Genomic DNA, 72089 nt, shown 5'->3' with positions numbered 1-72089 from the left:
GCGCCTCTGCCTCTTTTCCGTCTATGGTGACCCATTGTCTGTGGTGCACCTGGTTGTCTGCTTCTGCTTGGGCTAAATCCACCTCATGTAGCACGGCCCATTGTTCTGAATCTGGAGTGTGCTCTTCCAAAGGTGCATGCTGATAGTGGTGAGCGGCAGCCCTCGGTGGTTGTGGTGGCCGCTCCCAGCTGTTTCTGCTCCGCTGAGGGCAATGTATTTTATAGTGCCCTGGCTGATTGCACTGGTGACATACCAATGGCGGTCTCCAAGTAAAACTAGGCTGTGTCATGGGTGGTACCGTGTTTGGTCTGGGGTTGGCCACAGGACCTGGCGTTGGAGCACTGGACCTTACCAGAGGACGGTTTCCACTAGCCTCTCCTTTTCTTACATCATGATGCTCATCTGCCAGCTTGGCCGCTTCCTCGACTGTGGCCGGCTTCCTGTCCCTGACCCAGTCCCTGGTGTCTGCAGGGGTGTGATAAAAAAATTGTTCGAGCAAGAGGAGATGCAGCACCTCCTCCAGCGTTGTGGCCTGGCAGCCCTGTATCCTGTTTTGGGCTGCCCGATACATCCTAAAATGCCCGAAAGATCTCCTGTAAGTCTCTGAGGTCACGGCATACCTGGCCAGCAGAATGTCCTTTACCCTGGCATAGTCATGTATGGCTGTATCAGGAACTGATCGGTATGCCTCTGCTGCTCGGCCTGTGAGCTTGCTGCTTAAAATTGCTGCCCATTGCTCCGATTCCAGACCCTCCAAAGCGCATTGACGCTCAAAATCTTGCAAATATGCGTCAATTTCCATCTCTCCGTCCGAAAAACATTTAAATGCAGCATAATTAATTTTTCTCCGCTGTCCTCCATTTATAGATCCCGTTAAGGAAGCGGTGTCTCCTTGGTTCAAGCTCGCCTGTTGTGCTCTGCGTTCTGCGTTCACTTGTGCCAGGACTTGCGTCACCATCTCAGGTGTGGGATTTGGCCCATATAGATTTAGCCTCCACATCACCTTCTAATGGAATTCTGCTTCCTCATGGCTGACATTCGCCATGCTGCTGCTTTGGTCGCCCTCCATCAGTTCTGCTATGAGGGTAGCTCTCTTTTTGTTGCTTGCCACCTGACCTCGGGCTTCCAGTAGATCCTTTAGCGTAGTCCTTTTTAGTTTCTCGTACTGCTGGGCCATTCACCAGTTGTCTTTCGGTGCTCCATTCAATCCCGTCGCTTGCCACCAGTTGTTAAGACCTGCAGTGGTTATGGTACTGCGGTCTTCTATTCCTTTCCCAACAGCTGAGCCTAAGTGATTATAGTTACAGCAGGGAGTATAGGAATAGTAGAGATGAATACAGCTTCCAAGACGATTCTCCCCAGCAAATAGAATATTCCCCAAACATGAGCCTAGACTTCATAAAGGGTGTAACAGGAATAATCGTTATTGAAAACAGGCTGGCTTTTATGAGAAATCCTCCTGCAAGAGGACCTCCCACAGCAAACAAATACATTAACCAATCATTATACAGTATTTCACTAATACACGCCTTCCCTCTGCCTGGGAGATATTGAGATAAGTTAAGGAATAAATCAATTATCTCCAGTGTGCGGTCGGTCAATTAGGAAAAATTTGAAAAGCGAGCAAAATACCAAATAGATCATCCTGGCTCATAGCAGCGATTGTTCCCCTTGTCTGCACGAACATAACTACCGAATGCCGCTCTTCTGGCTGTTCGGTAAGTGGAAGAAGCTGGTGTTCAGTAGTTTCAGCGGTGGTTCGTGAGGTCGAGTGTCCGATTTTAGTTCCAGACACTCAACGACCAAGTCCCGCTGACTCCCCTCGTGCGAACAAGATGGGCGCCGTTTTCTTTTACACGTGGCGTTCGGCTATACAAACAGCAGCCACCCAGGGAACACTTAATCGACGGTGCTTTTGAACTTAACAAGCCAGGAGGGTGGTCGGAGTTCGGTAGTTTCAAACTGCCGAACTAATATCCAATATTTATACAGCAAATGGAGGAAACACATGAATACAGAAGAAAATTTCGAAATAAAGTCCATTTTCTTCACAGTGTGTGTGTCTGCAATGGTCAATGTGTGTCTGTTTGGGTCCATGTGTGTCTGTATGTGTCTGAACAATATCTAGGCAGGTGGTACATGTCAAAGTCACATCCACATGAATGCCAGAGCATTCTGGCAGAGAATTACTCAGAGCATAACATTGCATCCTGCTGCCATCTCTTCCCCAGTTAAATGCACACACTCAGCCATTCCTCTATTCCATACGAAAATATGATTCATCAGATTAGTCAACTTTCTTCTATTGCTCCATTGTACAATTTTAATGCTCACATCCCCATTGAAGGCACTTTCAGCGGTGGACTGGAGTCATCATGGGCACTCTGATGATCTGCGGCCAACAGCTCTATATGCACTGTGTATTCTGACACATTTCTATCATGGCCAGCATTACTTTTCAGCAACACAGTAGCTCTTCTGTGTGATCAGACCAGACGGTCTAGCCTTCTTTCTCTACGTGCAGCAGTCAGCCTTGGGTGCCCATGACACTGACACCATTTCATCAGTTGTTCTTCCTTGCATCAATTGGGATAGGTACTAATCACTGCAACCAGTGGCGTATACATGATCCATGGGGCCCCGGTGTGAAAATTGATCTATGCTATGTTTCACTGAGGATTAATCCAGCCTCTAGTAGCTGTCTCACTGATAGCCGCTAGAGGCGCTTCCGCGATTCTCACTGTGAAAATCACAGTGAGAAGATGCTGGGCGTCCATAGGAAAGCATTGAGTAATGCTTTCCTATGGGCAGTTTGAATGCGCGCACGGCTCTTGCCGCGCATGCGCATTTGGAGCTGAGAGGCGGATTGGGACGGAGAGATCCCCAGCGCAAAGGGAGCCCAACGCTGGAGAAAGGTAAGTGCTGAAGGGGTTTTAACCACACACGAACAGACGCATACACACACTAGCTAACAGACACACACTACGTGACCGACATACATACACACTCAATGACAGACAGACAGACAGACTCACTTACAAAACATACACACTCACTGTAAGACAGACACACATACACACTCACTTACAAAACATACACACTCACTGACAGAAAGACACACATACACACTCACAAAACATACACTCTCACTGACACACACACACACACTAACAGACACACACTCAGTAACACACAAACTAACACACACACACTGACACTCACTAGCAGACACACACACTGACACTCACTAGCAAACACACACAGTAACACACACAGTAACACACACAGTAACACACACACCCACACACACACAAACTAACACACTCACTAGCAGACACACACAAACTATGTCATAGTAGTTTTAGTAGTAGTGACGTCATCCCTCGCACGCCGGCAATGTAACGCCACTGCCAGCCTAGGGGGGCCCTGAGGTTTCCAGCTCCTGGGCCCCCCAGGAGAAGAGGCTGGCAAACTGGCGTACATACCCGGGTCGCAGGGTGGCCGGGCCCCCTAGTGGACCGGGCCTGGACCTCTGCGACCGCGGTATATACGCCAGTGACTGCAATTTTGGAAATGCTCTGAATCTGTCTAGCAATCACTATTTGCACCTTGTTATTCACTTCACCTGTCAGTGGTTTTAATGTTGTGGCTGATCAGTGAATATATACTCTGTATATACTCTTTCATGATAAAAGTTTTATTTGAAAACTGAAACATACATTTTTGTTATTTTGAGCTAAAAAAAAAAGTTATATTTGAACAAATTTGGAAACGTCCTAGGAGTGTTATCTATATACTATCTATATACCCTTTCCTTCTCCGTTAGACTTTCACCCAGTCTCCATTCCTTCAAAAAATCATGGAAAACTCCTTCGGGAAAGTGTATCAACTAAACTGTTAACAGCTTTTCATCCCCGCACCCTGACTCCTCTCCTGCAACTGTCAAAAATAACGTATTAAGTCCTCAGTGAATACTTTTATAGCAACCTACTTTGATATGCCTACTTTTACCCTTTGTGTCACTATACACCACTCCCTCTAGCATGTAGGCACATTGAGCAGGGCCATTAACTCCTCTGTTCCTGTGCTTCCAGCTTGTCTGGTTACAATTTACGTGCCTGTTAGTCCACCCATTGTACAGTGCTACGGAACTTGCTGCCGCTATATGAATAAAATAATAATAATAATAATAATAATAATAAATTATATATATATATATATATATATATATATACACTGCTCAAAAAAATAAAGGGAACACAAAAATAACACATCCTAGATCTGAATGATTTCAATATTCTTCTGAAATACTTTGTTCTTTACATAGTTGAATGTGCTGACAACAAAATCACACAAAAATTAAAAAATGGAAATCAAATTTTTCAACCCATGGAGGTCTGGATTTGGAGTTACACTCATAATTAAAGTGGAAAAACACACTACATGCTGATCTAACTTTGATGTAATGTCCTTAAAACAAGTCAAAATGAGGCTCAGCAGTGTGTGTGGCCTCCACGTGCATGTATGACCTCCCTACAATGCCTGGGCATGCTCCTGATGATGTGGCGGATGGTCTCCTGAGGGATCTCCTCCCAGACATGGACTAAAGCATCTGCCAACTCCTGGACAGTCTGTGGTGCAACATGACATTGGTGGATGGAGCGAGATGTGATGTCCCAGATGTGCTCAATTGGATTCAGGTCTGGAGAACGGGCGGGCCAGTCCATAGCATCAATGCCTTCGTCTTGCAGGAACTGCTGACACACTCCAGCCACATGAGGTCTAGCATTGTCTTGCATTAGGAGGAACCCAGGGACAACCGCACCAGCATATGGTCTCACAAGGGGTCTGAGGATCTCATCTCGGTACCTAATGGTAGTCAGGCTACCTCTGGCGAGCACATGGAGGGCTGTGCGGCCCCCCAAAGAAATGCCACCCCACACCATTACTGACCCACTGCCAAACAGGTGATGCTGGAGGATGTTGCAGGCAGCAGAACGTTCTCCACGGTGTCTCCAGACTCTGTCACGTCTGTCACATGTTCTCAGTGTGAACCAGCTTTCATCTGTGAAGAGCACAGGGCGCCAGTGGCAAGTTTGCCAATCTTGGTGTTCTCTGGCAAATGCCAAACGTCCTACACGGTGTTGGGCTATAAGCACAACCCCCACCTGTGTATGTCAGGCCCTCATACCACCCTCATGGAGTCTGTTTCTGACCGTTTGAGCAGAAACATGCACATTTGTTGCTGGAGGTAATTTTGCAGGGCTCTGGCAGTGCTCCTCCTGTTCCTCCTTGGACAAAGGCGGAGGTAGCGGTCCTGCTGCTGGGTTGTTGCCCTCCTAAGGCCTCCTCCACGTCTCCTGATGGGCGTCAGGCCCTCATACCACCCTCATGGAGTCTGTTTCTGACCGTTTGAGCAGACACATGCACATTTGTTGCTGGAGGTAATTTTGCAGGGCTCTGGCAGTGCTCCTCCTGTTCCTCCTTGGATAAAGGCGGAGGTAGCGGTCCTGCAGCTGGGTTGCCTTCCTAAGGCCTCCTCCATGTCTCCTGATGTACTGGCCTGTCTCCTGGTAGCACCTCCATGCTCTGGACACTATGCTGACAGACACAGAAAACCTTTGTGCCACAGCTTGCATTGATGTGCTATCCTGGATGAGCTGCACTACCTGAGCCACTTGTGTGGGTTGTAGACTCCGTCTCATGCTACCACTAGAGTGAAAGCACCACCAGCATTCAAAAGTGACCAAAACATCAGCCAGGAAGCATAGGAACTGAGAAGTGGTCTGTGGTCACCACCTGCAGAACCACTCCTTTATTGGGGTGTCTTGCTAATTGCCTATAATTTCCACCTGTTGTCTATCCCATTTGCACAACAGCATGTGAAATTGATCGTCACTCAGTGTTGCTTCCTAAGTGGACAGTTTGATTTCACAGAAGTGTGATTGACTTGGAGTTATATTGTGTTGTTTAAGTGTTCCCTTTATTTTTTTGAGCAGTGTATATATATATATATATATATATATATATATTTACAGGAGTCATGGGATTTCTATGTTTACATTAGTCACTTGAGTCGGTATAGATTTAGAAAACTGATGCACTATCTGAAAATCATGTAAAGTCATGGCAAATGTATGGAGAGAATTTGTGTTATGGGAGACATTGCTCATTTGCAGATTCTACCCCTAGGTGTGTCATGTGATTGATGTTTCTGAGTTGACTATGTTACAGAGGCTAATAGAAACATAGAATGTGACGGCAGATAAGAACCATTCGGCCCATCTAGTCTGCCCAATTTTCTAAATACTTTCATTAGTCCCTGGCCTTATCTTATAGTTAGGATAACCTTATGCCTATCCCACGCATGTTTAAACTCCTTTACTGTGTTAACCTCTACCACTTCAGCTGGAAGGCTATTCCATGACCTCTAACTGAAAAAAATGTTTGGGGATCGATCGGCAAGTCATCCAATATCTGCAACGCCAGATCACCATATAACTGAATATGTATGTTATACTGAATATATATTTCTGTTAAGGCTAGTGAATGTTTATGTGAGCTCCCATATCCCCTATCTATGTTTTGTAGGGGAGCATGGGACATCCCCTCCTACTTTTAAGATTGAGTCTCATGCCAGCACAAAGGTCACTCCACAGAAATAGCAATAGTGAGCCCCTGTCATGTTTATTGAAATTGAGACAATTTTTAGTTCACACATAAGCACACATAGTACATCTGTAAATGGATCTCCATTACAATCACCTGATTATTCTACTAGCCACCAGTACATTCCTCTTGGAATGACAAGGGTTCTTGTCTAATCCTTTGAATGAAGTCGACCATGAACATTAAAAAAATAAATAAATAAAAAAATCTTTCAAAACCATGGGATTTAGGAGATTATCATCATGTTTACTAACCAAGTGAAAATTTCAGTATTTGAAAAAGGACACATTAAGGACCCCATCTCCCACCAAAAAGACATCTTACCTGTGAGGTGAAGTTCCTTTTGTAAATAAGGATCTGATTACCTTATAATTATCAGGTACCTGCGACAACCTCTCAGTTGTCTCTAATCTAAAAACAAAACATTTGCCCATTAATTTTCATATCATAATAAAAACAAAACAAAAAAACTTGGTGTGTAATGACAACATTAGAGTTTTAGGAAGGGCAACATATTTTAAATATTGGCCCAAGGGTAATGCTTAGAAAATACATTTGTGACTGATATAATGCCCTAGATAATTGAATTTAGAATACTTTATTTTATGGATTCTGACAGCAATTTCTGTGTAGGAATGTCATGGGTGAAAAAGTTCATACAAAATGTTGTTGAGGTAATTTTGTGCTTTTGATAAAATACGTGGTTGGACTAGTTTTGAGATTCTTCTTTTTGTCAGCCACACAAAGGTGGCATTAATTTTGTCAGGAAGACAGCTAGTATTTTGTATAAAATGTCATGCTTCTGAAAGATGCCCTATATACAATCATAGGCGTGCGCACTGGGTGTGCCGGGTGTGCCGGGTGTGCCTGGGCACACCCTAATCCCTGCGGCACGCCTGTGGTGTGAGACCGGCAGGGGAGATCTCAGGATCCCCCCTGTCGGCTCATGCAGACCTGATGCTATCCGAGCGCCAGCTCTGCTCTCAGCCTCCCTCCCCACTGACCCACAGGCAGCGAGGGAGGCAGGAGAGGACCCGGGGAGCTCTTGCCAGTAGCTCCGCCGGGTTCCTCTCACGGGACTCTGAGCGTTGCCGTGGCAATGCTCAGATCTCCTGAGAGTGAACTCTAGCCCCGCAGGCTAGAGTTCACTCTCCACTGGACCACCAGGGATGGAAGCAGCAGCAGGATCCCCCCTCCCAGGCATAAGGTAGGAAGGGAGGGGGGATATTTAATAAACAGCCCCCACACAATACTTACAATCACCCAAACATACAGCACACACACACAGCACCCACATACAGCACACAAACTGCACCCCCCCCACCCACATCATCTACACACATACAGCCAGGAATGTATTTACCACAAGGCAAACAAGGCATTTGCCTAAGGCGGCACTTTCAGGGGGGTGCCAAGAAATGCCACCCCAAGCTCCCAGACAAATGCCTTGCTTGCCTTGTGTTCTGGGGCTATCCACCTTACTGTGAGTGAGTGAGTGTAGCTGTCAGTGTGTGTCTGTGAGTGAGTGAAAGAGTGTGTGTCTTTCAGTGAGAATGTGTGTGTCAGTGTGTGTATGTCATTTTATGTGTATCTGAGAGTGTGTGCCTGTCAGTGAGTGGGTGTGTCAGTCAGTGAAAGTGTGTGTTGGTTAAACAGTGTGTGCTTATGACTGTATGTGTGTGCCAATGACTGTGTATCTGTCAGTGAGTGTATATCAGTGCATGTATCAATGAGGGCATGTGTCTGTCCGTTAAAAAAGTGGCCTTGACACGAATTGGTGGGTCAAATTTAGACACACACCCTTACACACACACTAACAGCACCCTCACACACACAGCACCCAAACAGCACCCTCACACACACAGCACCCACATACAGCACACAAACAGCACCATCACACACACACAGCACCCACACACACAGCATCTACACACATACAGCACACACACCCTCACAGCACCCTCACACAAACAGCACCCTTACACACACACACACACTAACAGCACCCTCACACAGCACACACACACACACACACAAACAGCCCCCTTACACACCCAGCGCCCTCACACACACAGCACTATATGTATACGTGTGTGTGTATATATATATATATATATATATATATACACACACACACACACACACACACACATGCAGCATGTGTGTTTGTGCTTTACGGTGCACACCCTTATACAATAGGCTGCGCACGCCTATGTATACAATAATCTGAATGTTTCCTGTCTCCCTCCTACCACAAAAAGCCAAAAAAAAAAAAAACTGCCAGCTTTTCTTAATAATAATAATTTAATAGCAATGCAGAACTAATTGGCGGAATTGTAGTCTCCTCTTTTGCTAGTGTCAGAAGAAACATTGACTATTTCAACATTTTCCATGGCAAAATGTAGATTGTTTCATACTTTTTTTAATTATTTTTTATTTTAACTCAATTTAGGAGTCGAAGCGAGTTGAGTCTGGTTAACCCCTTAAGGACCAAACTTCTGGAATAAAAGGGAATCATGACATGTCACACATGTCATGTGTCCTTAAGGGGTTCTTTAAAGGAAGTATAAAAAGTTTCTAAAATGGACAATAATTGTTTTACTTTCTAAAGTATTAATTGCATTTCAATTGCTTTAAATCATGGAACACTTTGTAAACTAGATAGGTGCTGGGATTGTTACACATGATTGGCTATTTAATAAATAATAATAAATTGCCCTTGCATCTAAAATATTTCAGACATCGTCTTCATAGATCTGAGATTTTCATTTTGTATTGTTTATTTCTCTTGGTAAATGTCGTTAATTTATGAAGTTCTTTTTTCTTAAATTGTTTTGTGGGCAAGAAATAGTACATCTCATATGAAATCAAAATACACAACATATGTAGTTACCAGTATAAAAAGACAAAATACACAACATATGTAGTTACCAGTATAAAAAGACGCCCCTTTTTTAAATTAAAGTCTACTAGAAAAAAAAAAAATGTGCAGCTAGTGAAATAGTACAACAGAGGTTTATTTAAACCTTAAGCTAGCAGCTAGAAGGTGCAAATGAATGGAGCGAAGTAGCAAAGGCCTAAAACCAGAAAGGTGATTTATGAAGATTAATACATTGTGATTTACAAGTAGCTAAGGATGCATATTCTATACTATATAAAATAGTGTCTATTTCATATCTGACTGAAACAGTTTAGAAATTCACCAATAGGTGGTGCTGGTTTCCAAGTTTGGAGTCAGATTCTCTTAGCAATTACGAGATTTTACTATTGACATGACATAAAGTCATGATTTTATTAAAGACACGGAGGCGAATACTATGCTTCTCTTTCTTTTATTCCTCAGCAGCAAGAAAGGATATTAAGATATTCATAAAAAAAATAAATAAAAAAAAAATACTCTCGTAGCTCCCAGATTTGGGTGTATGGGTGTAAACAGTGATCATAGCTTCGTTAGGAGCAGGCAGGGCGATCGAAGGCAGCGCGCAGACTGGTTCGGGAGATGAATGCTCCCCCAGGTGGGCGTTCGTTGATATGAACCGGCAGCCACCCAGGGGAAGCACGCGCCACTTGTTCCCTTGCGGTCTGCAGTTTTCACACCTCATTAGTGAGGTGTGAACATTCTAAATGGGGTATCAGGGTGGTCCGGCGAATGGGGCTTTGTACACTGGAGTGTCCCTTGTGTGGTTAAAAGGTATTTTGCAGGATTTAAGGTAAAAATTACAGAGGGTGAACACATATTCCTGGAGGGCACATGCACACATAGAAAAAGGGCAATTCAGTTAGGCAGTGGTCAGAGTTCGATGTGCGTACGCTCGGTTGGGGTCCTATCTCCACAGGAGGACAATAGTCCCAATCAAAAAAAGAGCTTCACATCAAAGGCCTGGAACTCATGGCAGGGTCATTTGCCCTAAAGAGCCTCCTCGGGTCACAGCCAACTGCTTCATTATTCTGCGAATGGACAATATATCGGCAGTTAGCTACATCAACCACCTGGGAGGCACAAGATCCAACATACTGAGGGATCAAGCCAAGCAGTTTTGGCAATATGGTCTGGATTGCAATATATCAGTACATGCAGAATACATTCCAGGCCTGTCCAATACAGTGGCTGATTGGAATTCCTGACTTCTGAGAGACACCAGCGATTGGACCGTGAAACTTTCCTACAACTACAAATGCTCTGGGTTCCGATGTATATCAACCTTTTCGTGTCTCAATTGAACTCCCAGCTCCTGGTGTTCTTCATTTGGAGGCCAGATTTGGCGGATGCCTTCCTCCAACCATGGACAAACAGATGGCTTTATGCATTTCCTCCTTTCTCCCTGATGGCTCGGACACTATTACACCTCGACATCTTTAGTTCTCATAGCTCCATTTTGGACTGCACAACCTTGGTTCCCTTCACTCATGGAGATGTCCCTGGGTCGTGCCAGATGTTCCACAATCAACTCTTGACTTACTGGTGGGAGCCTGGAATAAGACGATTCTACTGTCATGTCTGGAACACATGGAGTTGTTGGTGTGTGGTACAGCAGGTGGATCCCATATGTGCTCCTGTGAATTAATACTTTAGAAAGTAAAACAATTATTGTTCATTTTAGAAACTTTTTATACTTCTTTTAAAGACCTGTATTACATTTTAAAAACATTAATTTAACCAGACTCAACTTGATTCGACTCCTAAATTGAGTTAAAATAAAAAATAATTAAAAAAAAAAAAAAATTATGAAACAAACTACATTTTGCCATGGAAAATGTAAAAATAGTCAATGCTTCTTCTGATACTAGAAGGTCAGCCTGGTGTGAATACAAGAAAAGGGCATACTATGCAGACAGCACTAGGGTTGTCACCTTTCTAGGAAAAAAATACCAGCCATACAAATTTGCATAATTAATTATGTATATGTGACATCACAGGATGTAAATCACAAGGAGAGAACATTTTGTAAAATCAACCAAAAAACTACTTACAGTCGATTCTGTTGTATAGACTGATTGCTCCACTGTCTTGGTGTCCCCATGTCTATCTGCAGCCTGTCCTACAACTTGTTTCACCTACCCCATCCCTCTCTTACCTGATCTGTAGGGTGTGAGCTGCTGGCTGGACTCTGTGCTGTGTAGCTCCTCCCTCGCCGATCAGTAAGTAGAGAGGCACTGATATGCTGTAAATTCCTATCCCTGCCTCTCTCCACATATGCCAGTATTGCAATCCAATCTCAGTTTATACTGAGAAAAATGTATTTCCAGTATTCCTGCAATACTGTCACCGGCCAGGCGGCCTCAAATACTGTATGTGCCAGTAAAATAACAGTCAACAACCTGAGCGTGGCATAAATTCTTCTAATGATGTGTTCGCACCATGTTTTCTAAGTACTGTCCCCCAGCACTGACTTGTCCACTCCTCTACTTACCAGCAGGCAGCAACTTCTGTTATACCATCTGGGAAATAGAAAGGTTGTATGTAGTGAGTGTAGAAGAAAGGGAACATGATACAGTGTTAGAGAGACTGGAGCAGCAAGAGATTTGCATAGTACACAAAGTCAGCTTTACCTTAACTAATTTCATTGTCAGCTAGTTCACATAATTTTTTTTCCTACATCCCTCGTAAGATTCCATACTTAAGCAAGAGCATGTTAAGATGTTAAGAGAAGTAAAAAAAAAAAAAAAAAATATATATATATTTTTCATTCTATGGTCATGGGCCTGGAGCTCCAGCTCCATCAGCCCCTATATTAATCCAGCCCTAAGAGTGGTTACTGTGTAAATGTACACAACATAACTGTGGCGAAACCAACTTCGCCACTGTGGGCTGGAGAAGCCTGGCTGCTAGCCTCCTGCCTGCTGACTATGGCCCCTGGACATATTGCGCTTTAAAGACTATATTTGGGCATGTACTAATTTATATTGCTGCTACTGGCCCTTTAAAATCAGTGATGGACATTTTGGGACTACTGTCCCTTTAAGACTGTGAAGCATATCCTATTGTACTGCCTGTATATTGTATATGTATTTATGTATGCAGTTAACCTGGGTTATATATATATGCAGCCTTCATCTGATTGTTCGGTAGAATCACTCCATTCCTTGTATTGAGGAAACTACCGAACAACCAGACCACCCAGGACTAAGTGTGCCTCCAATTACCGTTTGCAACAATGTTGCAAACGGGTAATTGGCAATCAGTGCAGTGTGGTCTTTGTCCTCTGGGTGGCCGCCATTCAGGAAACCAACACGTGGCGGCGGCCATCTTTAACTACCGAACAGCGGTGTTTTGCCGTCGAGTGTCTGGAACTGAAATCGGACACTCGACTAGGCAAACACCGCTGAGACCTCCAGACTTCCAGGATTTCGTGGGGAAACTACCGAACGGCCCGCCGTTCGGTAGAAAGAAACGTACGAACTAGGGGATTCATACGAACTCCCCTTAGTCCCTATAACACCAGTAATTCGTATGTTTCATTCACCTGTTTGTGACCGACCGCAGGGCCAAAATGCATGGAACTGTTTTCGGATACTTTACCCATGCGGTCGGTCAATACTTTAAAGTCCCATAACTCCTGAACCATTTATCCGAATGGGCTGATTCTTGCATATGTTGTCCCCCTGAATAAGGGCTATCAGGGGATACCTGTTTTGGAGGTGTAGCATATGTATTTGGGGTACATCCAGGAATTGGGGAAAAAGGTGTACAGTATAATTGTGTTAAGTGTTAATCTAAGGGGAGGAAATGTGTGGGAGGTACATCCATGTGATTGGTTAATTTCATCCTCCCCCTGGGAGTGTCCTGTATGTACTTGTTGGTAATAAAAGCCAGACTGGGTGTCCCAGTCTTGAGTTCCTGCTTAACCCTCCAAATGAAGTGTCGTCTCGTTCTTGGGGGGGATTGGATTGTAAGCTGACTGCCAAGAGTGTAAGCCGATTGTATGCTTTTCTTGTTCAGCTGTTCCAGTTCGGAGTGTTATTTCGTATCCAGATCGGGAGTGTGGTGTTCTGCAGTAGCTGTGCCTGTCTCCAGAAAAGGGGATTATCGCCTAAACTGGGTTTTATCCTCTTGTAAGTGAAACGGTCCGTTACAATAACATATAACTCTAAAGAACACATACACAGTTGGTTTGTTATGTGGTTATTTACTGAAGTGAAAATTCAGGTCAATTACAAGTGAATTTCATATTAAAGCCAAACTGAAAGCATAACATATAGAACTTTTCAAGTTTGACTATTTTGACCTTAAATGTTAACTTTAATGAATAACCCTGCTGGTAGAGTACCAAACTACCAATGTGCTCCTTAATATAAAGACCTTACCTGATGTGGAGTCCAACGTGCAGAGTTATATGCTCACCCTTGCAAATAAACACAGACCAAGGTGACCAGGTAAGAAGCCACCTGGGCTGTGAGTCTGTGCACGGGGGCTGTGCAGGTAAAGTGCTCTGAATCGCAGGACAGGCAAGGACACAAGCAGAAGAGAAGTCAAGGTATAGCCGAAATCAGAGGATGCAAGAGGTCAGAGTAAACAATGAGAAAAGCCAAGGTCAGGAACTGTGATCAATCTGGAGAACATACGATCAGGCCACACAGTAACAGGAACCAATAACGTGAACCAGAGGCAATGAACTGACAAAGTTCCCAGGGCAAGGCAGTGCTTATATACCCAGCTAATTGATGATCTGCTGCAGGTGGGCTTAGATACACATGAGCAACTACAGGTAAAGTCCAGCCCCCAGTGCTGGAGACAAGGTAACCATTCCTGAAATAGTTTTACTGTGTGGCAGGGTGCATTATGCTGCTGAAGGAGACCACTGCTATCAGGGAGCACCATTGCCATGAAGAGGTGTATGTGGTCTGCAAAAATCTCTATGTATGTGTCAAAGTAACATCCATATGAATACCAGAATGCGCTGTGTATTCTATCACCTTTATGTCATGGCCAGCATTAAATTTTGAACAATTTTGTGTGATAAGACCAGACAGGCTAGCCTTTGCTCCCCACATGCATCAATGAGCACATGATCCTGACGCTGGTTCCCTGGTTGCCCTTCCTTGCACCAATTTTGATAGGTACTAAACACTGCATACTGGAAACACCCCATAAGACTTTTAGATGTTCTGCATACTGGAAACACCCCATAAGACTTTTAGATGTTCTGACCCAGTCATCTAGCCATCACTATTTGGTCCTTGTCAAAGTCATGCAGATCTTTTTGCTTGCCCATTTTTCCTGCTTCCAACACATTAAAATTCAGGAAATGACTGTTCACTTGCTGCCCAATATATCCCACCCCTTGACAGGTGTAATTGTAACAATATAATCAATGTTATTATCTTTAATGGTCAGTGGTTTTAATGTTGTGACTAATCAGTGTATGTTCATTGCTCTATGTAGCACTCCAAGCCTGGCTTCTCTTTGGATCTGTATACTTTCAATATTTTAAATAACATAGCACTAATTTTCTAACATTCATCCATAAATCAATCAATCATACCAGATAGGGCATCCTTGACTTAATCCAGCCCATTTTTGAAATGACTATGTTTCATATGTTTTCATATCCGACCTCTCCTTCAAGCCTCATGTTCAATCTATCGCCAAATTTCATTTCCATCTCAAAAACATTGCGCGCATCCGCCCCTACTTAACGCCAGATGCAACTAAGGTGTTGGTCCATTCCACTGTCCTTTCTCACATTGACTACTGTAATCCGCTTCTCAGTGGTCTTACGTGCTCCCAACTTGCGCCGTTACAGTCCATAATGAATGCGCCGGCGAGGCTCATCTTCCTGTCCGCCCGCACCTCCCATGCATCACCCTTCTGTCAGTCACTACATTGGCTTCCTGTAAAATATAGAGCTCAATTTAAAATTCTGTTTTTTGTTTTCAAATCTCTACATAATGCTGCTCCCACCTATTTATCCTCCCTTATACACAAGTATGTCCCGTCTAGGCCCTTACGATCTGCTGAAGACTTACGTCTATCTTCTGTCCGTACTCCCACCTCTGATGTTCGCCTTCAAGATTTCTCCAGGGCTGCACCGTTCCTGTGGAGCTCTCTTCCCTCCTCCATTAGATGCTCACCCAGTCTCCACTCCTTCAAAAAATCGTTAAAAACCCACTTCTTCATAAAATAGCTCCTGACTGATTCCTCTTCTGCAACTGTCACTAGTCTAATACTATCCTTACCTTTTTGTGTCACTTTACCCCACTCCCTCTAGCATGTAAGCTCATTGAGCTGGGCCCTCAACCCCTCTGTTCCTATGTGTCCAACTTGTCTGGTTACAACTACATGCCTGTTCGTCCACCCATTGTGAAGCGCTGCAGAATTTGATGGCGCTCTATAAATAATAATAATAATAATAATAACAATATTATCATGTTAGACGTGTTTTGTGTTTGAATTGCTGAGAATTCAGAGTGAATTTTAATTAAATTAAAACATTTTGACCAAAATAGCAGAATGGAAAATGCAGATGACCTGGGGAATTCTTACAAATGTACTATTTTGTCCTAAAGTTGAAAATGCTCTTTGGGCTTCTTTTGATTTCAGGACATTTCACACTTTTAGTAAATAACCCAGAGTATGTTTAATATTTTCTCTTTCCCATCTGCACAGCAATCTATTGGTTTACTATTGAAATATGCTTTATCACACAATGCATACGACCTAACATTTCAAATTTGCAAAGAAGGACACTTTAACTTAAAGGACCACTATAGGCACCCAGAACACTTCAGCTCAATGAAGTGGTCTGGGTGCCAGGTCTCTCTAATTTTAACCCTGCAGCTGAAAACATAGCAGTTTTAGAGAGAGTTAATCCAGCCTCTAGTGACTGTCTCACTGACAGCCGCTAGAGGCGCTTCTGCGATTCTCACTGCTGTGAAAATCACAAGGAGAAGACGCTGAACATCCATAGGAAATCACTGAGTAACGCTTTCATATTGGCTGTGTGAATACGCGCGCAGAGTTTATTTTCCTGGCACTGTAATGCTCCTTTAAGGGGTGTTAGTGGGTGTGTGGCCATGGGCTGTGCTGTTCTGTAGAGATTTAGTTGACTTCCAAATGACAGTTATTTTTAAAATTATAATATAATTTAGAACAAAAAACATGAATCCTATTTACAAAGGCTGTTTTTGAAAACATTTATTGCCGTTTAAATGCACATATTGTTATTATTAGTTATATAACGCAAACATGTTCTACAGCTTATACAATTATTGAAAGTGGTTATGTGAGTTTTGGTATACACTCTGTTACACACTCATACAAACCTAAAATATGGAACTCCTAGAAATTATTTTGTGTATTGTAGTGAGTTGGCCTGGCAGCTACCGCTTTTGTTAGCTGCAGTTACTATGTGATTTTCATTCCAGTGGCTTTTCTTTTTGTCCACACACATAAGTATACCTTAGAGATCTGAAAACTGATAGGATCACATATCTGGTTATTTGAGTCACTCTGTCTTTTTAGAAAAAGAAAGTTATTTGAATATATACGTGCACATCATATAGCATCATATAGCGTGGTATAGTGTGCTAATATGCTAATATTTGAAAATACATTATTCTGATTTTTTTAATACAGGGTTTGTTGAATTTCAACATGAAACAAATTTGTCTACAGAAACCTGAAAGATAGGAGTAGGGGATAGGAAATATATCTCCAGAATACCAAATGAAATGAAGTCATGAAGGAATCAGCCCTCTATGTAATAACGTACTTACAAAAGAAGACTGTCCAGATGTGTTTAGAGGTCCAGAAAGTGGTCTAACACATGCCTTCCATGGTCCCACATCTAAAAAATCTTGGGTATGAAGAGGGAGTTTCCAGTGCTTCATTATTATATTTTTATAAGCAACACTTACACCATCAAGCAAGTCAAACTATGATGGAATCCTGGGAGTTACAGGATATCGATTTGAATGATCACAAGCAACACTTACACCATCAAGCAAGTCAAACTATGATGGAATCCTGTGAGTTACAGGATATCGATTTGAATGTTGGGCTCTGATTGGATACTTACTTTCTATATTTTCTGCAGCTATATTTTCTAATCAAATAACTTTTGCTGATTATAACTGAAACTTAATCAGATGGAAATTACATTAATCTTAAATTAAAGTGTTCCTTTCTTTCACTCCACTTATTCCAGTGGCGATATCCCACTGACTCTGATATCCCACTGACTCCTCCAAAGTCAGCACTGAGGGGAACTTAATGCACATGCACGACGAGTGCCACTCTCACATTAGGCTTCCCCATAGCAAAGCATTAAATCAGTACTTCCCTATGGAGTTTCAGAGGCTGTTGGACTTCCTCACACAAATTGTGAGGAAGTCCAACATTATTTCACTGAGTTAAACTCTGTTAAACAGGAGGAAACACCTGTAGTGTGTGTTTGGTAAACAACCGCTAGAGGCAGTTTGAACTATGCAATATAATCTCTGAAACTGCAATGTTCTAAAATGCCAGGCAAATGGGACAGGGACAGTGCACCCAGACCACTTCAATGAGATAAAGTGATCTGGGTACCTTTAGTGTGCCTTTAATGCTGATATACATGCAATTAAAATCAAGAAGATGGAAAGATTGTTTTTTTGTTTCTTTGTGTGTGTAGTTTTCCTTTAGATTTATATCAAGTAGGATATTATATTTACATATATATTGCTGACTGTGCAGATTCATATAAGGAAATACTTAATCAAATTCCCTAACTGTAATATTACTTAATTCCTTGCTATTGCTGTAAATCCATATACAATTACAACCGTTTAAATATAATGAATTGCTACATGCTAAAAATAATAAAATAACACCACTCCCTTGTTTTGACACAATTATTTATGATACACCTTTCTTTGTTGAGAGAATTGGACAGTTATGAGTAGGTTGTTAAACCAGTCCAACCTACTCTGTTACAGTTGTTGGATACCTAGTATATATGCTGTGATAGATCACTCAGTGCGCTGACATTGCAGGAGCAGTAAAGCAGTGGGGAGAAAGGATCACTACTCAGTAAGTAACAAGGGATGCGAAAAAAAGATATATTGAGATAACACTTAAAGTTGTTGGGCATATAGACCTCAGGGCTCAGCACAATGTTTGGTAAATCAATGTCTAGTTCACCGTGGATTATAGAATCATTGTGGGTGCTCTAGCTGAGCAGTCTCCAAGAAATATTTTTACAGAAGGAATGTGGTCTCATCAGGCACTCACACAACAATCAAAGAAGTCACAATTTACCTCCTTTAAACAGTGTACAATGGAAATACTGTTATTATTATTATTATGATATTTATATAGCGCCATCAAATTCAGCAGCGCTTTATTTATCTATGTTATAGGTCCCTTTAATTAGCTTTTTCACCTCTTGCTTAATAACATTTGTTTTGTCTGTGATTTATATTATTCTGTATAATTGTACAGCGCTGCAACATATGTTGGTCCTATAACATCCTTCTGCTTCCAATAGCACACTTATGACCAGACTGCACTTTTTGAGGCGATATTATATTTTGATTGTATGCCTGATATTGGTTCTATGCCTGATAAAAAAAAAAGTAATGCTAAAAAACTATTGAGGATTTTGCGTCCTGTTCCATTAAAAACCAACATATATCTTTAGAGACACCCACATATTTATCTACCTATTCTAATGGCATACACTATTAGTGGCAGCTTGAGACCCAGGCAATCAGATGCAGGCACAGGTGATGAGAACAGCGCTATGGAATTTGCTGGCGCTATATAAATAATAAAATAATAATAATAATGAGAATTAAAGACTAGTACAGTTCATAGGGGCCGGTGGGACAACACCCCCTCTGTTTTTGTTGCAATAAAAAAAATCAAATCTATTTGCTGGTTACGGGTTAATGATTAGTGTGTGTTATGGCTAACTATGTTTCTGACAGGTACAGGAACCTATCATGTCAAGATTCCTTTTAAAAATGGCTATAGTAATCTGAATGATTTCTAATGTCACCCGTTGACTTCGCATCAGTTCCTATACACTGTAAAAGACAGACCCACGTATTATCATGTCTTCCATGTCTGTCAATTGCTAACTGCATCCGGAAGTGGAGTCATACCTTTTTAAAGTGGTTGCTGTTTCAAAAATGTTGAACTGGACATGGTGTTTCACTGGATCAATTGGATTTAGTTAGAGTTCTCCCTGTTGATTTCACAGAAGATATGTCCTCTCACTGAAGGCAGCAGAAGGACTATTGGTGATGACTGAGGAATTTTGCTTAATTCAGACTTAAAAATGGAACCCCAAAGATTAATGGCATGTATCTCTAAATGTACATGCCATTCTAAAATCAAACTATGTTCCATTTCATGCTAGATTCCATGATTGCCATTGTAGTCCTTCATCATTTGATGAATTAAAAAAAAGAAAGAAAGGTTCAGGTCATTGTGGTAGATTGGATTTTTTTAGTAAGACGTGCAACGTTCGTGCTCAAATGAGGTAGCTTCAGGCAGCATAATTATCCGCAAATGAAGTACAAAAAAAGAGGGATTCTTCCCAGATTTCACCAGTTTCAGTTTAGGAAATCATATCCTGAGGTATTTCAAAAAGTACAATTGTTTATTACGGTGTAAATCTTCCTATTCTGAATTAGTGTTATTGGTACTCAATAATTTATAAATATTTTTACACATTATTTGAAAGATATCTCCAGACAAAATCATTTCCTAGTCAATATACCCAAACAGTACCTCGAGTATTATTATGCTTCCCTCAGACAAGTTTTTCCAGGTGATATATTAAGGTCTTACAGATCAGAATATGCATGTGATAGATGAGTTATATAGATAGAAAGTTGGCAACATACTTGGTAGTTTTGCGTCAGTAAAACCATAACGCTGTGTTAAAGTTGTATGTAGAACTGGGACACCTCCACTGCCATTTTGAATTATGGAAAGGTGTAATTGTTAAAATGTAGATATCTCCACACACTCCATTGTACTAATAGTGCACTGAAAAGTAAAAGGAAGAAGAATTTTTAAAGAGCTACATATTTTAAGGAAGTAATAATATTTTGTTTAAAATATAGAGATTTGCAGCGTTACATTAAGAACCCATTGCCTTTATTAATGCTTGAAAAGGTATTTTATATTTAACTATTCCAATCCTATTTTTAAAAAAATCAGAGCAGCCCCTCTAAATATGAAATGATCCCACTGGTCCAATCAAACAATGGACACAATTAGACTAAGCTTATCAGTGTTTTAGCAGTTTTTCAGCTCACAATAAGCTATTTAACTGTTCAGAGCAATTAAATTACAGCTGTCAATGAATATTGGTTTGAATATCGAATTGGAAGCCTATATCTTATATCTTCTGTCATTTAATTCCATCAGGCACATAAAATCATTTTCTGGCTATTTGTCCCCTGTCAGCCCTAGCAGACAGCGGATAAATAGATTAAAAAAAAAAAAATCCTTTTGGAGTCAATAAGACCATATTAGTATGATGGAGGTTTTAAAACTTCTTTATGCCCACCTACCATGCCACAGGTGAGGGCATGACTAATAAGCAGCCTGTGCCGACTGGCGGGGAACTGCAATGTTTAACATTGCAGCACTAAGGCAAAAGGGACAGTGCACCTAAGCCACTTCAATGAGCTGAAGTGGTCTGGGTACCTATAGGGTTCCTTTAACAATTTTTCCTTCAATCGTTTTTTTACTGCAGAGTGGCATAGAGCTGCCGTAGCTAAATTCAAATTAAATTGCATGCTGGTTACAAAGTCTTTAAGGACCAGATTGCAATGAATGAAAATGTCACATTTGATCCTTTAAAAATATAAATTCATCCACTGTGTAATTTAATCATTAATTGAAATATCCTTAAATTATTCAACTGGGCTATGTAGGAATAAGTGGATGACATCAATTTTCTAGAAAGGGATTTTGGTATTAGTCCCTTGACCTTTCAAATGCTTACTATACCCCTGATAACCTACAATTAGCAATTATATATTGTCATCTTCCCAAACTGTTACTTTGTTTATCCACAGTAATTCTACAGGTGTGGTCTTTCCATAATGACACTTTAATATGTTTCAGTTTGGCTTTCATTGAATGATGGCTAGTAGTAATATAATGCAATAAATGTACTAGCTAGTTCTCTTCTACTATGTTTCCAGTGAGTCTAAAACGGTAATATTATTATTATCATTATTATTTTTGACATTTTATATTGCACCATATTACGCAGCACTTTACAGTATTATAAAAAGGGAAATCACATCAATTACTTTCATTGAAGTTCTGCCACGACTACAGTTTTACAGAAGAGAACAGTAATTATCCAGAACAGTAAAAATAGATTTCATATACAATAGTTTTTAAAACTTTAACACAAGCATTACTATTGCTCTATGTGCCTAATTATGTTATCTGCCCTGACTTTCATATAGCATATATTATAGCATTGCTAAAACCTGTGAAAAAAATATTTCTTACTTAAATAGAAGCAGTGCTTCTATATTCTATATTCAATCTTACAATGCACAGAGGCAAAATTTATATGGGGAATGGAAGACTGTAGTTTTGAAAAAACAAGAACAAAGTTGCATTTGCTACTTTAGAAATGAACAGTGATTTAGAAGGGATATAATGACATTATGGAACTATTACATAACCAATGCAAATAACTGTTTGGCAACAGGTTGAAACAAAGGGCAAGAGATGATCCATTGATATTTGAAAAAAAAAATGGTATTTCACCTATAGAAGTAGAAAACATTTTATACAGTAGGAACAATAAAATTATACAAATATCTGCTAAGGTTGATTTCTTAGGAGAATTCAGTAGACATAGTTAATATGTTCAACTTGTTTAACATAGCAAGATATTTAAGGCTCTAATATTTAACATGCAATATGTTAACTATGGGTTTGCATTTTGACCAATCATAGATTACAGGTTAGTTTAATGCATTTGGATCATGTAATTTTGTATACTAGTGTAAGAATTCAAAGTGAATTTCAAATGTAAGGTCGCTGTAGACCAAACTGAAAGCAAAGCTGGCATTCTAGAATTATTTAAATTCTTACTTTAGTAAATAAACCTGTAGCCCAAACTGAAAGCAAAGTTGACATTACAGAATTGAGTTGAAGAACCAACTCATAAGGAGGCCATACTAGATTTAGTGTTTACAAATGGAGATTTGGTATTAGATGATCATCAGTCAGTGTGGTTTAATATAAGAACAGTGACTGAGTCACACCACACAAAAACAAAAGTTTTAGACTTTAGGAAAACAGACTTTCTAAATTTAGAATATGCGTAAAGGAGTCCTTGTCAGACTGGAGCAGTTTAAATGGAGTCCAGGAGAAATTAGATTATTTAAAAGTTGCACTGCTGAAGGCAACAACAAATTGCATTAGGCTTGTCAGTAAAAGCAAAAAAAATTAGTAATTATTAAAAAAAAACAGAGTGAGGAAGACAGACAGATCTATAAGATTAGGCAGAAAGAGGCTAAGCAAGGTATAAGAGCCTCCAAAGCACACACAGAAGAGAAAATAGTTCAGTCAGTAAAAAAGGGGGATACATCATTTTTTTAGATACATAAGCGAGAAAAGGAAAATAAAACAAGTATTAGTTAGATTAAAAACAAAAGAAGGAATGTATGTAGAAGAGGATAAAAGTCTAGCTGATTGCCTCAATTAATATTTTTGGTCAGTATTTACAGATGAAAATGAAGGAAGGGGGCTTCAGTTAAGAAAGGACAAGTGAGTCATTTGTTACATGTGAGTTTACAGAGGAAGAGTTTCTATTTCAAATGTCAAAAGTAAAGACAAATAAGTCGATGGGGCCTGATGCAATACACCCAAAGTTATAAAAAGAACTTAGTGGTGTACTAGCAAAACCATTAACAGATTTATTTAACCAATCATTGTTAACAGGAGTAGTCCCAGAAGATTGGAAATCAACTATAGGCCAGTAAGCCCTACTTAAGTAGTTGGGAAAGTGATCGAAACCATGTTAAAGGATAAAATTGTTGAACATCTAAAATCACATGGATTTCAAGATCAAAGGCAACATGGGTTTACATCAGGGAGAGATCATGCCAAACTGATCTAATTGAATTTTTTTTTATTGGGTAACTAAAATAATAGATAAGGGTGGTGCAATAGACATTGCTTACCAAGATTTCAGTAAGGCTTTTGACACTATTCCACATAGAAGGCTCATCAATAAACTGCAATCCTTACGTTTGGATTCCAATATTGTTGAATGGGTTAGGCAGTGGCTAAATGACAGGCAACAGAGGGTTGTAGTCAACAGAGTATATTCGAAGCAAGGTCTAGTTACCAGTGGGGTACTTCAGGGATCTGTACATGGACCCATTCTCTTTAATATTTTTATCAGTTATATTGCAGAAGGTCTTGATGGTAAGGTATGTCTTTTTGCTGATGATACTAAAATTTGCAACAGGGTTGATGTTCCAGGAGGGATAAGCCAAATGGCAAATGATTTAGGTAAACTAGAAAAATGGTCAGAGTTGTGTCAGCTGACATTTAATGTGGATAAGTGCAAGATAATGCACCTTGGACGTAAAAACCCAAGGACAGAGTATAGGATATTTGATACCCTACCAACCTCAACAACTGAAAAAAGGGATTTAGGAGTAATTATTTCAGATGACTTAAAGGTAATAGAGCAGCTGGAAATGCTAGCAGAATGCTTGGTTGTATAGGCAGAGCTATTAGCAGTAGAAAGAGAGAAGTGCTCTTGCCATTGTACAGAACACTGGTGAGACCTCACTTGGAGTATTGTACGCAGTACTGGAGACTGTATCTTCAGAAGGATATTGATACTTTAGAGAGAGTTCAGAGAAGGGCTACTAAACTGGTTCATGGATTGCAGGATAAAACTTACCAGGAAAGGTTAAAGGATCTTAACATGTATAGCTTGGAGGAAAGACGAGACGGGGGAATATGATAGAAACATTTAAATACATAAAGGGAATCCACACAGTAAAGGAGGAGACTATATTTAAAAGAAGGGTAACTACCACAACCAGAGGACATAGTCTGAAATTAGAGGGGCAAAGGTTTGAAAAATAATTTCAGGAAGTATTACTTTACTGAGAGGGTAGTGGATGCATGGAATAGCTTTCCAGCTGAAGTGGTAGAGGTTAACACAGTGAGGGAGTTTAAGCATACGTGGGATAGGCATAAGGCTATCCTAGACTTAAGATAAGTCCAGGGACTAATTAAAAGTATTTTGAAATATTGGGCAGACTAGATGGGCCGAATGGTTCTTATCTGCCATCACGTTCTATTTTTCTATGTTTCTAATTCTTTAAAATCTTACATTAGTAATTAAACCTGTTTTTTTCCCTTTATTTTTTTTAAGAAAGTGACAGTAGCTGGAAATTCAAAGAGAATTCAAAATGAATTCAAATTTAAGTACAAAATTACCAAACTGGAAGAATAGCTGACTTGGAGAATTTGTCCAGTTTGGCTATATGGGACTTTAAATTGAAACTGACTTTAAGATCATTTTGAATTCCCAGCAATTCTCATTTTAGTGAATAACCATGTTAATGTTTTTTGTATTTTAACATTAGTCTTTTGATATAGGGTTATGATGATAATTTGGGAAACATGGCTACTGGACCATGTGTCATTATATTTTGCCAGAATAGCCAGCCTCACTGACATAACAGGAGAAAGATGTAGGAGTGGTCATATCATTGTGTTTCCCGCTGGTTTGCCAATGCATGGACAAACTAAGGAAAATTGTTCACAAAGTACTAGATTAAAAAAATAATTAAAATAAGCATACTTTTGTGCTTTTCCATGTCTGTCTTACCTTATGCTATGTTTTATACGTTAGATTTATAATTGATTAATACATTTCAGACATGGGTGCATCACATTCTCATCACCACAAGCAATGCCACAGTCATCAGTCTCCAATTAACATCTGCACTAAGAAGGTTCAACATGATCCCTTTCTGAAACCTATAAAGATCCAGTATGACCCCAAGACAACCAGAAAAATTGTAAATAAGGGGCATTGCTTCAATGTGGAGTTTGACGATGCAACTGATATGTCAGGTAGGTTTGAAAGACTGTACAGATAAACAAGCGTTCATTCAATAAAAAGTGCACGGCAATGAATTTAAAACCAGATTTGCAAATTGTAGAGCAAAATAACAAATGGAAAATATAGATGAGCATGCATTTATTTTGTGATATTTGCTGTAATTAGTAAATAAAGTTCACTGAGCCCAGCTCTTCTGAGTGATGTGCAGCTATGTCTGTCTTATCTGTGTATCAGAATATGTATTATTACAAAAACATTTCAACAAAAATATTTGAAAATAATATGTATTTATATAATACACACAAATGTGGACCTGTCAGAATTCTCTCTATTACTACTTTGCTGTGACTTCAAATGTGAACTGATCCTTAATTAAGTCTTTAGTAAATCTGGTTAAACATACAACGCAAAAAAACCCCAAAACTTTCATTTGTGTTGTGGGAAGGATGTGGACTCAGCCACCCCAAGATGCTACCAATTGTGGCCTCAATTGAAAATTCTTGGATAAGCCTTACAAATGATGGATAAACTTTTAAAATCATTTTTCCAAAATATGAAAATATAAAAAAACAACATGTAACACAACTGTTTACCTACACTAATTCCTTCACTCAGCCAGACTGGAACCATTAAAACATGCAGACATCCATTCCCCCAGTAACCAGACGAAACATAGTTCTGGGAGTCAACTGATTTATTCCAGCCCACAAATGGCTTTTATGCACAGACCCCCTACATGGGATCTCCAATACAATAATACAGGGGTTTCATTCCCATGATCCATTGTGCCTGAGAGATAATTGCGTGAGAAAAAAACTATAATTCAATTATCTCTCAGGTACAAAAAATCTATACAAAATGAACAGTACCCCAAAAGTACCCGCACCATAACTAGGAACCCCACAAAAGTCATATCCCTGGATATAACATATTCAAATATCACTCAGATTGAATATAAGCACAGTACTCTCAGCCAGAAAACAATCCGGCAGAAAGTACAGAGAGGGTTACAGGGGTACTAAAAGGGCTTAACCCTAAACCATACAAAAGATACAAAAAATAAGGAAATGAGGGAGAAGCATTCCTGAACAGAAAGCAAATCCCATCAAAACCAGTACCCCCAGTAGAGCACTATATAAAACCTTGCAAGAAAGACTGTATCTCAGACAAGGTACAAAAAAAATAATAAAGTTTTAATAATAATAGAATATCTTAGAAAACTAAACACCAAGTGTCTAAAATACACCAGACTGCTTAACCTATGGATATGGAAAAGTACTGAGAAATACAATTCCAGCTCAATTCCACACAAACTAGAAACAAAGTTGTGTTTAAAATTGATACTTTGCAAGTAAATCACTCAAAGTGGCAGAGTGGCTAGTACAAAATATAGCAACATAGGTAGCAAAAGTATCAACTCATAATAATACAAAATAGCTGAAATATACTCAGATGGGTCAGATAGATAGAGTCATGGACATCAAAGAACCCTTGAATCTTCTATATATCCAATTTCTATGCAAAAAAAACTTCAAAATCCCATTGACTGATAAACTCACTCAGACCGAAATAGCCCTATAAATATCACACAAAGTGAGTAAATCGAAAGGACAGGAAGAGGTAGATAAATGAAAATTAAAGTAAGAAGTGGTATAGAGTGTTCTCACAACTCCATATAAAGTATATCTATCACAAAGGACAGAGACTCAGCCGGCAAAATAGAATTCCTGCATAGGTGTAGCGTGTTAGGTTCTAACAGGCTACCTAGAGACAGTCTGTAAAGCGTGAAAAAACACCCACAGCCCGACGCGCGTTTCAGCGATAATAATCGCCTTTCTCAAGGGAACGAGTAAGCAAGGAAGATCCCCTTACCTCCTTCTCCTTATGTAGACCTGCCGCCAAAACCCACTTTCAATTAGTGGGCTGTGTCACTCTTTGAACCGCCAATACGGTTCGGCGGTGGGAGGTCCCAAAAATCGGCCCTTAGCCAAATTACAAGAGAGGTGCATGCATGTAGGAATATCGCCGCGCATGCGCGCAGCGCCCTTCAGCACGACAGTATAACTGCGTCCTCAATTGATTCCACCAGGCGCCCCCTAGGGGTAAATTGTTGAACTGTATAACACTCTCTATTTCTCAAACACAAAACACACAATGTTTTAGATTCATTAAAGTATACATGCTCAATTGACACTATAGGAATAGTGTAAATAATCAGTAATAGAGAGTAACCTGGGGAAGGAGTGGAGAAGGAAAGTAAGGGTACATACAATAACAAAGTAATAAACAGGCAGGTGAAATTAAAAGTATATCAAACAAAAAACAAAAAACAAACAACAAAGGATCACAGTGAACCCAATGGTCTTTCAAAGTCCAAAGACCCATTGGTGGAGTATTGTTTATATGAAAAGATCCCATAGATCCCATATATCCTGGGGACACATTAAGCATCATTACAAAGTAAATTGGAATCGATTAGATTAAATTAAAATAAAATAAATTAGATGAAAGGGGCAAAAGAAAACCCCTCATTAAGACCAAGAGGGTGTAGTGTCTTAAGCCTAAAGATCCATCTTGACTCCCTCTGTCTTAGTAATCGATCACAGTCCCCACACCTCGGATGTCTCTTGACCCACTCCAAGCCACAAAACTTCAAATTACTAGGATCACCCTGATGGTGTTTTATGAGGTGTCTTGAGATGGGTGTCTCAAGGCAATTCTTGGGGGATCTTACATGCTCCATAATCCTTTCTTCAAATGTGAATGTCTTGTCCACAGGAACAGGAACAAGACAGCAAGTATACCAGGCCCTTTGTATTACAATTAAAAAAGTTTTTAATTTTAATTGAGCCCTGGCCTGTGCTGTCACTCACTATTTTAGATTCTTTTGAGATATATTTGCAGGCCACGCACCTGCCACAGCCATAAGAGCCACATGGTGGATTGCCCAACCATGTATCTTTCAAATGTGATTTTGTGGACAGATGGCTGGGCACTAGCAAGTCGCGAATATTGTGCCCTCTTCTAGCAGTGATGTTAATACGTAGACCTAAGACCTCTTTTAGGTGTACATCGTTCAAAAGGATCGGCCAAAATCTATCGAGGCACTTCCTCACTTCGGACCATCCCGTATCGTATGTAGCAATCATGCGAATATTGCCCCTGTTCTTCGGCTCTCTTTTAACGGGGTGGTCACAGAGAAGTTCCTTCCTTTCAGTTTCAAGAGCTCTCTTGTATGCCTTTTTGAGGCAGCGGTTTGGGTAGCCTTTCTCCTTAAAGTAAGTTCTATGTTTGCTCGCCTTCACTTTAAAGTCAGCAACATCGCTACAATTTCTACGGAGGCGAAGGTATTGGCCAACCAGGACCCCTTCTTGAGGGGCCTTGGATGGCAACTTTTCCAATGTAGGAGGGAATTCGTAGCTGTCGGTTTTCTAAAAAGAGTAGAATGGAATGTCCCATCCTCATTAATAGAGATAGTGATGTCCAAGAAATTAATTGAACGCCTCCATATTCAGATGTAAATCTGAGATTCTCGGTGTTCTGGTTTAGACATCCCACTAGATCTGTGAATTCCTGTGGGGTCCCCCGCCATACCATCAAAATATCATCGATGTAGCGACCCCACCAAATCTTAGGGAGATAATCCTTCAGAGCATCTGATGAAAAAATCTGCGTTCCCACCATCCCAGGTGAAGGTTTGCATATGAGGGGGCACAAGCCGTCCCCATAGCAGTACCCCTCACCTGGTGGTAGAATCTAGTATTAAATAAGAAGTAGTTATGTGACAAGATGAATTCCAAAAGGCGCACCACAAAAGCTGCATGTAGGTCATCCCTACAAGTCCTTTGGTTTAGGAAGAATCTTACATGTTCCAAACCCCTATCATGAGTGATGGACGAATAAAGTGATTCGACATCTAAACTACAAAGGTTAGCGTTGGGAGACAAATTAAGATTAGAGAGTAGATTCAAGGCTTGCTTAGTATCCCTTATGTATGACGGTAAGGTCTCAACCAGAGGTCTCAGAATTTTGTCAATATATAAGCTACCATTTTGTGTAAGATTATCTACCCCAGAGACAATAGGTCGTCCCGGGGGTTCTTGTAAATTTTTATGGATCTTAGGCAAGCAGTAGAAGGTTGCTATCCTTGGGTGACGATTAAGAATAAATTCATACTCGTCACCCGACAGCAACCCTCCACTGCGGCCATCATCCAAGATCTCCTTATATTGAGTCAGATATTCATTAGTGGGATCGAATCTCAGAACCCTGTATGTTTCAGCATCACCTAAAACTCGCTCAACCATTTCAATGTATTGTTTTACTTCTAATATTACCACATTTCCTCCCTTATCTGCTGGCTTGATAATAATACCAGCATCCTTCTGAAGTAATTCCAAAGCATGTTTCTCTTTCTTATTCAGATTGTTATTTGAATGGAAATGGAGGGATTTTACATTGATTTTTTCAATTTCATTCTTTGCTGCTTCCAAAAATAATTCAAAATTGCGGAAGCCAGCAAAGTTAGGTGTATAGCGACTTTTAGGTTTCAAGTTGGTGCAGTTTAGTGTGAAGTCTGTATCATTCTCTTATAAGAGTGATAGCAATGTAGTCAGACATTGATAGTCCTTAGGTGTGAGACCCAGATCTCTTGCTTTTTTCTCATTTCGCATAGAGTGAAATTTGTGTAAAGCGAGTTTACGAACAAAAAGATTGAGATCTTTGATCCATTCAAACCTATCAAAAAAAGGAGTTGGCACAAAGGAAAGGCCACATTCTAAAACATTAATTTGATCTTGGGTTAATATACAAGGAGACAGATTAATAACCTGAGATTTGGGATGAGTTGGTCCTGATACTTCAATATTATCTAATATCTCTTTCTTCTTCCCCCTCCTCTTCCCCCCCCCCTTGGGGTTCGGGTTTGATACCTCGTACGCTGGCTTGGGAACTCCTCCTGATGGTCCAGGGCTAAAAATTAACCCCTTTCTTGAGGATTCCCTTAGGGTTGGAATTACTAGTGGAAGTGGAGGGTTGTGATTGAGAATCGGTTACATTTATTTGACTATTAGAGTCTGTGTCAGACGAATCATAGTCTGAGGTTAATAGGTTTTCTGAAGTACGTCTTATTCTACGATTGAATAGCTTGTATACGTTCCCAGTCTCATAATCCTGTAAATCCCTTAGGAATTTTTGATGTTTCCTGAACTTAACCGATTCCTGATATTTGTCCAGGTTCTGTTTCAGTCTGGACTCCAGGATGGCAAAGTTAGACATTCAGAGCCTTCAAAGAAAGGATTATGGAGCATGTAAGATCCCCCAAGAATCGCCTTGAGACACCCATCTCAAGACACCTCAAGGAACACCATCAGGGTGATCCTAGTAATTTGAAGTTTTGTGGCTTGGAGTGGGTCAAGAGACATCCGAGGCGTGGGGACTATGATCAATTACTAAGACAGAGGGAGTCAAGATGGATCTTTAGGCTTAAGACACTACAACCTCTTGGTCTTAATGAGGGGTTTTCTTTTGCCCCTTTCATCTAATTTATTTTATTTTAATTTAATCTAATCAATTCTAATTTACTTTGTAATGATGCTTCTTTTGTCCCCAGGATATATGGGATCTATTGGATCTTTTCATATAAACAATACTCCACCAATGGGTCTTTGGACTTTGAAAGACCATTGGGTTCACTGTGATCCTTTGTTGTTTGTTTTTTGTTTTTTGTTTGATATACTTTTAATTTCACCTGCTTGTTTATTACTTTGTTATTGTATGTCCTCTTCCTTTCCTTCTCCACTTCTTCCCCAGGTTACTCTCTATTACTGATTATTTACACTATTCCTATAGTGTCAATTGAGCATGTATACTTAAATGAATCTAAAACATTGTGTGTTTTGTGTTTGAGAAATAGAGAGTGTTATACAGTTCAACAATTTACCCCTAGGGGCGCCTGGTGGAATCAATATAGGACGCAGTTATGCTGTCGTGCTGAAGGGCGCTGCGCACATGCGCGGCGATATTCCTACATGTATGCGCCTCTCTTGTAATTTGGCTATGTGCCGATTTTTGGGACCTCCCACCGCCGAACCGTATTGGCGGTTCAAAGAGTTGAAAGTGGGTTTTGGCGGCAGGTCTACATAAGGAGAAGGAGGTAAGGGGATCTTCCTTGCTTACTCGTTCCCTTGAGAAAGGCGATTATTATCGCCAAAATGCGCGTCGGGCTGTGGGTGTTTTTTCACGCTTTACAGACTGTCTCTAGGTAGTCTGTTAGAACCTAACACGCTACACCTATGCAGGGATTCAATTTTGCCGGCTGAGTCTCTGTCCTTTGTGATATATATATACTTTATATGGAGTTGTGAGAACCCTCTATACCACTTCTTACTTTAATTTTAATCTACCTCTTCCTGTCCTTTCGATTTACTCACTTTGTGTGATATTTATAGGGCTATTTCAGTCTGAGTGAGTTTATCAGTCAATAGGATTTTGAAGTATTTTTTGCATAGAAATTGGATATATAGAAGATTCAAGGGTTCTTTCATGTCCATGACTCGATCTATCTGGACCAATCTGAGTATATTTCAGCTATTTTTTATTATTATGAGTTGATACTTTTGCTACCTATGTTGCTATATTTTGGACTAGCCACTCTGCCACTTTGAGTGATTTACTTGCAAAGTATCAATTTACAACACAACTTCGTTTCTAGTTTGTGTGGAATTGAGCTGGAATTGTATTTCTCAGTACTTTTCCATATCCATAGGTTAAAGGGAATCTCCGGTGCCAGGAAAACAATCAGTTTTCCTGGCACTGCAGAATTCCTCTCCCTCCCACCCCCCAATCCCCAGTTGCTGAAGGGGTGAAAACCCCTTCAGTGACTTACCTGAGGCAGCGACATGTCCCACGTCGCTGCCTGCTCCTCCCCGCCGCTCCACCTTCTGCCTACGTCGGCCGGTGGGCGAGACTGATCCCGCCCACCGGCCGAGGAGACCTAATGAGCATGCGCGCGCATTAGCGCACCCCATAGGAAAGCATTGAAAGCGATTTTCAATGCTTTCCTATGGGGAATGGAGCGATGCTGGAGGTCCTCACACAGCGTGAGGACGTCCAGCGACGCTCTAGCACAGAAAACCTGTGCTATAGAGCAGGAAGTTCCCTCTAGTGGCTGTCTAATAGACAGCCACTAGGGGAGGACTTAACCCTGCAAGGTAATTATTGCAGTTTAAAAAAAAAAAAAAAAAAAACTGCAATAATTACACTTGCAGGGTTAAGGGTAGTGGGAGTTGGTACCCAGACCACTCCAATGGGCAGAAGTGGTCTGGGTGCCTACAGTGTCCCTTTAAACAGTCTGGTGTATTTTAGACACTTGGTGTTTAGTTTTCTAATATATTCTATTATTATTAAAACTTTATTATTTTTTTTGTACCTTGTCTGAGATACAGTCTTTCTTGCAAGGTTTTATATAGTGCTCTACTGGGGGTACTGGTTTTGATGGAATTTGCTTTCTGTTCAGGGATGCTTCTCCCTCATTTCCTTAATTTTTGTATCACTCAGATTGGTTTGGTTAAACTGGAAGCCACCGGGGTAAACTTTTGACCGTCCGGACATGAGGCGCTAGCCCCAAATAGTTCCACGGAAATAGTTGTCCCGGACGGTGTCTGTTCCATGCAAGGGATTGTCTTAATTCGAAGGTATGAATGCTTCCCCTGTTCGGTAGTTCCCATCTCCCGAACGTCGTTCACATAGTTGGTCAGGAATTAGAACGGTCAGTGGTCTAATCTTTACCGGGGTTCGTGCGAGTGCCTAGCCGGAAAGAGTTCCAGGCACTCAACGACCAAGTGCCGCTGCCAACGTTTGGGAGACAATATGGCTGCCACTCCTTTGTCGACCATGTGAGTTCGGTTATATGAAATAGCGGCCACCCAGGGGAAGCATTCATTAATTACTTCCCTTGCGGTGTCAGACTTAAGTTGCTGGTCTGAACGCAGGGGAACGCAGGGGTGGTCTTAGTTCGGGAGATGAATGGATGGTGCTCGTATCTCTTAACTCCAGATTGGAAAAAGGCAACACATTCAAAATTGGGTAAAATATACGAAACTGGCGGTAAGTTCCACCACTCAACATATATAAAAAATATATCAATAACATCCCGGGAACTGAGGAAAAAAATTGTCTTCAAATTTGATGAAAAAAAACATAGAAACATAGAATGTTTCGGCAGATAAGAACCTTTCGGCCCATCTAGTCTGCCCAATTTTCTAAATACTTTCATTAGTCATTGGCCTTATCTCATAAATAGGATAGGACATTTCTGCGGTGTTTATGTTTAGCTGTAATTTTCCTCTTACTCATTTACTGTACCCACACATTTTATATCCAGTTGTTCTCGCCATTAAATGGTGTTTCTAAAGATACCTTTATTTTAATCATATCATATAATTTACTATAAAATAAATTGTAGAATATGATGAAAAAATAAAAAATAAACCACCCTTTTTCTAACTATGACCCCCAAAATCTGTTACACATCTACAACCGTCAAAAAAGTAAGCTTTATCCTGTAATCCACGAACCAGTTTAGTAGCCGTTTTCTGAACTCTCTCCAAAACTTATCCTCATTAAATGTCAGCTGCCACAACTCTGACCATTTTTTTAGTTTACCTAAATCATTTTCCATTTGGCTTATCACTGCTGGAACATCAACCCTGTTACATATCTTAGTATCATCAGCAAAAAGACATACGTTACCATCAAGACCTTCTGCAATACTACTAATATTGTTTTTTAAACAAAATGGGTCCAAATACAGATCTATGAGTTACCCCACTGGTGACCAGGCCATGACCATCTGTTGCCTGTCACTCAGCTACTGCCTTACACATTCAACAATATTGGAATCCAAACTTAAAGATTGCAGTTTATTGATAAGCCTTCTATGTGCAACAGTGTCAAAATTCTTACTGAAATCTAGATAAGAAATACTTACTGCACCACACTGATCTATTATTTTAGTTACCCAATAAAACAAATCAATAAGATTAGTTTGGCATGATCTGAAGTTAACCCATATTGTCTCTGATCTTGAAATCCATGTGATTTTAGATGTTCAACAATCCCATCCTTTAACATGGTTTCCATTACTTTCCCCACTACTGAAGTAAGGCTTACTGGCCTATAGTTGCCCGACTCCTCTCTATTACCTTTCTTGTGACTGGGCACAACATTCGCTAACTTCCAGTCCTTTAGGACTACTCCTGTCAGCAATTTTTGGGGTAAATAAATACGTTAATGGTTTTGCTAGTACATCACTAAGCTCTTTTAATAACTTTGGTTTATTTCATCAGGCCCCATTGACTTATTTGTCTTTACTAAAAGGAAGAGGAAGTTCCCAGCATCCCAGCCAATCATACGACTTATCACTGGAAACCCAGGATGCCCCTTTACAATACAGCATGGATTGATAGAGTAGCTCACAAGAACAAAAGGAGATGCATGTGAACAAAATGTCCAGTACAGAAGACACAAGATTATGGACTGGGGCTCAGGAGAATATATAAAAAAAATTAAAATATTTAAATATTAAAATATTTTTCAAAACATTAAAGGGACACTATAGTCACCAGAACAACTACAGCCTATTGAATTTGTTCTGTGAGTAGAATCATTACCTTCAGGCTTTTTGCTGTAAACACTGTCTTTTCAGAGAAAATGCAGTATTTACATTACAGCCTAGTGATGACTTTACTGGCCACTCCTTAGATGGCTGTTAAAGATCCTTCCTAGGTCATGGCTGCCTAAAATGCATCCAAACATTCAGTGTCTCCTCCCTGTGCATGCAGACACTGAACTTTCCTCATAGGGATTAATTGATTCAATTCATCTCTATGAGGAGATGCTGATTGGCCAGGGCTGTGTTTGAATTGTGCTGGCTCTGCCCCTGATCTGCCTCTTTTTCAATCTCAGCCAATCCTATGGAGAAGCATTGTGATTGGATCAGGCTACCACTTCTGATGATGCCAGCAGACAGTTTGTTATTCTGAGGCAAACAACATGCAGAGCTACAGCTTCAGGCTTGAATGCAAGAAAGACTTTACTATATTTAGAGAGGCACGAGGGGCCCAAGGGGGCTTGATGGCGGTTTTAAGACTATAGGATCAAGAATACATGTTTATGTTCCTGACCCTATAGTGTTCCTTTAAATCATTTGAAAAGTTTATCAAAACATATTAAATTGCTTTAAAGTTTTTCCATAAATATTAAATCATTTGAAAAACATATCCACAAATATTACATTGAGGTCTTTATTAGATAAATGTATCAATCCAGTTTTTTTTACATTCACAAGGTGAAAAAATGCATTTTAAGCAGATGCTAGGAAAAGACATTGTAGGAGCAAAGTTACTAAAGTTATCTTGTCCTATTCACAGTACTCAGTGATGGACCATTAACTGGGAATTATCGCTTACTTCAGTTTCATTTTCATTGGGGTTCAACTGATGAAACCGGCTCTGAGCATGTTATAGATGGAAAAGTTTACCCTGCAGAGGTAAGATTTTGAAAATAATTGATTCAAACTATGAAATTATGAAGTTTAGAGAACACGATCAAAAATTTTATCATTACATCATATAATAATCAATTGTTTAGTGAGTTCACATGCAATTAGATGCAAGAGAGTGGTAATCATTGCCCGGATTTGCAATGGCCCTGCGGTGGCAGACAGGAGAGGGCAGCACGGCCAGTGGGGAGAACAAAGATTACACTCACGGGTCAGTCCATTCTTCTCTTGTGTGGCCGAGTGTGAGATTTACCGGATAGGCCCCTGCAGGGTGGCATAGAATGGAGAGGTGCATTTCCTCTCCCTCTCCTCTGCACTCAGAATGTTGACTCGGGCTACCACAGCAACGCTCTGATACATTTCCGTATGCTGGTTAGTAGAAACTGTCTGTACCCTCATGGGTGCAGGCATGCCGCATCTCCCACCGAAAAACAAGAGACCAGATTAAAGTAAGCTTTAAGGAGGGTGGAATAAATGTTAGTTTTGTTTTTTAAGCCACTAGCCTCCCTAAAGTCCTTACTACCCAGTTAAGACCTGCAGTGGTTATTGTACTGCGGTCTTCTATTCCTTTCCCAACAGCTGAGCATAAGTGATTATAGCTGCAGCAGGGAGTAGAGGAATAGTAGAGATGAATGCAGCTTCCAAGACGATTCTCCCCAGCAAATAGAATATTCCCCAAACATGAGCCTAGACTTCATGAAGGGTGTACCAGGAATGATCTATATTGAAAACTGGCTTTTATGAGAAATCCTTCTGCAAGAGGACCTCTTACAGCAAACAAAGACATTAACCAATCATTATACAGTTTTGCAGTAATACACGCCTTCCCTCTGCCTGGGAGATATTGAGATAAGTTAAGGAATAAATCAATTATCTCCAGGCAGAGGGCACACACTTTCCCCAAAAGTTAGAACACCCCTTTCCCCACAAGGTATCCTCACAAATTACATATCCCCTGATAGCCCTGATCTGGGGGACAAACATATCCAAATTTCACCCAGATCGGTTCAGGGGTTCTTAAAAAGTGTGGAAGTCATGTTTTACCGACCACACACGAGGCTCCTGCCCAAAACAGTTCCACGAATTCTGCGTGTGCGGTCGGTCAATTAAGAAAAAGGCAAAAAACGAACAAAATACAGAATAGATCCTCCTGGCTCATAGGAGCGATTGTTCCCCTTGTCTGTACAAACAAAACTACCGAATGCCGCTCTTCTGGCTGTTCGGTATGTAAGGGAAGCCGGCGTGCGGTAGTTTCAGTGGTGGTTCGTGAGGTTGAGTGTCCGATTTTAGTTCCAGACACTCGATGACCAAGTCCCGCTGACTCCCCTCGTGCGAACAAGATGGCCGCCGTTTTCTTTTCCACGTGGCGTTTGTCTATACGAACAGCGGCCGCCCAGGGAGCACTTAATCAACGGTTCTTTTGAACTTAATGAGCCAGGAGGGTGGTCGGTGTTCGGTAGTTTCAAACTACCGAACTAATATCCAATATTCATGCAGTGAATGGAGGAAACAAACAAATACAGAAGAAAATGTCAAATCAAAGTCAATTTTCTTCACATAACCCCACTACAGTGCCAGATACAACAAAGCATCCACACACATGCACACTCTCCCGCCCTACCCCACTTATCCATCCACCCACCCACCTGGTTACATTCACCACTCAATCATGCCCCAAACTAATCGTTTGAATGCAGCCACCTCATGCATCTCATACTGAAAACCTTGTGTTTGTTTGTGGCAGCAAATATGGCCCTGTTTGTTAGTAGACTTTCTTAAATGGATGAAAAAATGGAGCACACCAAGAACATGCATTTCTTATTCACGGTTCTGTTGTAGAGACAAAAATACATTTAAAATATACACAAGGGAACAACACACACAAAATACTCTATAAACCTTTACAAGCTACTTGCAATTACCTACTTGGCAATATACCAGAATTTAACCAAACCATATTGTGAAAAAACCCTATTCATGTTTGCTCTGCATTCGGTATATCAATCTACCGAACACTGACCACCCCCTGGCTCATAACTACAACCACAGGATTAAGTGCTCTCTCTGTGTATGCGCCGTTCATATTACCAAACGCAACGTGCTGGAGAAAACGGCGGCCATCTTGTCGCACGAACGCAGGCAGCAGGACTTGATCGACTGCACGAACATCGGTGAAACCATGCGAACGCCTGCGTCTTTCCGCAACAAGCCAGGAGAGCACTGTTCGCTCTCCTGAACAAACGCTACCTATTAGCCAGGGGAACCGTCCAACAGTTTATTTGAATCGAACTCCCGAAATCGACCGCTTCAACTAAAACTCTGGAACTCTTTTGGACCGACGCCTCCTGAGAGGTCGGTCAAAACTTCACCCTGGTGACGATTCGGCTGTATTCGTGGAATTTGAGCGCTATTTGGACAACTTGGGCGCTCAGATCCAAGTTATCCGGGGATATAACATTTGTGGGGGTTCCTATATGTTTTTTATGTATTTTTATGTGTTTTGATATTTTATGTCATTTATGCTTAGTCATGCTGACACTGTAATTTGTAGCCATTTTGTGGGAGTGTTCTGGGTGTGTTTTTCAGCCTCCTGATTTTGTATATAAGTGGGCCAGTTGACCAGATTAAACACATTCGTTTCTACTCTTCATCAAGTCTAGGCTGATGTTTAGGGAACTTGGGCTATAATCGCTACTGCGCTTGGGAATCGGGAGATTTATAACGGCTATACTCAGCCAGAGTATAGGGGATCCATTACAGATATGTCACTGTGTTTAAATGAATAGTTCCAGAACTATACCCACTAGAGCATACAAGGGATCTCCTGGTACCATAACCACTACAGCATGCAGTAATGGTTATAGTGCTGGGAGTCTTCCTTTAAGTCTACCTCTGCTTCAAGCTACCGCCTTATCTGTTTGTCCTATATTAATCACAACATGCTAACTGGAATGCTTGGTACCTAAATGGTTAAATTATATGGTTGTGCTTTTAGATGGGCAATATTAGAGGTAACTATTAATCTAACTTTTTACACACTTAAACAATAGATGAATGTTCAGAGTAATTTTTATTCGATGAATTCAACATAACACATCACAAGTGACAAAACCCCTTTAAACTGATTTTTGTATAATTCAGCATTAAACACAATGAGGGTGATGTATAATAATTCTGGCATTTGCTTTCATGTTTGCATTCGTTTTGTTAACATACGCTATTTTTTATGTATTACACTATTACTTCACCTTTATAATTCAGCATTTTATATATTGGCATTTTTTTCAGCTTTTTCTGTAATTCACCAAAATAATCCATGCTTCTGACAATTTCTATTTCTCCTTCAGATGTTTGCTAATTTTTCTAAATATAGACTATTGACTACTATCAGAAAACAATCAAATGAGTAATATTACTAGGGAAAATGTGTATTTGTAATTTGAAAGATTTTTTTATTCCCTAACCCCTTCACTACAGAGAACTTTTTGAATGAAAATGTGTTAGCATAACATACCATAACACAATCATTTTGTGTATATATTCCTTCGCAGACAAATGTAAAATTAAAATTATATAAATTTATACAATTTCAATTTTTCACTTATTAATTGAACCTTTTTAAAAATATTTTGTAAATGAAAATCTTTAGCTAGTATACAGTGTGCTTTATGTTGTTATATGTCACAGAGGGTCTAACATTTTAGTATTAAAGCAAAACTGTGACATAAATAAATAAATAAAGATGGTCAAATACTTTGCATATAGATATTTGTAAGTACCCTGAAGGCATTACTAGCAGTACAGCTTACTAGAAATAACAATGGAATATAAAATGTCTGCATTTGAGCCAACTTATTCCGCAGTGCTTTGCAATATTATAAAAGGGGGGATTTAACAATAAATGACAATTACAAAATGGTTCAGGAACAAAAAGTTAATCAAGACCCTGCTCAAATAAGCTTACAGTCTAGAGATAAATACAGTTAAATCATATATTTCTAAAATAAGGTATTTAAAACTGCTATAGCAATCTTTCAGTCTTTGGAAGACTAATGCAATGGTATCACACACAGAAACTTCCTGACATTTTCAGGACATTTATATCAGATACAATAGACATCTGACATATACATACAGTCAGGTCCATAAATATTGGGACATCGACACAATTCTAATCTTTTTGGCTCTATACACCAACACAATGGATTTGAAATGAAATGAACAAGATGTACTTTAACTTTAATTTGAGGGTATTTACATCCAAATCAGGTGAACGGTGTAGGAATTACAACAGTTTGTATATGTGCCTTTTCTGAGAAAATACAGTGTTTACATTGAGAGCTAGGAACACCTCCAGTTGCAGTCACTCACAGGGAACCAGAGGGACTTCGGAGTTGATGGAGGCATAATATGCCTCCATCCTCTCAGATCTGCTGTGCACGAGCATCCTGTGATTAAGTATCTCCTCCCACTGCATGCAGACACTGAACTTTCCTCATAGAGATTCATTGATTCAATTCATCTCTATAAGGAGATGCTGATTGGCCAGGGCTGTGTTTGAATCATGCTGCCTCTGCCCCTGATCTGCCTCCGTGTCAGTCTCAGCCAATCCTATGGGGAAGCATTATGATTGGATCAGGCTACCACTTCTGATGATGTCAGCAGACTGTTTTTTTTTTTAGGCAAACAGCATGCAGAGTTACAGCTTCTGGCTTGAATACAGTAAGATTTTTACTATATTTATGGAGGTATGAGGGACCCAGGGGGGCTAAATGGTGGTGTTAACACTATAGCGTCAGGAATACATGTAGTTGCACGGGTGACTATAGTGTCCCTTTAATATCACCCATGGCACAGTATCATCTAAAACCCCAACTCTCCTGCTCTCAGTCAACGCTGAAAAATCATTTGATAGAGTAGATTGGGATTACCTATTTTCTACCCTTGAGACACTGGGGCTGGGACCTAACTTCAGGAACTGGGTACAGATGCTATATAGGGGACCTACGGCCACGGTTAAGGTTAATGGGCAGAACTTGCCTTTGTTTCAGATCTAGGCAGGGATCCCTAGTCACCCCTCCTCTTTTTTCTGGCTGTGGAGCCTTTTCTGAATGCCATCAGGACCAATGGTATGGTACAAGGGGAAGGGAGATAAAAGTTTCCGCCTTTGCGGATGACATGCTCCGAACCTTCACCAACCCAGAGCAATTGCTCACACACATCAAGGCAGAAATAGATTTAGTGCATGCTCCAATTTCAAAATCAGCGCTGACAAATGCAAAATACTGGGGCTAGGAATAGGTTCACTCATGAAATCTAGAGTCCAGCCTGACGTATCTGGGTATTAAACTTACTCGCACTACTAAGGGTCTCTACCGACTTAACTATCTCCTTCTCCTAGCGGACATTGAATCCAAATTGAGACAATAGGATAAACCTCACTTTTCGCTCTTTGGTAGAGTCAACATTCTTAAGATGATGATCCTGCCAAGGATCCTTTATTTGTTTCAAGCTCTAACCAATTCTTTCATACACTGAAGAGGTCTTTTCTGGCTTTTGTATGGGGACATAAAAAAATCACGGTTGGCATACGATATCCTTACACGCAATAGCAAGGGGCTCGAGCCTACCCCATATTTACAAATATTATATCTCAGTCCTATTCACCAGGATAAGGGAGTGGAAAGATGAGGTTCACAAAAAGGCATGGCATGACTTGGAACAAAGTTTCTCCGCAGTACCACTGGCCACACTTCCCTGGCAGATCTGCCACTTGCAAAAAATATCGCAGGTTCCCCAACCCCTTATACACCATATTCTGCAAAAATGGAAATTACACAAAAATACATGGAATTTATCCCCTCGTATATCCCCATTATTCCTGCTGGCAAATAACCCGGACCTCCAAAGAGGCTGGGGAGCACTATTTCTGACGAAACTGCTGGGATTAGCGAATCCACAACTCAGTGACAAATTAACAGCAGATGAACCGCCCAAATTTATTGCTCTTCAATGGCCTAGTGGGCACTCTTCACTGAATGAAATTGTCTCCACATTGTCTCCCTTGCAGATACAGACGGGTACCTCCTAAACTGAGGAACCCAGTGTCAACGTACAGGGCTGGGTATATACATATCGTTTCATATTGCACTGACAACTATTTTGTAAAACATGACAATGTGCGTATATGCTGTGTATGTACATTCCCCCTGACTGTCCCTTTCTCCTTTCTGTACCCCTATGTTATTATTGCAAAACAATAAATGGAACTTGAATGGAACAAAAAACAATTAGACAATTCGGATAGGATATCTAACAGCTTCATACTAGAGTTCAGAAATTGGAGGAAAACAGAGATGCTTCTTCTACACATCTGAAAGTTATCCAAGAAAACTACAGCCCAATATTTTAGAGGCACTCCACAGAAAATTAGATGATGTAAACAGTCAGGGGAGAGGAAATCAGGGGATCCCTGTACAAGAAAACACCACAAAATACATACAAGATACCCTACAAGATTTATTTAACACCATTTTGGAGAGGCCTGTGGACTCTTATTAAGTTTGATAGGGCCCACAGGACCACACAACCTTCAAATCTGCAAAATGAATCTCCCCATGACATTATCTGTATGGTTCATCACCTCCCTCTGAATGAGGAAAAGCTACAAAGATCCGGGGGCTTGGACTCCCTCACCTACAAAGGACACAGTGTCCTTATACTGCAGGCTCTCTCGTTAATGGCCTTGGCAGCTAAAAGAGCCCTGCTGCCTATTATGGATGCTCTGACAACCAGGTGCATTAGGTACACATGGGCATTCCCTTTGGCCTATCAGTAACCCATCAGGGAAATACCAGCGCTATAACTTCCTACAATAAGGTCCCAATTTTCCTACAGGTCCTTGCACTTCCGATGTGGAAATTCAAGATAGGCAATTGGATTATTTCTGTCATTATATTCTCTTTTGTTGTAGTTTTCTGTCTTTCTCCACTCCACTTTAAGCCTTAGCTACCGCAAACGTCCCCACTAGCAGTGCAAACATCCCCACTCGCAGTGCTTCTACTCTCTCCTGGGTCGTAAAGCCCATAGTGGGACTTGTACTGTCTCTCACACAATGATTTTGAATACTCTAGTTAAAGTTATACATAGTTACGTTGTTGTACTATTTTGCCCTTACTTATATTTCTATTTTACATATTTCTATTTTACATTTTAGTTATTCATGGACACGATTTGCAAGATTCTTGTGCTACCTGTATAACTTTGAAGTATTAGGATATGCCTGTGTGATATGGTGCGATTAAGGCCAATATCCCTCAATTAGGCATGTTAAATACACCAGAAAATCAAACGATTTTTCTGAGTGATTTGCATAAATGGGTTTCCTTCAGGAAACACATTTTAAATAAGGTTCAGCATCAACCCTCGTTCCAAACATATGACACAAGCATTTTTCAGTAACTACAATGGTGGGAAATCATGAGGAGTGACTATTGTATTCTCTACTAACACTGTTTTCAGACTGTATCCGCAGGGTTGATTTTTATTCCTAAAGGGATTTATTCATGTAGTATTCACTTCTGCCAATATCTGTTCATCAAATGGGTATTGAGAAGTTTAGAGGCCCTTTGGGGAGGGAATGTTGGAAATGGTAGGTGATTGGAATTTTTTCATGGGCCTTGCAGCATCTACAAGGGCAAAGATACAAAACTCCATAAGCGGAAAGTCCTACAGAGAGCATTACAACCAACAATAATTAGATTGGGCATGTTAGCCTGTCTATCAGAAACTATTTATTTTACTCTTCCAGGGCACATTCGCACTCTAGGTAAGATATGTTTTTTTCTCTCACACAGACATCTGCACATGCTTATGGAGGCTGACATAGGAAGTATAGCCTGCATCAATGGCATTTAAATGAAACATTATTGGATAATCCCTTTGTAGTCACATACATTAGAATAGCTATTAAAGATTATTTTGCTGATAATGATGCTACGGAAGGATTGGGAGGCGCACAAAAGTGTAATTAGGTGTCATTTTATCAAATGTGGCATCTGGATTAAAAAGGAACAAAATGCAAAGACACCTGACTCAGGAAATACAATTGGAAATTCTCTTGGAAATGGCACACAAGGCATCTCCTTCTATAGATATTATAAATAACATGACAGCTAAAATGCTGCAACTGAATGAGATCCTAAATTTGAAGACCCAGCAAACACTTTTGATGGAACATTTTATACCCACAGGAACAAAAGTTGGAAACTGTTAACTAGGGCACTGAAGGGGATACACCAAGCTTCATTCATCTCCAGAATAGTGGACCCTGATGATTGGACAGATGATTAATTCACCTTCTTTCTCAGTTCAACTACCTCCCCGATTCTGAGGGTGACCATCTCTCTATTCCCTAAGCCTTGAAAGTACCATGAGAGATATAGTAGCTACAGGCCGATTTTGCTTTGAAACACAAACCTGTATTTATAAGCATTACAACCATCTTTTGTCTGGACTAGTCTAGTCCGTTCAGGCCGATTTCATTCAGGGTCGAGAGGCACATGTTAACACCCCTAAAATTGTTAACATCATTCATGGAGCAAAAGCAGTTTGCACCTTATTGCTTTCTCTCGATTAGGAGAAGGTTTCTTTGAATGAAATGGTTTTGTGTTCGAGGCTTTGGGTTTGGGTCAAGATTTTGATCCTGGGTGCAAGCAATATATAGGGGACCAAAGGCATATATCTGTATTAATGGCAGACTCTTTCCGGCCTTTGATATAAATATTGGTACAAGGCTTTTTTATGGCTATAATGCACTGTCCACCTTTACATTAGAGGTCCAGAAATACCCTACGTGTGTACAGTCAAGTGATCAATTTATTCAATTGTATGTGTCTTATTGTTTTATTTTGAGTTGAGTTTCCTTTTTGCACTTTTCTTTCCTTCCAAACTAACAATTGTTCTATATAGGTTTACAATCACCATGCTCACCAGAAGCGTATATGATTGGATGTTTCTAAATTATCACACTTACTTTGCTTTTTTGTATATAAGCTGAATAACAGTTATGTATTGCTGTTTAACTTAATAACATTTTATTTAAAAATAAATATTAATATTGTCAGAAAAGAGGTGCACTCTTTGACTTCTTTTTTTGTACATTGGGAGCGACACATTTGTAAAATGCAAAAATAATCCAAATGCAATAGGAAAATAAAGTACAAATAAGAGTATACATTGGCGCAAATAGGAAAAGCAACAGAAAAATATTTAAATTGAGCACAACATTTTTATATATTGTGATATATTGTGCTTATTTATTCTAAGATGATATTTGATGACAGTAAAATACCGGAGGTAGAAACTGTAGCGTATAAAAAGAATACTTGAAGAAACAGTTTTCAGTAAATATTGTGCAACAACCCAGCCCTCAAGATATGTCTGTCATTTCAAAATCTAGTCATTCACACACAGGTGAATGTCATTAACAGGTGTATCTTCAAATTCAATGAATCACTGCCACCCACATAAAGTTGCCACCTCTCTTGGAAAAATATACTGGCCATGGTAATTTGCATAATAACGAGGAAAATTCTGAAAAATCACAGAACGACTTACAGTTTGATTCTGCTGTATAGAAGGATTGCTCAACAGTTTGGGGAGATTGAACTGCCCTTCTAAGTGCTCACTCAAAAGACCCAGCAGCAACAGGCTGTTTGCGTCACATCCCTGTCTGCATCATAGACAATATATACATGTACAAATACACAGGGTTAATTCACCAAACACCCCAGTGTCTCACTCTCAGGGGCTTCCAGCACCCCAGTGTCTCTCTCAGGGGCTCTCAGCACCCCAGAGTCTCTCTCTCAGGGGCTCCCAGTACCCCAGTATCTATCTCTCAGGGGCTCCGAGTACCCCAGTGTCTCTGTTACCAAGTGTCTCTCTCAGGGTCTCCCAGTACCCCAGTGTCTCTGTCAGGGGCTCTCAGCACCCCAGTGTCTCTGCTCACAGCACCCCGGTGTCTCTGTCAGGGGCTCACAGCCCCCCGTGTCTCTGTCAGGGGCTCCCAGCACCCCAGTGTCTCTGTCACCAAGTGTCTCTGTCAGGGTCTCCCAGTACCCCAGTGTCTCTGTCAGGGGCTCCCAGCACCCCAGTGCCTCTGTCAGGGGCTCCAACCACCCCAGTGTCTCTGTCAGGGGCACCAAGCACCCCAGTGTCTCTGTCATAGGCTCCAAGCACATCAGTGTCTCTGTCAGGGGCTCTCAGCACCCCCAATGTCTCTGTCAGGGGCTTCCAGTACCCCAGTGTCTCTGTCAGGGGCTCCCAGCACCCCAGCAGGGCCGGCGCTTCCTATAGGCAACTTAGGCAGCAGCCACCTGAGCGCTCTATAGAGAGCCTCAGCCTCCCTCCTGCCAGTCCCTCAGTGTAGCGTAGCCGAGCTCCGTTCTGGTCCGAGATACAGGAGCATCCGTTTCCTGTACCCGGCCGGACTGACAGGAAGTGCTCACTGAGTAACTGAGAGGAGAGATCACTAAAGGTGGGGGTAGGAGAGACAATGAGGGGGGAGAGGAGAGACCACTAGGGGAGGAGGGGGGAGGAGAAACCACTAATGGAAAGGGGGGGAGGAGAGGAGAGACCTCTAATGGAAAGGGGGGAGGAGGGGAGAGTCCACTAATGGAAAGGGGGGGGGGAGAGGAGAGAGATGACTAATGGAAAGGGAGGAGAGGAGAGGGGGCGGGGGATCACTAAGGGACACGGGAGATCACCAAGGGACATGGGAGATCACCAAGGGACAATGGGGCAAGGGATATGAGGAATCAGCAAGAGGGAAGTTCACTGCGATACCTCCTGCCAGTCCCTCAGTGTAACGTGGCCGAGCTCCGATCCGGTCCATGGTACAGGAGCATTCGTTTCCTGTACCCGGCCTGACTGGCAGGAAGTGCTCACTGAGAGGAGAGATCACTGAGGGTGGGGGAGAAGAGAGACCACTAGGAGACAAGGGGGGGGAGGAGAGACCATTAATGGAAAGGGGGGAGGAGGGGAGGAACCACTAATGGAAAGGGGGGAGAGGAGAGACCAGTAGGGGGGGACAGAGGAGAGCAGAGACCACTAAGGGGGAGGGGGAGAGGAGAGATCACTAATGGAAAGGGGGGGAGAAGAGGAGAGTACACTAAGGGAGAGTACACTAAGGCGGTGGAGGAGAGTGGAGACCACTGGGGGGGCAGAGGAGAGACTGCTAATGGGGTGGAGACAACTAATGGAGAGGAGAGATCACTAATGGAAAGGGGGGAGAAGAGGAGAGTACACTAAGGGAGGCAGGGGAGGAGAGTAGAGACCAATGGGGGGGCAGAGGAGAGACCACTAATGGGGAGGAGACGACTAATGGAAAGTGGGGGAGAGGAGAGACCACTGGGGGGGGGGCAGAGAAGAGCAGAGACCACTAAGGGGGAGAGGGAGAGGAGAGATCACTAATGGAAAGTAGAGGAGAAGAGGAGAGTACACTAAGGGAGGTGGGGGAGGAGAGTAGAGACCACTGAGGGGGGGGGGCAGAGATGACTAATGGAAAGTATGGGAGAGGAGAGACCACTGGGGAGGAGGGGGAGGAGAAACCACTAATGGAAAGGGGAGGGAGGAGAGGAGAGCAGAGACCAATAAGGGGGAGGGGGGAGAGAAGGGATCACTAATCAAAAGAGGGGGAGGGGGAGGAGAGATCACTAATCAAAAGAGGGGGAGAGGGGAGAGGAGAGATCACTAATGGGAAGGGGGGAGAAGAGGAGAGTACACTAAGGGAGGTAGGGGAGGAGAGTAGAGACCACTAAGGGGGGGCAAAGGAGAAGCCACTAATGGGGTGGAGACGAATAATGGAAAGTGGGGGAGAGGAGAGACCACTGGGGGGGGACAGAGGAGACCACTGGGGGAGGGCAGAGGAGAGCAGAGACCACTAAGGGGGAGGGGGGAGACAAGAGATCACTAATGAAAGGGGGGTGAGAAGACGAGAGTACACTAAGGGAGGCGGGGGAAGAGAGTAGAGACCACTGGGGGCAGAGACGACTAATGGAAAGTGGGACAGAGGAGAGAACACTGGGGGGGACAGAGGAGAGCAGAGACCACTAAGGGGGGGGGGGGGGAGAGGAGAGCTCACTAATGGAAAGGGGGGAGAAGATGAGAGTATACTAAGGGAGGTGGGGTAGAGAGTAGAGACCACTGAGGGGGGTAGAGGAGAGACCACTAATGGGGTGGAGATGACTAATGGAAACTGGGGAAGAGGAGAGACCACTAGGGGTGGGGGCAGAGGAGAGCAGAGACCACTAAGAGAGAGGGGGAGAGATCACTAATGGAAAGGTGGGGGAAGAGGAGAGTACACTAAGGGAGGCGGTGGAGGAGAGTAGAGACCAATGAGGGGGGGCAGAGGAGAGACCACTAATGGGGTGGAGATGACTAATGGAAAGTGGGGGAGAGGAGAGACCACTGGGGGGGGGGGCAGAGGAGAGCAGAGACCACTAAGGGGGAGAGGGAGAGGAGAGATCACTAATGGAAAGTAGGGGAGAAGAGGAGAGTACACTAAGGGAGGTGGGGTAGGAGAGTAGAGACCACTGAGGGGGGGCAGAGATGACATTAGAGATGACTAATGGACCACTGGGGGGGGTGGGCAGAGGAGAGCAGAGACCAATAAGGGGGAGGGGGGAGAGAAGAGATCACTAATCAAAAGAGGGGGAGGGGGGAGGAGAGATCACTAATGGAAAGGGGGGAGAAGAGGAGAGTACACTAAGGGAGGTAGGGGAGGAGAGTAGAGACCACTGAGGGGGGCAAAGGAGAGGCCACTAATGGGGTGGAGACGACTAATGGAAAGTGGGGGAGAGGAGAGACCACTGGGGGGGACAGAGGAGAGCAGAGACCACTAAAGGGGAGAGGGGAAACAAGAGATCACTAATGGAAAGGGGGGGGTGAGAAAAGGAGAGTACACTAAGGGAGGCGGGGGAGGAGAGTAGAGACCACTGGGGAGGCAGAGACGACTAATGGAAAGTGGGACAGAGGAGAGAACACTGGGGGGGTCAGAGGAGAGCAGAGACCACTAAGGGGGGAGGGGGGAGAGAGGAGAGCTCACTAATGGAAAGGGGGGGAGAAGAGGAGAGTATACTAAGGGAGGTGGGGAAGAGAGCAGAGACCACTGAGGGGGGTGGGGGGGCAGAGGAGAGACCACTAATGAGGTGGAGATGACTAATGGAAACTGGGGAAGAGGAGAGACCACTAGGGGGGGCAGAGGAGAGCAGAGACCACTAAGAGGGAGGGGGAGAGATCACTAATGGAAAGGGGGGGAAGAGGAGAGTACACTAAGGGAGGCGGGGGAGGAGAGTAGAGACCACTGAGAAGGCGCAGGGGAGATACCACTAATGCGGGGGGGGCAGAGGAGAGACCACTAATGGGGTGGAGACGACTAATGGAAAGTGGGGGAGAGGAGAGACCACTAAGGGATGGGGTGGAGAGACCACTAAGGGGCAGGGGAAAGCTCTATGGGGAGCAAGGAGAGACCACTCAGGGATAGGGGAGGAGAGGAGAAAACACTAAGGGGCACGGGAGAGCTCTATTTGGGGTTGGGGTAGGAGAGAGTACTAGGAGACAGGAGGGAAGATCTCTAAGGGATGGGAGGGGAGAGCACAACGAGAAAGGGGGCGGGGAGATCACTAAGGGACAGGGGAGATCACTAAAAGACAGGGGAGATCACTAAGGGACTGGGGGGCAGGGGAGAATCTCTAAAGGACAGGAGGGGAGAGCAGTAAGGGACAAGAGGGGAGAGAGGCTGAGGAAGGGGGGAAAGAGAAGCACAAAGAGGCTGGTAGGACTCAGCCCATATCCAAGCCAACAAACTCCCTCTTTCACACTACACACACAATGCTTCCCTATACATACACAGAAACACACCATGCTTCCCTTACACAAAGAAAACATACAATGCATCCATTACACACAAAGATAATGCATCCCTTGCACACATGCACAGAAACACACACTGCATCCCCTCTGTCAGGGGCTCCCAGCACCCCAGTGTCTCGGTCAGGGGCTCCCAGCACCCCTGTGTCTCTGTCAGGGGCTCCCAGCACCCATGTTTCTCTGTCCGTGGCTCCCACTACTCCAGCGTCTCTCTCATTGGCTCTCTCAGTGGCTTACAACCTGCCCTCCTACTTGTCTCATCCTCCCCCCCCCCCCCATTCCTCACTTATCTGCTGACTGGACATGCTCTGTGATGTGTTTCTGTTCCCCCATAGAGAGAGACAGGGAGATAAAGCAACTTCCTATCCCGACCTTTCTACACGCACACAGCTCCACCTACTGCCTGGCACCAGTATTGCAGTCTACCGACACCGGACAGGAAGCCTGAAATACCAGTCTTGCTGGTAAAATACCGGCCAGGTGGCAACCCTACACCCATACAAATGTGTAGAAACTGTAAACATCTGTAACATTGGGTGTGTTTGAAGAGAATATTTTTATTGGGGAATAGACAGAAGATTGCACAGAACTCGTGACAAGTAATAGATCACTAAACAAAACCATGAGGCAAGCATGAAACTAGTTTCTCTAGAATGCCAAATGTCATCCTGCTCAATATACTTACTAGTAATATTTATAACAATGACATGTCAATCAAAGCCTGGGTTACTGCCAGTAGACTACTGATATCCAGACATCACTAACAAAGAAAAAAATGCATTAAAGGGGTACTCAGGGCTGGACTGCCCCACCCCGATACCGGGAAATATCCCGGTGGGCCAGCACACTAGGGGCCCTGTGCACGGCCGCCTAGTGTGCTCCAGCCCCGGCCACAATTGCAGGGTGACCGGCAGGAGGGGATGTGATCATGTGCTCCCCTCCTGCCGGTCACAGAATGTAGCATGGCCGAGCAGGCAGACCGGGTAGGGGAGCTTCTGTTCCCCTACCCGGTCTGACAGGAAGCAGGAAGCAAGAACGCTCCTCCTGCGAGCAGGCAGGTTGGAGCGTTGCTGTGCGTTACCATAGCAACGCTCCGACCTGCCTGCTGTTCTCGTGGGAGGAGAGCGAAGTCAGCCTGCAGGCTGAACAGCACGCGCCACCACTGGACCACCAGGGATTGAAGAGTAGCCGTCCCCCATCTCCCCTGGGCCCTGGCCAAAAGTAAGGGGGGAGGGGAGTAACATAAAGTTTTTTTTTTTGTAAAATAAATATATCAATGCTAAACCCCCCACACTACACTCCTCCCCCCACCAACAGCACACACCCACAGAACCCCGCACCACACACAGAACCCCCCCACACACACAGAACCCCCCCACACACAGAACCCCCCACACACAGACCCCCCCTACACACAGAACCCCCCCACACACAGAACCCCCACACACACAGAACCCCCACACACACAGAACCCCCCACACACAGAACCTTCCCCCACACACACAGAATCCCCCCACACACACAGAACCTTCCCCCACACACACAGAATCCCTCCACACACACAGAACCCCCCCACACACAGAACCCCTCCAAACAAACAGAACCCCCCACACACAGAGAGAATCCCTCCATACACACAGAACCCCCCACACACAGAACCCCCCACAAACACAGAAGTCCCCCCAAACACACAGAACCCCCCACACACAGAACCCCCCCACACACAGAACCCCCCACACACACAGAACCCCCACACACACAGAACCCCCCCACACACAGAACCCCCCCACACACACAGAATCCCCCCACACACACAGAACCTTCCCCCACACACACAGAATCCCTCCACACACACAGAACCCCCCCACACACAGAACCCCTCCACACACACAGAACCCCCCACACACAGAGAGAATCCCTCCATACACACAGAACCCCCCCACACACAGAACCCCCCACAAACACAGAAGTCCCCCCACACACACAGAACCCCCCACACACAGAACCCCCCACACACACAGAACCCCCCACACACAGAATCCCTTCACACCTTCACACACACAGAACCCCTTCACACACACACAGAACCCCCCACGCACACAGAACTCTTTCACGCACACAGAACCCCTCCACACACACATAGAACCCCTTCACGCACACAGAACCCCTCCACACATAAACAGCACCCCTCCACACACACAGAACCCCTTCACACACACAGAACCTCTTCTCACACACACACAACTCCCCACACACATAGAACCCCTCCACGCACACAGAACCCCTCCACACATAAACAGCACCCCTCCACGCACACAGAACCTCTCCACGCACACAGCACCCCTCCATGCACACAGCACCCCTTCACGCACACAGCACCCCTCCACGCACAAACGGCACTCTCTCCACGCACAAATTTCTTCCATATCTGCGCACTATGCTGGCGCGATGCATTACGGGGCTGGTATGGAATTTTTTTCCAGGGCTGCTTTTTATTCCCAGTCCGGCCCTGGGGGTACTATAGTGTCAGGAATAAAAAGCTGTATTCCTGGCACTATCGCTCTCCCTGCCTCCTCCCCCCTCCCGCCAGTAACAAAAAAGGGTTTAAAAACCTTTATTTACATACTTTATCAGATACCGGACCAAAGGTCTGTTTCGATCAAGGAAGCGCCCCCAGTAGCTGTCTGGCTGACTGGAGGCAGACTTAGAGCTGCAATGCAAACATTGCAATTTCTTTGAAACTGCAATGTTTAACATTGCAGCACTAAGTGCAATAGGTACACTTCAATGAGTTGAAGTGGACTGGGTGCCTATAGTGTCCCTTTAATTATAGAATGTAGAGTCTATAAAAAGTCTACAGATCGAAAAGGATCAAGAAAGGTAAAAGAGTGGGAAACCTGTCTTTCTTCACTTAAAGAGAGTCCAGACAAAGCAGTGTGTGGACCCTCTTTAAGTGAAGAACCACTGATTTCTCACTCTTTTTCCTTTCTTGCTCCTTTTCATTCTGTAGACTTTTCCCATGTATCCCAACATTGCTTCTCCCTCATGTTGTCCTGTAATATCTTCTCCTTTGTTTAATTTCCCAATTCATGACCCTCACCTCCCCATCCTCTGTTTTCAGTTTTTGCCACCTTGACTTGCTTCTCCTAGCTTTCAGTTTACCCTCTCCCAATTCTACTTTTCAATTTTTTTTACTAATGTCCCCACATTTTCCAGACTGAATGATTCATCCCATCTTTTTAAATTCAGTTGCATTGTCCTTGACTTGTTAATTTTAATGATTTGGAATACATTTTTTTCTTTTGTTTGAACATTAAGTTCTGTTTTGGTTTTTTTAGTTCACAAAATCCCAATAACATGTAAATATCAAAAAAAGGATTCCTCATCCTCCCGATTTGTTCAATTAACTGGTAGTGTTAACAACATGTAGTTTAAAATATGAAGAAATACATTCTTAGTGATAGCAAGATATTTGAAAAAACAAACAAAAGCAAATATCAAAATAGAAGAGGGTTGTTCACTAAATTCCATATTTTAGAAAATTAAATACGAGTGGCGAAATTAAGGCTAAATTAGATAATTTGGAAAAATTCTTCAACTTATCTCAAGTCACAGCCTGACTATTTTCCTTCAGTTTTGCAATTGAGATTTAATTTGCTAAAATTTGGAATTTTGTAAATAACCTAATTTGTCTTTTACTCGTCAAAGTGTTGTAAAACTGTGTATATCTTAATGCCAAAACATCTTATACCTTTCACCTCACTCCCTCAATCAATCGGATGAATGTAAAGAACTTTTCTATAACATCTGTGAGTTTGGCAATGGTTAAAATAAAATATAGTCGTTGGTACAACCCAGTATCTCAGCCTCAAATGATCTTGAGATAAGGTAAAATAAACCCTTACAGCCACCCTAGCTGCTTCTTCTAATATTTTTTAAAGAAATGAACTGTCTAATGATTGGTTTTAAAAATGTTGAAATACTTTTTATTTTATGTTTTTAAAGATGCACATAGTTCATTGGAATTCACAGAGGTATTTAACTTTTGAAGAAGCTGCAAAGCACCCTGATGGCTTGGCTGTTATAGGCATACTGCTGAAGGTATGTTATGGAATACTGACATCAGAACACACTACATTTTTCTTGCCTGTTTCAAAAGCAATTCTTTAATACTTAATTATTGCTTTATTTAGAGTTTATTTAGAGTTTTTATTTAGAGTCTTTATTTAGAGTCTTATATAGTTACATTGTTTTTTCCTTTATAATATCTAAAATTCACACTTACAGGAAAATTAAAAAAAAAAAACTACACTTCTCCTTCATACCATGTTATAACTTGTAACGGACCCCTTCCGTTGATAGACGCTTCCTAGCTTGCGCCGAGGACCACAAGCACCGCACTGGACACCACAACCACCGCAGACTCCACATCCGCCGTAGCTTAACTGGAGCCACGCCATCTTCATATCCAATATTAATAACAGTTACATATTATTAATCAGCACATTCCAAATACAAACATACCCAAAAATCATTTGAATCCGTTCAGCCGTTCGGAAGATAGGTATAAGTCCTTTATGACCGACCGCAAGCACATTTTCATGCCCAAAACAGTTCCATGGATTTGGGCTGTGCGGTCGGTCTATTTTGCACCAAGAAAATGACTAAGTCCCATTCGAACGAGCATTCGAATCTTCGAACGGGACTTAGTCTCCAGCCGCGGTGTCGAAGAAGGTACGGGTCAGCGGTGTTCGTGCAATTGGGTAGCCGCAAACAGTTCCATAGATTTGGCTGCACACACCGCTGACCGCGTTCGAATACGTTAAAATGGCCGCCGCCACGCGTTCGTTTGTCGAATGGCAGCCACTTCGACGACTTCGGCACTTCGACGACTTCGGCACTTCGACTGCATTCGAAGTGCCAGTTTAAAAGTTGTAACACTGCTCCACAGTATTTAAAGGGCCATGAACAGCATACAAAAATCCATTATGCCCAAATGTAATTCCTAAAGGGCAATACATTCCAGGGCCATAGTCGCAGGGCAGGAGGCTAGCGATCAGTCCTCTCCAATGCCCAGTGGCAAAGGGAAGTTTGTCACATAACCCATATACTTTAAATAGGAACAAAGATAAAATATATACAGCAAGTGTATAAGATGTAAGGACGGAATCCAGATTTTATTGAAAGTTCCCCAAATTAAACCCCAGAGATGGATGTGATAGTATTTACTGGCATTCTAGGAATAAACACTTCTATAATTCTACTAGTACCTTATAAGGAAGAGAAATGTACAGGCACTCTTCCATCTAACAGGTGCTGGATATCCGGGTAACCCACTCCTGGTACCTCCCAATGATATATGCAACAAAAAAGGATACCGCACTCTGTATAAATACTGCTTAGAAGCTAATTCTTGCAAAAATAGTTTTATTTAAATAATCAAAGCGAATAGAATATCATAAAGGTATAATTGATGACTAACAAAATATATCTACAATCCTACCATTGCACCTAAACAATAATTAATATATACAGAAAGCCCCCAATATAAACCGCAATAGATAATCAAGTAAAGTGCACAGAGGCACTATATGATAGAGAGCCCTCTATCTCTTATATACACTGTACAGAAAAATTCATCAGTAATATAGAAAAAATATATGTGAAAAAACAAAGAGAATGTCCAAAAAATAAAACAGTAAAAAGTCCAAGAGATTATCTCCGGTCTGTGCCAGGATAGAGGAACATGTAGTCAGTCCTCCTTTGTGCAATGCGTCCTCCAGGCTCCTTCCTTGCTTGCTCGTTGTAGGGCGCGCGCGCAATAGAGACATAAGCAGCTTCTCACACTCATTCCCGACAGGGCCATTGAAGGGATCATTGGATTCCGAGCGCGCAGCCCGTTACAGCACCCCACCGCCTGCTACAGCATTTCATCAAAGATAAAGAGACCCTCTACAACAACGAGCAAGCAAGGAAGGAGCCTGGAGGACGCATTGCACAAAGGAGGACTGACTGCATGTTCCTCTATCCTGGCACAGACCGGAGATAATCTCTTGGACGCAGATACAAACAACAAATGATACAGGGAATCCTCTGGCCTCTAACTGTGGTGAGATCTAACCATTTAACACTTGGAGTAATAACTACTTATAATCATCAGTGTACACACATTTGGACTGTAAATACTTTTTTCATTTTTTTTCTCATTTTTTCTTATTTTTTCTTCTTTTTACTGTTTTATTTTTTGGACATTCTCTTTGTTTTTTCACATATATTTTTTCTATATTACTGATGAATTTTTCTGTACAGTGTATATAAGAGATAGAGGGCTCTCTATCATATAGTGCCTCTGTGCACTTTACTTGATTATCTATTGCGGTTTATATTGGGGGCTTTCTGTATATATTAATTATTGTTTAGGTGCAATGGTAGGATTGTAGATATATTTTGTTAGTCATCAATTATACCTTTATGATATTCTATTCGCTTTGATTATTTAAATAAAACTATTTTTGCAAGAATTAGCTTCTAAGCAGTATTTATACAGAGTGCGGTATCCTTTTTGTTGCTAGTACCTTATAAGGATGATCTCTACAGTAACCTAATCAAAGTGCAAGATCAAACAGAATCATGATATTTGCATTTAAAGATGTATAAGAGAAACAGGGAAGGAGAAGGAAAAATGGAAATCACATCAATGTATAAATATGTCCACTGGTCACTAGATGGCAGTGTGAGCCTAAATATTGAAGAGTTGGATGTTCACGAACTGAATGTACTGAAAAGGAGATCTTTTTGTTCCCATTTCTCCTATGAATAATTTTACTTGGACAAAAGATGTCCGCTAGGAATTTAGCCACACATTTCATGTTAAAAATAATGAGAGGGAAGCCAAAAATCTGAGCTTGACTCCCACAGACTGGATCTCCTTGAGGCCAATGCAGTGAATACTACTTTGAAAATTCCAATCAATGATTTAAAAATAACAGGGATATTCACTAAAGTGGGAATTCAAAGTTAATTTCAAATGTAATGTCAAAATAGACAAACTGGAAAAAAATCAGTGAGTCAAAGATGCTTTCAGTTTGGCTACTCTGGTCGAACTTCAGCCAAATTAGGAACTTTTGCATGTTCCCCGAATATGTATGTGATGCAATTGATTCTATTAACCTTGATTGTCTAGCTTATAAAAGTAATTCAAAGCTGAAGCAAAAAGGAACATAAAGCACTTCAGGATTTGAAAATAAATAAATGACAAGCTCATCGTTAAACCATCAGATACAGGTGGCAATATTGTTACCATGGACAAGACTAAATACATGGTTAGTAGTGATGTCGGGAACATAAAATTTTCGGTTCGTGAACGGCGAACGCGAACTTCCGCAAATGTTCGTGAACAGGCGAACTGGGCGAACCGCCATAGACTTCAATAGGCAGTCGAATTTTAAAACCCACAGGGACTTTTTCTGGCCACAATAGTGATGGAATAGTTGTTTCAAGGGGACTAACACCTGGACTGTGGCATGCCGGAGAGGGATCCATGGCAAAACTCCCATGGAAAATTACATAGTTGATGCAGAGTCTGGTTTTAATCCATAATGGGCACAAATCACCTAACATTCCTAAACTGTTTGGAATAACGTGCTTTAAAACATCAGGTATGATGTTGTATCGATCAGGTAGTGTAAGGGTTACGCCCGCTTCACAGTGACAGACCAAACTCCCCGTTTAACGCACCGCAAACAACCGCAAACAGTCCATTTGCACAACCATTTGCACAAGGTTGGATACCAAGCTAGCCATGTCCCATTCCTTGTCCTCACTGATGTCATTGAAGGTCTCTTCCTCCACCCAGTCACGTACAACACCAAGGGTCCCCGAAAGGTGACAACAAGCCCCCTAGTACACCTGCTGTGTTTGGTCTTCCACCTCCTCAAAGCCACCTTCCTCCTCTGACTCCTCTTCTTCAGACTCCTCTCTCTGCATTGTGTAATGCTGTCTGACTGAGACATATCCCTGTTATCTACATCCTCTGGCAATAATGGTTGCACATCACTCATTTCTTCCAACTGATGTGTAAATAACTCCTCTGACATGCCAAGTGAAGCGGCTGTGGTGCTAGTGTTGGTGGTGGTGGCAGTCGGGCGAGTGGTAACTTGAGAGGTGCCCGAAGCTAAGCTGGAGGAGGATGGTGCATCAAGGTTCCGAGCGGAAGCTGTAGAAGATTGGGTGTCCTGTGTTAGCCAGTCAACTATGTCCTCAGAACTTTTCAAGTTCAGGGTATGTGGCCTCTGAACACTGTCATTATTCAAGGGCCAAAGGGAATCACAGCACCACGACCACGACGTCCCCTGTGGGGTAGCCTGCCTCTGCCTGTCATTTTTTTTCGATTAGTGGTACTATGCGTGCAAGCTACTGTGACAACAGATATGAGTGGCACTGTGCAGTGGCAGAAGTTGGCAGAGTAGACGCTGTAGGCCTGACACACACTCTTGCAGACAACTAACTGCTATTCATTCTATTACAGTCAAAATTGTATATATTTTTTTTAAATGTACACTACTGTTACACCAGATATGAGTTGCACTGGTGTGACACTGTGCCCTGGCAGGCCCTGAAACGCGCACTATTGAAGGAAACTGACTGCTATTATATTACAGTCCAAAAAGTTGTTGTTTTTTAAAATTCAAGCTATTGTGACACCAGTGAGTGAGTGGTGGCACTGGGCAGGCCCTGAAACGCACACTAGTGAAGGAAACTGACTGCTATTATATTACAGTCCAAAAAGTTTAGTTTTTTTTAAATGCAAGCTATTGTGACACCAGACATGAGTGGTGGCACTGGGCAAGTGGGCACAGTATACGCTGTGAGCCTGACACACACGCTGGCAGACAACTAACTGCTATTCAATCTATTACAGTCAAAATTGTATTTTTATTTTTTTAAAAAAAAATTACACTACTGTTACACCAGATATGAGTTGCACTGGTGTGACACTGTGCCCTGGCAGGCCCTGAAATGCACACTCGTGAAGGAAACTGACTGCTACTATATTACAGTCCAAAAAGTTTAGTTTTTTTTTTAAATGCAAGCTATTGGGACACCAGTGAGTGAGTGGTGGCACTGGGCAGGCCCTGAAACGCACACTCGTGAAGGAAACTGACTGCTATTATATTACAGTCCAAAAAGTTTTTTTTGTAAAATGCAAGCTATTGTGACACCAGATATGAGTGGTGGCATTGGGCAAGTGGGCACAGTATACGCTGTGAGCCTGACACACACGCTGGCAGACAACGAACTGCTATTCAATCTATTACAGTCAAAATTGTATTTTTTTTTTTAAAATATACACTCCTGTTACACCAGATATGAGTTGCACTGGTGTGACACTGTGCCCTGGCAGGCCCTGAAACGCACACGCATGAAGGAAACTGACTGCTATTATATTACAGTCAAATTTTTTTTGTTTTTTTTAAATGCAAGCTATTGTGACACCAGTTAGTGAGTGGTGGCACTGGGCAGGCCCTGAAACGCACACTAGTGAAGGAAACTGACTGCTATTATATTACAGTCCAAAATTTTTTTGGGGTTAAATGCAAGCTATTGTGACACCAGATATGAGTGGTGGCACTGGGCAAGTGGGCACAGTATACGCTGTTAGCCTGACACACACGCTGGCAGAAAACTAACTGCTATTCAATCTATTACAGTCAAAATTGTATTTTGTTTTTAAAATGTACACTACTGTTACACCAGATATGAGTTGCACTGGTGTGACACTGTGCCCTGGCAGGCCCTGAAACGCACACGCGTGAAGGAAACTGACTGCTATTATATTACAGTCCAAAAAGTTTAGTTTTTTTTAAATGCAAGCTATTGGGATACCAGTGAGTGAGCGGTGGCACTGGGCAGGCCCTGAAATGCACACGCGTGAAGGAAACTGACTGCTATTATATTACAGTCAAAAAAGTTTTTTTTTGTTAAATGCAAGCTATTGTGACACCAGATATGAGTGGTGGCACTGGGCAAGTGGGCACAGTATACCCTGTGAGCCTGACACACACGCTGGCAGACAACTAACTGCTATTCAATCTATTACAGTAAAAAAAATTTTTTTTTAAATGTACACTACTGTTACACCAGATATGAGTTGCACTGGTGTGACACTGTGCCCTGGCAGGCCCTGAAACGCACACGCGTGAAGGAAACTGACTGCTATTATATTACATTAAAAAAAAAATAGTTTTTTTTAAATGCAAGCTATTGGGACACCAGTGAGTGAGTGGTGGCACTGGGCAGGCCCTGAAACGCACACTAGTGAAGGAAACTGACTGCTATTATATTACAGTCCAAAAAGTTTTTTTTTGTTAAATGCAAGCTATTGTGACACCAGATATGAGTGGTGGCACTGGGCAAGTGGGCACAGTATACCCTGTGAGCCTGACACACACGCTGGCAGACAACTAATTGCTGTAAGTGTGTGGGGGGTGCTGTGTAAGTGTGTGGGGGGTGCTGTGTGTGTGGGGTGCTGTGTGTGTGGGGTGCTGTGTGTGTGGGGGGTGTGCTGTGTGTGTGTGTGGGTGCTGTGTGTGTGTGTGTGGGGGGTGCTGTGTGTGTGTGTGGGGGGTGCTGTATGTGTGTGGGGGTGTTGTGTGTGTGTATGAGGGGTGCTGTGTAAGTGTGTGGGGGGTGCTGTGTGTGTGGGGGGTGCTGTGTGTGTGGGGGGTGCGGTGTGTGGGGGGTGCTGTGTGTGTGTGTGTGTGGGGGGTGCTGTGTGTGTGGGGTGCTGTGTGTGTGGGGGGTGTGCTGTGTGTGTGTGTGGGTGCTGTGTGTGTGTGTGTGGGGGGTGCTGTGTGTGTGTGTGGGGGGTGCTGTATGTGTGTGGGGGTGTTGTGTGTGTGTATGAGGGGTGCTGTGTAAGTGTGTGGGGGGTGCTGTGTGTGTGGGGGGTGCTGTGTGTGTGGGGGGTGCGGTGTGTGGGGGGTGCTGTGTGTGTGTGTGTGTGGGGGGTGCTGTGTGTGTGTGTGGGGGGGTGCTGTGTGTGTGTGTGGGGGGTGCTGTGTGTGTGCGTGTGGGGGGGTGCTGTGTGTGTGGGGGGGTGCTGTGTGTGTGGGGGGGGTGCTGTGTGGGGGATAGGGGTGCTGTGTGGGGGCTAGGGGTGCTGGGCGGGGGTAAGGGTGCTGTGGGGAGGTAGGGGTGCTGTGGGGGGGGTAGGGGTACTGCTGGGGGGTAGGGGTACTGTGTGGGGGGTAGGGGTACTGTGTGGGAGGTAGGGGTACTGCTGGGGGGTAGGGGTACTTCTGGGGGGTAGGGGTACTGCTGGGGGGTGTCAGTATCCCCCCCACCTCCCCCTAACCACCTCCTTCTTACCTTTAATGGGGGTGGTAGGGGCACTGCTGGGGGGATAGGGGTGCTGGGGGGTAGGGGTACTGCTGTGGGGGTGGTAGGGGTACTGCTGTGGGGGAGAAGGGGTACTGCTGGGGGTAGTAGGGGTACTGCTGGGGGTAGTAGGGGTACTGCTGGGGGGAAGGGGTACTTCTGGGGGGGTAGGGGTACTGCTGGGGGGATAGGGGTGCTGGGGGGTAGGGGTACTGTTGTGGGGGGTAGGGGTACTGCTGGGGGGAAGGGGTGGTAGGGGTACGCGTGCCATAGGTTCGCCATCACTGCTCTAGTGTATACAGCATAGGTGGTATAATCCCCACCTGGGAATAGGATGATGCCAGGAAGTAAATGAAGAAAAAAGTTTTAAAATGGATATAAAAATTTAACCATTTATTAAACAAAACAATAAAAACATATAAAAGTCTTCAGAGGGTCCCACTTTATGCGTTTCACCTGTAGAGGTTTCTTAGAAGCGTAGAAGTGTGGAGTAGAAGTGTGGAGTAAGTCCTCATGATGTTCGTTTATATATGCTGTTTGTTTCAGCGTTATTACTTCTCATTTCTCATTTCCTGTATCCACTCTGGGATGCACGCGTCACACTGGAACTGACACAGCGTTTTTATGAGTGGTAATATTTGCGTTTCAATGTTGGAATGCACACAGAACCAAAATGGTGCCGCTGCGTCCGGATCGTGCCGACAATTATAAATAAGCAGTGGAACAGGACATATGTTAATAAGTCTCTATGATGCAAGTGCTAGTAGTTAGTCCATCACAGAGTCTTAATTCAATCTTCCATATGTGCTTGACGTCCGGCGGAAATTACGTCATGGTGTTCTCCTCGCATGAATGAAAAATGAAGTTAAAATTATTCCTTCTTCATTGGAGTTTAAAAAAGTTATAAAATCCTGTGCTTCAGTGATAAAACCTCACCATATAAGAAGGTCATCAATATATCTTGAGTAGGACACTAGGTTCTATGCCCAGCCATGCCCACCCCAGACATATCTCTCTTCCCATTCTGCCATACAGAGGTTGGCATAGCTGGGCGCAAACCTGGTGCCCATAGCCCATAACTTAATAAAATTTGGATGACTCAGGATTTTGCCTGACTGTGGTATTTTGTTTTTCATTAACCGGCAGCCTTCTAACAAGCAGAAATAAAAAGATGACATGTTATCATTGATAATCGTATTGAGACTGTTTTGGTTTTATGAGATAACTATTTTTATTGTCAATCTCTCTTTTTATTCAGTGGTAGATGCAAAGTACAGACAAGATAAACTATGCAAAGTTTTACAAATGGCAAAATACATAGTTAGCCTACATTCCACTGTTTTTAAAGTAAGATGCATAACTTCATTTGAAGCAGAAAGGGTCAAGACTCAGGCCCAACATTAATTAAAGATAGACATACAAATAAACAAGGGGAAGGCATATGAAGGTAAATGAAGACCATTAAAACATGTGGCACATAAATAAACAAAGAAACTTAACATATATAGGAACCAGTGAGCACATCTCAAATGAAATAATCCCATATTTGCGTTTGATCCAAAATATAAAATGGATATATAAGAAAGGAAAAAACAAAATATTAGCATTAGTCTGTGCACTACAGTCACGTCAAAGAGTTGGTGGGGTGGGTCAAAGTAGTAGTCCAGAAGCACTTGGCATGTAAATTCAGCTGATGCACTTTCAAGAGGGACATTCCCCTCTATCTCAAGGTGAGTTGAGAAGATCTGTTACCAGAATCGCAGCCCATCTGAGGATGCCCATAAGGGACCACCAACCAGTCACAAGGTGGGGAAACTAACTAATACATTTTCCAGGCCAGGGTCTGTACTTGTAGGTTCTTTGGAGTTATAGACTGTGTATAGGGGTCAGCTCCACAGGGATTTATAGCTTGGTGAAAGGCAGTAGCTCAGTCCAGAGCATTCCAATAATATGTGGCCATCTAGCACAGGTGTAGACCCCCTCTCTATCACCTCCCAATAAAGCTGCGGGAGTGGTAGCGATTAAAAGGATGTATGATGAGTGTGCCCCTGTCTGGACTCTGGAGTTGCAAAAACGATTGCGCAGAGATGATCAAAGGCCTCTAAAAAGTCCCCAAGTGGACACTCAAGCTTCTCCTGCCTCATTGACTTTTTGCTCAACACCTATGCATAGGAACATCAGATCAGGCATTAAAATGCTCCAAGGCTATATCAGGGTGCAAGATTTTGGAGTGCCAGAAACAACATTTTGTAGAAGTGGACTGGAATAGTTTCACTGGTCTAGAGGATGCTGTGCCAAAATTGGAGACCAGCTGCTTCTCCTACAGGTAGCTAGGCCTAAAAATCGCAAACTGACTTTCCGCTAAAAAATTACAGGATGCAGAGTGAGACAAGGTTCTATGTCAGGCATAGTACTACATACAAAAATATGAACACCTTAGCAAATAAGTCAAATTTCTTTATTATATACAAAAATAATAAAGACACTTGACTTATTTACTAAGGTGTTTTTTTTTTTTATATAGTACTATGTTCTTTGGCATTAAGAGATGCCTCTTTAAGATAGCGCACGCATTGGCTTTGTAATTGACAGTCTTTTTACAATTGATTTTGTATATCTATTTCAGTCATATCCACAGTGTGTTAGAGTAGAGATCCACTCCTGCAAATAAGCAAACTTTTGTTAAACTACACTTTTAGTGAGAAGAAATTAAGGAACTGCTAAAAATCTGAGTTGGTCCCAGTCGGCAGGCATGCCCTACGCCATGGAATAACTTTTATTCTAGAATGGGTACACGCCTTGCTAAATGCATGTCTAAGGCATTGGGAGCCACTTTGGGCTTTTAGAATTGCTCAGAGCTTATTCAAAACAATTTAAGGATCTAATTTTCAACAATTTATCTCTATTGTTTTCTCAATGGACTACATAAGATCAGAAAATATTTAACAGCCCCAATTGTTAAACTTAACCAGAAGATAAACCTATACAAAAGTGACTTTTTGTGGCTTAAAAACGTATTATTTAAAATAACTAAAGATGGCCACCCCAACAGAGCAAGGGTAATCTGAGAGATGCATTAAAAGATTTAACTTTTATATGTTTATTACAAATTAATGCACACAGAGGCTAGATTACATTTACTCTTTTATTTTCAGTACTAATAAAAAATTAGGATTATTTACTTTTAATATTATACAGTTCTATGAACATGAAAACAAATGTAAATTTATTAAGTTAGAAGGTAAACGTGCAATATCTTAAGAATTTTTTTAATGTTAACATAATAATGTTTTATTTGTGTAACAAATTTAGTTTGATCGTCCCACTTATTTATTTATTTATTTTTTGATTTATTTTTTGATTTATTTTTTTAATTATTTTTTTTTTTTTAATTTACATACAGATTGGAGAAACAAATACAGTATTACAAACCATAATCGATAATTTGGATCAAGTAAAAACGAAGGTAGTGTGTTTTTTATTCTACTATTGATCATGAAATATTTGTTCTTTTGTCAAAAGTCACACAAAACAAAAAGCAGCCAAAAAAAGTTACCTTGTAAGAACATAATATTCAATAATTATACCTCTCAATTTTTGAACGCATGATATTGATAAACAAATACAAGTGTTGGCAGCAGGCAGACATCTCACTTGCCAGGAATTGGCCCCACCAATCAGGAGCCTCTCATTCTGGTCTGTGGAATCAGAGCTTATCCCTTAAACGTCTGTCTACCAGAAGTTCAGGAGATGAACAGTTTCTCTCTCACCAGCCTTTTCCTTTCATCAAACAGGATGAGATGAAGTGATATTGAAACAGATTTAATGCCATATTGCTGCTGCTATCAGTTTACAGTCAGCCTGGTTAACAGTTTTGTGAACCGGGCTTCATGCCATAATTGACACAGCAGCTGATCACACATACTTGCAGCCGAGATTCATCTTTTTTCAAATCGGGCACAATTAGCGCAGGCAGACCAGATGGTAGTATTGCAGTTGCCTCGGAGGAGACTGTCTCATTATTGCAGTGATTTTTACAACTCACTGCATCTTTAAAGCTACTCTCAGAACTGAGAGTGATTTCAGGGTACTCTTTTGTCTATATTATAAACTTTGCCTGAATGCAATGTTGTTATGGTGCTTAAAGTGACGCTTTAACATAACTATTTTAGGCAGTCTAAAACCATGAAGACTAGTGATTCTCAATGCTACATTTACAATCAGGGACATAAAAATCCTAAGTTGGTTTGAAGCTATGTATTAAAGAGAAACTCCGAGCTGGAAGCCCTCATTTCTTAACGGATTATGAAGAAATTTGATTAAAATTAAGCAAACTTGTTTAGCATTTTGTTTACTGTACTTAAAGGGACACTCTAAGCATCATAACAAATTTAACTTAATGAAGCAGTTTTGGTGTATAGATCATGCCACTGCAGTTTTACTGCTCAGTTTTCTGCCATTTAGGAGTTATATTACTTTTTTTTGTATACAGTTCTAGTCAAACCTCCCTGCATGTGACTTGCACAGCTTTTCTGTTAAAAAGAGATCTAATGTTTAAAAGTCCTTTATTGAACATTCTGTTTAATTTAGAGTTTCATATCTCATATTTTTTTTAACAGCCTGCTAGACCCAGCAGGTGCCTTCCATGAGCGATTAAAGTTTAATTTACAGAACAGGAGATAAAAACTTCTAAAACAAGTTAATATCTGATTGAAATTAAAAAAAAAAAATTTCATGCAGGCTTTGTCAGTTATAGCCAGGGGAGTTATGGCTCAGTTGCATAAATGGAAACAAAAGTGATTTAACTCCTAAATGGCAGAGCATTTAGCAGTGAGACTACAGGGACATGATCAATACACCAAAACTTCCAATAGAATCCCTTTAAATATGAAAAATTAAGTTTATGATACGGTGTTAAATAAAAAGCATTCTTAAAAAAATATAATTAAACATAAATAAATCCTGTCTTTTTAAGGCACACTCTGGACCCTTAACCCCTTAAGGACACATTCCAGAAGTTTGGTCCTTAAGGGGTTAAACACTCAGCTTGTCAAAGTGTTTTACGTGTGAAGAATGTGTCCTCTTTTTTTTTTCTCAATTTACAAAAACAATGCAGATTTTCAATAGAAATTGTTGTTTTTTCTGCATCCCACTTGCTGTCAGTCACACAACTGTCCCGGTTACTTCCTGGTTGCAAAGCTCAGTGGAGGCAGCAATCGCGCAGAGCACTTCTGTTGCAAAGACTTCTCATTGAGCTGCATTGGAAAGTCTGTGATTGGACAGTGACAGAAAGTCTGGGCGGGGTTAGAAGAGTAAGGTTTGGAAAGGCTTCAGACAATATATCTGCAGCTTTTTTAAGCGTTTTTTTTTTTTCGATATACCCCCATTGAAAAAAATGCATAGTCAAATGCAGACATGTTTTCATGGGGAAATATCTACTAAACAGTGATTTTATAAATGTATTTACTTGGGCAGTTGAGTGTCACTTTAACCATAAAAAGGAGTATAAAATGGAGTGAAGAAGGGAATAAAATCAAGATGAAATTTACAAAACATGTAAGCACAGCAAAAATATATACATGTTTTAATGTGAATCCAATCACAACTGGCAACATAATATCATTCCATTATAAATACAATAAAATTATAATTCACAGGTTGCACTATAAAAAGGATCTAAACTCTCCTTAAACTACCTACTGTTTTTGGAATATAGTAATATTTGTGTAAGATCAATGTTCATATAAGGATCTCAGCCAATCCAATGATTTCCACTGTGAAGCATTGGGGGAGCCTATTACATTTGTACAGCAAACATAGCTTCATGACAATCAGCATATACTGAAATAGATACTTTATCCTAGTGTATCTCAATGGGAAGCATTCAGAGTCTTAATGCAGAGCCAAACATTGGTCATGCAAAAATTGCTGGATCATAATAGGAAGTGGCTGCCCTAGTGACAAGCTGTAGAGGTTCTGGTGCGTACAGTGCATTAATATTTTAGATTGTTTTGTGCTTTTCTAGGGAACGTATATAACAGAGCTAACTATAATCTATAAGACATTAGTAATACTGACATGACCTGCATTCGATATTGGAGTTTACTACTTTCTCTTCCTTCAATTATTTTGTACAGGGCAAGGAATATACATTTACAAAATATGATCTTTCAAGTTTGCTGCCAAAGGATCTGAATTACTGGACATATCCTGGATCATTAACAACAGAACCCTACTTTGAGTGTGTTACCTGGATTGTCCTGCAGGAGGCAATACCGATCAGTTCACAGCAAGTATGTTTCAATAAAACAGGCATATACATGTGTATATTGAAAGAGAAGCAGCTTCACTACTTTCCTGTTCTTTTCTGCATCTGGGCCTTTAAACTCTATGCATGTTCTCAGTATTCCTTATTAGCCATTGGGGACCCATAATGTGTCAAGACAATCTTTCCACTATTCCCAAATCCTATTGGTAGAGCATTATGGATTTATTTTTGGTGCTGTAGAGATCTTCACTCCTTTAGCACATTGGCATGTACTCCACACACAGCATCTCTATACATTTGTTAAGAAGAACACAAGTTCCCTTTTTTGTAAACATTTATTTATATAAAATTATTTACTTAATTGATTTCACAAATTGATTTCACAAATTCAGCATCACTATCATTACGATAAGGAACCAAACACCGAAAATATGACAACACAGAGAATGGGCACAAACTCAGTAGCTGGCCATTTGTTACCCCCTGATCAGGATTAAAAAAAGGTTTTTCTCACTTTGGTCATCACAGAGAGTACACTGTGTTGCCTTGGCCTCCAAATTGCGAAGATCTCGATCCGACTGAGCATCTGTTAGAAGTGCTGGAACAACAAATCTGATCCATGGAGGCCCTACCTTGCAACTTTCTTTGGACGTAATGGATCTGATGCTAATGTCTTGGTGCCATGTTCATAGGTCTTGTGGAATCCATGCCTTATTTTAGGCAGGGGATTTTAATGTTGTGACTGATCAGTGTATTTGTTTTCACAACATACCCATAATGTCCAAATTATTATGATAATATCAAACACATTCCTTTAGATCATGATTCATTAGGCATGGCATACATCATGAAGAAATTTAAATTACATGCGTAGTTTGAATATCCAAGTACACCCTATTAGAAATGACAGACATGAAATACATTAAAAAACAGTAAAGCCCCATTTTAGAAAAATAACCCTTAATGATCTTGTGTCTGTTAAAGAACAGCTCTCTCTCTCTCTCTCTCTCTTTTTATTTTTTATTTATCAAATGCTAATTTAATTATCATTTTCTCTTTTCTTGCTTATCTATTGTTAAGTGATTATAATGGTTTATTATCTAAATTTTAAATGAACTGTTATGGATTTAACATTCTTGTCTTAAAATTACCTTTCACCTCTTGCCTGAGTTCCTATATATTGCAACTATATAACCCCAATGAAATCTAGGTTTGAAGAATTTAATCTTGTAGACAGGCATTTATAAATCTGTGTAAATTACTCTTGGCAGCTGGCACAGTTCCGCAGTTTGTTGTGTACATCTGAGAATGAAAACCCAGTCGCCATTTTGAAGAACCACAGGCCTGTTCAGCGTGTACATGATAGAGTTGTACGATCTTCGCGTATGGTCAACAAAAAAGCTTCTAAACCTTGAATCTTTGTCAAATAATAAAATTGTGTTTTTTTATCATTGTTTTAAAAGAAAAACAGATAAATAAACAAACTTTCTGTTTAATCGAGGCGTGCAGAGGAGTTTGAAAGAAGCAAAAATGTTAATAATTAGTTATCAAGTAGTCAAATTGAAATTTGCTAATATTGTATATAGTGTAAACATAGCCAATCAAAATTGATGCAAGATAAAGAAAAGAAAATTCACACACTTGGGCAAATAAAAATGAAGAGTCATTTATGTATTTTAGGCAGTGTTAATTTTGGCAGCAAATTTCAATTTAGTTTTAGTCATGGTCTTTTGACTAAAAAGCCATTTTAGTTTTAGTCGTATTTTAGTCAATTGAATTTTTTTAGTTTTAGTCTAGTTTTAGTCGACTAAATCTCCAGTAGATTTTTGTTGACACAATTAAAATCTAATGGGTTTAATTAAAAGCCTCTGTCACTTTTGCCCCTTCCCTAGCCCCACTAGTTGTCTCTCTGCCAAACCCCCAGTCTGTGTCTTTTGCCCCTTCCACGACCTCTGTGCATTGTTATATTTGGTGGCAAATTTTAATAGTTTAGTCATAGTCTTTTGACTAAAATGTAATTTTAGTTTTAGTCTTATTTTAGTCATCTGAATTGTTTTATGAATGAGAAAATAGTGCAGCGCACTCAGACTACAAAAAAAAATACAAAAAACAAAGAAGGCTACTAAAATGCCTAACTGAGTATAAATATGGGGATTTGGTTCCACCATATGGCCATATGTTGTTAAGCCCACCACTACTTTCAAAGTACCCCATTATCGGTGGGTCCTACACTACAATGTGGGAGACAAAATAATAGTAATAGTGTTATAAATAAAATAGTGTTAAATACTAGTAAGAGCATAGTGAGTATACAAACAAAAGTGATGAAAGCAATTAAAAGCAGTGTTGAAACTAAAGTGCTGAAAATGAGTATACTCACTAATGCAGATGACTGTGTTCACTGGAAAAAGTAATACAAGTGACTTGACTACTGATAAACTCCTCCTTAATATGCACACCTGTGGCCACCTCTAAAGGAGACTCTGAAGCTGGGGGGGCCTGGGCGGGGTGCTTAACCCCTAAGGAATCTGGTCTGGACTCCAAATATAGTATAAACAGAGAAAGGATAGGGGGCACTCCCGAGACCTGAATTTTGCATGAAAGGTGCTGCCACTGTGACCAAAATTTCATGAATGAGAAAATAGTGCAGCGCACTCAGACTACAAAAAAATATAACACTATTACTATTATTTTGTCTCCCACATTGTAGTGTAGGACCCACCGATAATGGGGTACTTTGAAAGTAGTGGTGGGCTTAACAACATATGGCCATATGGTGGGACCAAATCCCCATATTTATACTCAGTTAGGCATTTTAGTAGCCTTCTTTGTTTTTTGTATTTTTTTGTAGTGTAGAGTGCGCTGCACTATTTTCTCATTCATGAAATTTTGGTCACAGCGGCAGCACCTTTCATGCAAAATTCAGGTCTCGGGAGTGCCCCCTATCCTTTCTCTGTTTATCTGAATTGTTTTAGTCTAGTTTTAGTCGACTGACTCTCAAAAATATTAGTCAACAAAAATTTGACTAAAATTGTTAGTCGACAAAATTAATGCTGATAATAGGCTTTTAAGATTTTGCTTCCGTTTCTAAAGAAATGGGAAAGATATATAAGCCATGTGTTTTACATTAAAATAAATTATGTATTATCATGCATGATCAACTATTCAACAAAGTAGATGGTAATTAAATAGCGGTGGAGCAGCAAAGAGAAAGATTACCATGGGACTATTATATACATTTTGTTCTGTGAAGATTAATTAATGTACGGTCTATCTATCTATCTATCTATCTATCTATCTATCTATCTATCTATCTATCTATCTATCTATCTATCTATAGATATATATATAGATAGATAGATAGATAGATAGATAGATAGATAGATAGATAGATATAAAGTTTGCTTTTAAGTTCTGATTTATTCACCTATGTAGACTGTTTTGGAGTGGTAAATAGAAAATGATGCCCGGAGTAGTAAGTAGAGAATGAAAGGAGCCTCCTTTCTGATATAAAATCAACATGTTTACCTCAATGCAAAATGTGTTTATACATTGTTTTGTTAATAAAATAATTTCTAATACACTGGCTTTGTCTGTGTTGCTTAAGGTGTCAATACTCTGTATACTATAACATTTACTACTTTAAGGATGTCATGGTACCAAGGCAAATTACAAATGGGTAATAGCTGGTGATAAAAAGTCCTTGCCTCTAAACATATCCCAAGCATCTTGCTATGTTTAGCACGGAGACCCTGGATTTGATAACTATTTGTCAAGCCTCCTGAGTAGGACTCAATTCTAGTCGCCAGCTCCACCCAAAATGCATCTAAATCTTTTGACCTCGCTACCAAAAATACATGTTGTTGGTTGCTGAATAAGCAATATCGTGTTTAGCTGATGTGATCTTGTCATGTTACTTTTGCTGTAACTTCTGTCTATAAATATGTTTGCCTGACACTTAATACACTGGTAGTAGCCCAATTTGGAACACAATGTCTGTGTACCACTGAAAGGCTCTCCCCGAACGTTCATTCCAAAAGTGAGGTGCATGGAATGCTTTGCCCAGCAGTGTATTATGCCCCCAAAAATCCACCTAAAGAGTTAAAGGGACACTATAGTCACCTGAACAACTTCAGCTTAATGAGGTTGTTCAGGTGAGTGCTACAGCTACCCGGAGCCTTTTTCTTGTAAGCACTGTATTTTCTGAGAAAATGCAGTG

The 72089-nt window shown here is 41.5% G+C and overlaps 1 protein-coding gene across 1 annotated transcript; it reads left to right on the top strand.

Annotated features, from left to right (window-relative positions):
- Positions 1-18570: 18570 nt before the first annotated feature.
- LOC134607790 (carbonic anhydrase 13-like) lies at positions 18571-69750 on the top strand. Its single transcript, XM_063450344.1, has 7 exons — positions 18571-18679; positions 25547-25744; positions 36164-36282; positions 54229-54324; positions 65006-65068; positions 67740-67895; positions 69142-69750. Exons 2-7 carry the CDS (start codon positions 25549-25551, stop codon positions 69283-69285), a joined length of 774 nt encoding a protein of 257 aa, XP_063306414.1. The 5' UTR covers positions 18571-18679; positions 25547-25548; the 3' UTR covers positions 69286-69750.
- Positions 69751-72089: the final 2339 nt, after the last annotated feature.

Source organism: Pelobates fuscus, chromosome 4, assembly GCF_036172605.1.
Source record: "Pelobates fuscus isolate aPelFus1 chromosome 4, aPelFus1.pri, whole genome shotgun sequence".
Classification (NCBI taxonomy): Eukaryota; Metazoa; Chordata; class Amphibia; order Anura; family Pelobatidae; genus Pelobates; species Pelobates fuscus.
Note: the sequence above shows the minus strand (reverse complement) of the source record. Positions and strands in the feature narration are given on the sequence as shown.

Coding starts and splice junctions, on each gene's coding strand:
- LOC134607790 (XM_063450344.1), top strand. CDS start 25,549: ATGGGTGCATCACATTCTCATCACCACAAGCAATGCCACAGTCATCAG. Junction 25,745..36,163: donor CGATGCAACTGATATGTCAG/GTAGGTTTGAAA, acceptor TCCTATTCACAG/TACTCAGTGATGGACCATTA. Junction 65,069..67,739: donor TGGATCAAGTAAAAACGAAG/GTAGTGTGTTTT, acceptor TATTTTGTACAG/GGCAAGGAATATACATTTAC.